A 65439-nucleotide genomic window follows, 5' to 3' on the forward strand; every position below is an offset into this window, starting at 1 on the left:
TGCCATCAAGTCGTACCATCATTGATCCTGTGTGAAGCACACGTAATATAACTAACATAGCATGGTTAAATTGATTCTAGGAACTGTCACCAACACATTCACACAAATTCCTTTAAACTTTACAACAGCTCTTGTATTCATGGTTAAACATACACATATCGTATGTAACACTTGGAATATACATGTTAGAAAGCCAATAAATAAAATTAAGCATGTCCACATGGTCCTTTAGAATACCTGGTCATATTGACAATTGTACAATAGGTAGGTGCAGGCACGAGTCTCTTTCATTCCTGATAGTCATGCAGTGTGTGTGCCATGCGTGCCTGCAGGTGAGGATGAGGAAAGGTCAGAATAGCAAACCCATGCACAGAAAGGTTGTCAGCGTTTTGACCCCACAACCAAAGATCCAGTCCTGTCACTAAATGCCATGCCGGTCAAAGATCATATACACTCAACAGAAAAAAAAGAAAAGGAGGCCTCATCCTTCAAGAGTCAAACAGGAATGTCAGAATGTCACAGATAGACTGTGGAACACACATGGCACCTATCCATTGACAAAGCCTCGTAGGTACAGTATAGGTAGTGAGGAGTGACTGGATGTGCTACACCAGACTAGAATGGCGTGTGGAGGGTCCCCGGGTCAGGAAGGAGACCTGGGTATGGGCCCCTACACTCTGACTCATGGAGCCATGTTGGCACCTGGCCTCCCCAGGTAGATGCTGCTTTAGCCTCCATCGCCTCCACCTCCTCTGAACCTCATACTGAACCTGGGGATAGGGTGTCAAAGGTCAACAGCCAGGGTCAGCCAATCCCCTCTCTCTATCCTCAATAATCTACTACTGGACATTGACTGTGTGGTTGTCAACTTACCTCTCCATTCAGAAAACAGTATAGAACTGCTACTACAAACCCCTAGAATAGGACAGAGCACAGACAAAGGGTTAAGTAAACTAAACTAAATGTGCGGAAAATAGCATAGCGGTTAAAGTGTTGAGCTAGTAACCGAAAGGTCGCTGGTTCGCACACCCTAGCTGACAAGGTGAAAATCTGTTGATGTAACCCTAATTTTCTCCAGGGGTGCCATACTACTATGACTGACCCTATAAAACAACACATTTCACTGCACCTATCTGGTGTGTGACAATAAAACATATTTTTTTACTCACTGTATACCAAAAAGTAGATACACTGAAAGTTTGTAGCAGGGATGTACTGTATGTACAGTACAGTACAATACAGGTACTACAGTACCTGAGTGGAAGCAAAAGCCAGCTCGATAAAGTTCCATATTTCACTGACTTTATGTGGGAGGAATGCAAAGAGGACGTAGTGCAAACCAAAGAGAGATACCAGGAGAACGGTGGACTTAGCAAGCCTCCTGAAAATAAATATTTACAAGTACATAAGATATCATCAACATGACAAAAGTGTTTTGTTCTGTAGGTATTAAATAGCTTTTGGTCAAAAATAATAATATGTAACTCACCTATACTGGTTCAACTCATTTCTATGCATTTCCTGGGTCCTCAACTTGGCCACCAGGATTCTTATGATACTCAGAAAAAACAGCAAGTTAACCTGCGTAAGAGACAGATTTTGAGTGAGGTGCTGACTAACAGAAAATCACAAATTAGCTTATGGGGTCAAAGGTTATGGCAGAACTCACAACGATGAAGAGGAGAACAGGAACTCTGAGAATCCACCAGATCCCCTCGTGTCCCCTCCTCTCCCAGCACCTTTAAAACCAGGGGGAGAGAGAATACACACACACTCTATATGTGTGGAGCATGTAAGCATTATTACATAGATACTTGAATACAGACATAACCTACCCTTCATTCTCCCGGGTATATTTTGCCAAACTCCAGGCTACTATAACGACCATTGGGGAACCTGTAGAGGCAAACAGTCAGACAATGGAATAGGAAAAGACAGAAAATAGATGATGTCAGAGCTCCCAGACAGTCCAATTGAGTGGGCAGATGTACATAGCCAAAATCAATGGTATAATCTTTTACTTTAGCAAACTTGTACTTCAGTCTTGTTAATTTAAGTTTGCTAAAGTAAAACAGGCTTACCCCAGCCCAGGACGATGTACCACCTGAGGTGCCTCTTCTGGGAGAAGAGGGAGACACTGACCAGGCTGTACAGGTAGTGTCCCTCGGCCAGCAGCCAGCTGTAGTTGGCCATGATGCAGTAGTTGGAGAACGTTGTTGCAATCTTACAGCTGACCTGTGGAGGGCGACAGAGGACCGAGACAGGCAGGAGGATAAGTCAACTCAACCGGAAGGAAGGGGAGGACGTGAGTGAGCCTTGTCTTCTTCTTCTAAGGGGTTTCTATATATAGATGAATGTTATATGATTAATGCATGTAGGTAATAAAATTGAGATTGCAAGCGTGATTTGAAGTTTTTGTATTGATTGACTGGCTGATTGAACATAATTATGGTCTGATTGTCTGGTTTAGTAATTGGGTGATTGACTGGGTGGCAGTCAGTGATTAGGAGTCACTGGGTAATAAATGTTATGAAGGGATTAATAGTGATTGGTAGTAGGCACCGGATAGGAGTCACAGTGGAAGTGGTCATCAGAGGCGAAGAGCACAGCATCTCTGATGAAGATGAAGGTGGCTCGGAGGATGAAGGAGAGAAACAGTTGGATGTGGACGTAGTTACGGGTGCAGTGGAGCCTCCTTGGGGGAAGACCAAGGACACAGAGAGATAGAATAAAATACATATATTCATAATTTCATCCATTGACCCTTGTACATGCAGTGGACACAGTGAAGACAGCAGATTAAGATAAACAGTTGACATAGACAAGCAATTTAGACAAATGGAGAAGTGGTCAAAGTCATTCCTAATGTTAAGGGATGAGCAGAACAATGTATGATCTACTACAAGTATAAATCACTTGGACGGCCCCCAACTATACTCACCTGAACAGACAGAGTGTGGCAGTGGCGATGGTAAGAGACGCAGTAGAGATAGCATAGCCCACCGAGTACATGACTTGCACATAGAGGAAGTACCCATTGGACCTGGGTGCCTGGGGAAGCAGAAACAACACTGTTCATCCAAAAGGGCATATTATAAGCACTTTGAGTTTATGAATGTATGAGTTGGGACTTTTTCAGTCAGAGAGAGCGATTGAAATAGAGAAAGAGAGTCAGCGAGAGAGAGGGAAAGGGAAAGGGGGATACCTAGTCAGAGTGAGAGAGAGAGAAAGAAAGAAAGAAAGAGATGTGTAAGGGTGGACAGAGTGTCCTGGCCTAACAGAAAAAGAGAGAGTGGGGGTTTGGACCATGTCGTTACTATCTGTCTCTTAAATCACTGTAGTTAAGCACTGCTGTCCACCCAGCAGGAAGACCACTCGGAACAGACTGGGAAGAGGAGTTCTGAGCAGAACCAGAACATTTCACACTATGATTTACTCTTTTATTCCACCTGCAACTAGTCCAAATACAACACTCGGTCATAATCTGTTCCTAAATTACTACAAATAATAATAATAGGTTTATTTCACCCCAGGACACTGAAATGTTATAAATCAAATCAAATCATAGGTTTTATTGTGCACCCATATCCACTGACTCTCGCCCAGGCTGATGATATTGCCAAAAAGACATGCACCACTGTAGAAGAACTGAGTGCCAGCCTATCAAAATGCTTAACCTATACAGTATTTTCAGTGAACAGATCCTAAGGGAGGAAAAACACGATATGAGGTCATTAAAGAGTATTGGGACTTAGCACACCTGTGGATTCACATCATTCCTGAGGGGCATATCCCACAGAATTCTGCTTATATCACGCTATACCACAATAAACATAAAGTTCAAATGCAGAGACTCCGAGATCATTGAGCACTTTTGAAGTGACAGGTTGGCGCGAAATCCATAGCCTATCTCCTCTGCACTGTATCAGCATAAAATAATGGCCTTCTAGCAGTCATTAGGACAAAGATTCAGCAGGAGGCAGGCAGGTAGAGGTGCAAATGAGTGTTAGATTTATTTACACAGCGCTGGTATTTCAAAGATGACGGTGAAATTTACAAATAGGCCAGGCTATACAAAGTTCTGACTTCAAAATGGCAGCATTCTAAAGCAAAAGCCTCTCATCAGGCAAAACCTATCTTAACCAATAAAGCACAGGTGGGGTCTACCAGGCTCAGATACAGCCTCCCCTTGAGTTACCCAACATTTAACTAACTAGAACATGCCCAACCTGTCACTCAATAATTTGAACTGCTATTTTTATATAGAGACATAAAACTAAAACTGAACTGAGGGGCTAAGCCGCCTTTAGCCGCCTCGTGGAACCAGGTACGAATCACATCATCCTACCTCAAAAGGGAAGGTGAGGGTCTCAAAGGCATACTCGCAGGCTATCTCATGTGGAGGAAACGGTTCAGTCCAGCCGTGCTCTGTGCAGTTCCTGTATACTCTGCCTGTGAGAGGAGAGAACACTGGTTTGCTAAAGAATAGATCTAAATAACGTTATTTTACAATCTTGACCATTACCCATCATTGCAACCGCTTTTTCCCGCTGGGATACTGTTTATCCTGTAATAATGCCTAAACTACACAGGCATTACATAATACCTGACATACAAAAGCCATTTACAATCATCAACCTTGAATATGGATGTGTCTGATGATGTTCTAATGTGTAACTGTTAAGGTGTCCTTGGAATGCTTAGTCATGTATGTGGGCATACCTGTGGTGCGGAGGAATCTGGGACATGGCTGTGACACAGTCTCTCCCACATCAGCATGAGGCCAGCAGTTCAGGTGGTCCCACAAACCTCGGCACTCTACAGGAGACATAATGGGTGTCATCCACAGGTATTCTAAAGGTTCTCTTCATTCATTCCACAAGGGAGGCTGAACAATTCCATCGCTCTCACAGTATACCACAAATCCTGACACATTTGGCTGCCAGCACAATATGCCTCTTGTTACTGTTATAGGAAGTCCCTTTCTAAAATCACCATCCATTTGCCAAATCACCTTGGCTTGTCTGGCAGCCCTTAGGCCCAGGTACCATATGGGCTGTGGAAGTGGAAGAGATAGAAAAGGACAGGTGTTCTATCTGTCTCTCTCGGGACGGCAGGTAGCCTGGCGGGTGGGAGCGTTGGACCAGTAAACCGAAAGGTTGCTGGATCGAATCTCCGAGCTGACAAGGTCGTTCTGCTCTGAGCAAGGAAGTTAACCCACTGTTCCCCGTCTGCCGAAGACGTGGCTGTCGATTAAGGCAGCCCTCTGCACCTCTCTGACTCAGAGGGGATGGATTAAACGCAGAAGACACATTTCAATTGAATGCATTCAGTTGTACAACTGACTTGGTATCGCTCTCTTAGTCTGTCTGTCCAATGTTTTATCTAATTGTTTTCTTCCTAAAGCCAATCTGAGGGCAAATCATACTCTTTCGCCAAATGGAATATCTGAAATGTCAATTGTGTGATAGTGCTAACCACTTCAATCAACCATTTGCATTGTATTTCTCACAGCCTTCTCTCCTTCTCACCAGCAGGAAACCATGGTAACATGAGGTTTTCAGCATCCTAAATCCAATAAGCCAATGTGTTATGCTACTAGCCTTAAAATAAAGGGTAAAAGAACATTGCTTCGCCTCCCATATTAATGACCCCGGGGCTCCCAGCACAGATATGTGTTTATCAGGGCACTAAGACCACCAGATTCCACATATAGCAGAGGAGAGAAGCGTTTGGCTGATCTGGTTACCAGAGTAGACTCACTGCTGCCTCCAAAACTCTCCATCACTCTCCATCACCACTCCCTCTTCATTGGACGTGATTTGTGGTGTACGGATGTGCTGTTATCTAAGCTGTTTTCCTGGCCCCTCTTTGAACTTTTCTTCCTCTGTGTAGATTACATTAATGGCTAAACATGATGCCCATAGAATGACTGACTTGCCTGGTTGTTGAGAGTCAGCCTGGCTGATGTTGATCTTGAACAGATCCTTGAAGCAGCTCAACTCATCTTGGAGTAAGATGTAGTCCGGGTCACATTCTGGAGGAATGGCCTTCACCTTCAAACATGATTTTAAACGGCATCGCATTCTGTGTTGTAGTATATTTCTTTCGATTTAGAAAGGGTATAGCCATATGCCTTTATCAAAATGTGCTGCATGCCATTCTCTCGCCCTAAACTAAACTTTTAAAAATACAATGAATAATATTTTGCATTTTCAGAGGAATTTATGTTGAGACAGCGACAATTATAGTTTAGGCTACTATCATTTTCCATTTCATGATCATGATATATACACACATCCATTCATTATCAAATAATTAGGAGGAATTGGAGCACATTTGAATATCACTCACATTGGAAGAGAAGTCGAGAAGAGCTGCTATAAACACAAACCTATGCAATTGTCTGTTTATCCTCATTGCAGCTATGGTATTGCCAAGACAAACTGAGAAATAAAATAAACAAATATACATATATATATACGGAATCCGCTAGGAGGGACAATTCAGGTGCGCAATGGTAACCTGGACAAAAATATATCAATAGAAAATTCCAGGAATATTACTTGACCGAAGCAGAGAGTTATTCGGTGCCTAAGTCCTGAAAGCAGGTGACAGTGTCTTGTCCTGGTTATCTCAACCCTGATTTACACAAAACTGTAAACTTCAGATGCAGCGTAAAATAGATAATCCCTTTTCTGTAGACCCCGCCTACTGCTCACTGCGCGCGGCTGTCACTGTCTGGTCACATCCATTTAGGATAGAGGTTTTATCTTACCTGGAAATTGCTAAATTCTAAATATTTGAATTTCCAAATTGTATAATTCGTTTTATCCTACCAGAGTTGTAGTTTATATACATTCTAAAGAACTGTTTCTGTCTCTGGCATATTAATTTCATCTCATGTGAACATTCAAATAAATCCTGAAAGTAAACTCTCAGTTGACTCTCAGCGCCTGTCCACCGCACTCGAACTCGCTCAAACACACCTTATAGTACCCATACGACACCTCTGAGTGGTGTTTACAAAACACAACAGTGAAGTGTACGGGTAGTAAAAGTGTCACCTGGTATCACATCTCTGCAGTGTTTGCTGTTGTACATGTATGATAAGCAGCACAAGGCTTGCCAGGGGGATAAACAAGCATGTCAGCGTTATCTAGACTCACTGGGTCAATTAAGATCAAATCGATTTTTTTCTGGCCGAATACTGGGGATGGACAGAAGGAACATGGTGCTGGGTGTTTGGTAAAGCTGTGGACCGGTATAAATCAGATCCTTTCAGGGTCTGCCTCCACTCTTAAAGACAGGTTTAGGATTGTTATATCTCTGGAGACAATTAACTGAAGGGCTTTGGTTTGATTTACAGATGTATGATCTTAATTTGAGCCAGTCTGCTCCAGCAAGAAAATAATCCTGCAGCAACAGGAAAAGTAAATTATTGTGTGGATTATAATTAATGGACATTTTTGTAGCAGTTGATACAGTTTTTGATAGAGCAAATCAAGTCTGACATTTCAAAGTGGAAATTACAAACTTTAGGAGCCTTTTAAAAACACAGATACACTACACGTTTATAGTTCCTGTTATGCAAGAACATTCCCAGCAACAAGAGTGATTAAACTAAGATCCTACATCTGTAACAGCTGTTTGGTATGTGTGAGGTGCTGAACCCTGGATCTAAAGATCAGAATACTGAAACTTTGTGTGGTTTAGATTTAGAGGAAGAAGAAACATGGGAATATGTGTTTTAAAAACCACAAAGTCACTTGCCCCTTTCTTCTACAGCCATATTGTGGACTTTTCCATTGTACAATATATAGATAATTTGCAGATCAGCTTTAAATCCATCTAGAGGGAGAGTACTGCTGGTATGAGGAAGTGGCTGCCTGGGTCTTCTGCACCTCCAAGTGGAGTATAGCCTGAGAGTTTGGCATTTGCTCGAAAGCACTGATATTATATAGGGTCAGGTATTTTTTCCAACATTTAATGTTTAATTAACCTGATTCTATATCTGTGGTTAGGGTCAACAACTTTTAGCGTAGTGTATGAGGAAGTGTCAAAGCCTAATGACCAGTGTAAACAGAAGACAATTGCACTGTAACCATACCTGCCCAACCAAATGATAAATTACCTGTTTATTTTTTTGTTTATTTTTAAATTATTTATTACAAAGAAAGACACGGAAGAGGTAACATTAAAGTATTAGAACATGAAGGACAAACAATACAGCATCAAGACCCTATCAAACATGTATCAGTCTTTCCGCAACAGAGCCATCCTTACGTGTGAGGGTGCGTGTGCATGATAGTGATATAAAATATATGCCATAGTTTCCTTTTTCATGATCACAATCTTGTGAATCCCGAACCCTCCAAGATCCCCCCACAGTTCCCCAATAGCTGTCCCTCAACCATTCGAGACCCATCCCACAGTCCCCCCGGAATAAAAATAAATAAAAAATACAATTAATTCCATTCCCCACCCCCAAGAACCCCTCAATGCACCAACAACCAAGAGAATGAACTAAAGAGAAAAAAGGAAAAGACAGAAGAAAACAACAAACAACAATGCAAAAAATACAAACATTTAAAACAAAGGACATCAAGGACAACTGAAATCATAACAGCAATGCCAACTGTATATGTTTGTGTGCATGTCTGGCACTATTACATGTATGTGTGTGTTCTTGTATGTGTTTATTTGAATGAGTGTGTGTATATGCATGTGTACAAACACCTGCACGGCATCAGCCTCAGGCAAACCGGCATTAGTTGTAAAAACACTGCCACTTAGTGTCATTCAAACATACTTTTTGTTATGTTTTATTTAGACTTTTTTTTCTTTTATCTTTTGACCATCATTCTCTCTCTCACACAGCAACTCCACTCCCACTTGTCTCCAATTCCACATACCAACCCTCAGCTTCCCTCAGCCCATCCCATCTATCTCTGCTGGCCACCCACTTCGTGTTTCCACGCAGCACATATCTTTCAACTATGCTGTGATGTTTAACGTACAATTTCAATGATCTAATCGAATAGAATCTACAGATTGCGTGTTGAAGATAAATACTTTTACTAAGAGTATTAGTATATTAGTAATTGACTGACCCGGTCTCTCCAGATCTCCTAACAGTACTATTTCTAGGGTCAATTTTAGATCAATGCTATGCATTTTCAGCCATTCCTGAGCCTGAGACCAGAAACAGGCTACCTGAGGGCAATACCAAAATAAATGGTCTATTGATTCTGTATCCTCACAACAAAATCTGCAGAGCTTCTATGATTTTATGCCCCAAATATTCAACATTTTGTTGGTGGCAAGAATTCTATATAATCATTTTAGCTGAAAAGCACGAAGTCTTGAATCTTGCGTTGTTTTATATATCCACTCATACACCCTGTACCATGGAATCGGTGTCACGTTCCTGACCGGTTTTCTGTTATTTTGTATGTGTTTGACGGTCAGGGCGTGAGTTTGGGTGGGTAGTCTATGTTATATGTTTCTATGTTTGTATAAGGGTGACCTGATATGGCTCTCAATTAGAGGCAGGTGGTTTTCATTTCCTCTGATTGAGAGTCATATTAAGGTAGGCGTGTTCACACTGTTTGTTTGTGGGTGATTGTCTTCCGTGTCTGTGTCTGCGCACCACACGGGACTGTAGCGTTTGTTCGTTCGTTTGTTATAGTCTGTACCTGTTCCTACGTTCTTCGTGTTATATGTAAGTTCTCATGGTTTAGGTCAGTCTACGTTCGTTTTTGTTATTTTGTAATCCTTCCAAGTGTTTGTTTTCGTATTTCGTCGTTTACTTTAATAAATCATTATGTATTCACAACCCGCTGCATTTTGGTCCTCCGATCCTTCTCTCCTCTCCTCGTCCGAGGAGGAGGAAGATCTAGACACCCGTTACAATCGGTACATAAAAAATCTCTTCCCAACTATTTTGCAATCTGTATGGTACAGTTGTCAACATCCTGGTCCTCAAATGAAACTGGTATACTTTCTTATTTATGCTATTTTTATTCCTCCACCAGTTTTGAACCTTTATATTGGGCAGACAGACCAGTTCCCTACCTCCTCCCGCTGCCACCCACCTCCTCCATTTTTGGGGCAATGCTGTAATCAATTGGTTGTACTCTTGGATTGAGCAGACCTTCCCGTACAATTCTGATAACTACATGAAGGACATAACTCTACCATTACAATTTACAATATCATTTAAGAACAAAATACAATTTTTAAACATCTTTCCCATAAATACAGGTATTTTATCAACCAGCACATTTGAGTTCAGCCATAATATTTGTTCTATCTTTTCAGGGGGATGAAATTGAAATTACCTGTTGTTACTCACAATGCTCAGAGTCCATAGCCCACTGGCCATCCGATCATAACATCATTTGATTGTGATCTGTGTGTTGGTTCAATGTCCGGATGATAATCTTGAATATTTGAGGACACGTAACAAACTTCCTGAGTGATTTCCTACAGTTGGTATAATTCACTTTATTAAACAGGTTGTTGTTTTGCTTCTGACATTTCAGTCCAGCTGAGACCAGTTATGGGTGACTTATAGGTGACCTGTAGATGACCTGCACCAGCCTGACTGGTGAGATGAATGATAGAGGGTGAGGAAGTTGTGTAAACCTGCTACTGACTGCTGGTACCATTGGTACTGGCAAATAATCTGCCATTAAAAAGGCCTATGGCTTTTAAAAAGTATGACCGTATATTCATAAAGAATAGAAATGTAAAGGGCAAATTTAGGTCTGGTAGGCTAGTCTGTTGGCCAGTATAATTAAGATGCAGGTGTTATTGTCAGTGGCTCGTGAAGGCAGTGTGGACCCATAAACACATCATGGGGTGTGGAATGCTGCGCTCACGTGCTATCTTAGTTATCGGAAGTTCAGTGGGAAATTTCACTTGAAAGACCCTCCAAGTTGGAATTACAAGTGGGAAACTCTGAGAAAATGTTGTTGCCCGAGTTGCCGAGTTGTGACGTCTCACCACTGACCTTTTACCTTTTCAACCAAAAGATGACAACAAATTTGTTTTGGACAACTACAATATTGTTTGGCTAATGTAGCTTGTTTGAACATATATTGTACATTTTAAGCAAGTTAGCTAACTTTATTAAAAATAATTTTACCTAGATTATTAAACTAGCTAAAATCTTATTGGTTGAAGAATTGGTCTGACCAAAAAGCACATGAACAAAATTAAGTTGTATTTCCGACATCACTAGGAAGCTCAGATGAGCATATGAATGCAGCATAAAAAAAGACCAAAGGAAAATCTCAATTGCATACTCCTTGCCAGAGCTCCCGCCCCTCTGACCTTCTCCTCCAATGAGTTTTGAGAAGGGAAGGGGAATAGAGGATGTGAGGAGAATACAATTGATATCTTCCCCATGTTGAAGTTGCAGGTTAGGAGAGCATTTTAGCTAACCCGAAACCTTTTTGGGACATCAAATCAAATGAAAGTTTATTTGTCACGTGCGCCCAATACAACAGGTGTAGGTAGACCTTACAGTGAAATGCTTACTTACAGGCTCTAACCAACAGTGCAAAAAAGGTATTTAGTGAACAATAGGTAAGTAAAGAAATAAAAACAACAGTAAAAAGACAGTGAAAAATAACAGTAGCGAGGCTACACACAGGCACCGGTTAGTCGGGCTGATGCATATATGATAAATAGAGAATAGCAGTAGCGTAAAAGAGGGGGTGGTGGGTGGCAGGACACAATGCATATATTGTAATATATTGCACAATGTACATATTGGGCCGGTTAGCCAATGTGCGGGGACACTGGTTGGTCGGGCCAATTGAGGTAGTATGTACATGAATGTATAGTTAAAGTGACTATGCATATATGATAAACAGAGAGTAGCAGCAGCGTAAAAGAGAGGGGGGGGGGGGGGGGGGGGCACACAATGCAAATAGTCCGGGTAGCCATTTGATTACCTGTTCAGGAGTCTTATGGCTTGGGGGTAAAAACTGTTGAGAAGCCTTTTTGTCCTAGATTTGGCACTCCGGTACCGCTTGCCATGCGGTAGTAGAGAGAACAGTCTGTGGCTGGGGTCTTTGACAATTTTTAGGGCCTTCCTCTGACACCGCCTGGTGTAGAGGTCCTGGATGGCAGGCAGCTTAGCCCCAATGATGTACTGGGCCGTAGGCACTACCCTCTGTAGTGCCTTGCGGTCGAAGGCCGAGCAATTGCTGTACCAGGCAGTGATGCAACCAGTCAGGATGCTCTCGATGTTGCAGCCGTAGAACCTTTGAGGATCTGAGGACCAATGCCAAATCTTTTTAGTTTCCTGAGGAGGAATAGGCTTTGTCGTGCCCTCTTCACGACTGTCTTGGTTTGTTTGGACCATGATAGTTTGTTGGTGATGTGGACACCAAGGAACTTAAAGCTCTCAACCTGCTCTACTACAGCCCCGTCGATGAGAATGGGGGCGTGCCCGGTCCTCCTTTTCCTGTAGTCCACAATCATCTCCTTAGTCTTGGTTACGTTGAGGGATAGGTTGTTATTCTGGCACCACTCGGCCAGGTCTCTGACCTCCTCCCTATAGGCTGTCTCGTCGTTGTCGGTAATCAGGCCTACCACTGTTGTGTTGTCTGCAAACTTAAGGATGGTGTTGGAGTCGTGCTTGGCCATGCAGTCGTGGGTGAACAGGGAGTACAGGAGGGGACTGAGCACGCACCCCTGGGGGGCTCCAGTGTTGAGGATCAGCGTGGCAGATGTGTTGCTCCCTACCCTCACCATAACCATAATTATCCTAACCTGCTACGTTAATTCTCCTAACCTGCTGTGTAAGTTCTACTAAGCTGCAAGGAAAAGTTGTCTTAACCTTCCAGTTGTAGCTATATACCACCTAGGGGTTTTCTCATTTGGGAAATATATTATTATGAGCCGTCCTCCCCTCAGCAGCCTCCACTGCACAAAACCTATTGGAGGAAGAGAAGGTCAGAGGGGAGGGACCTCTGGCTTTCTCATCCAATGGGTTTTGGGAAGGAAGCGAGGAGAGAGGAGGTGTGAAGTATGCAATTGAAATTCTCCCCCAGTTGCAGGCAATGTGCACACATCCTACAAATGTTTAGGTGCAGGGTACATGAAACAAGATTGGTTATGCCACCTAGTGGATTCAATAGTGAATAACATTACTGTAATATCAAATCAAATCCAACTTTATTTGTCACATGCGCTGAATACAACAAGTGTAGACCTTACCGTGAAATGCATACTTACAAGCCCTTAACCAACAGTGCAGTTCAAGAAGAAGAAAATATTTACCAAGTAGACTAAAATAAAAAGTATTAATAAAAAATAACACCATAAGAATGTAACACCACATGAAGAGGCTATATACAGCGGGCTCCGGTACCGAGTCAGTGTGCGGGGGTAAAGGCTAGTTGAGGTAATCTGTACATGTAGGTGGGGGTGAAGTGACTATGCAGAGGTAACAAACAAACAGGGAGTAGCAGCAGTGTACAAAAGGGGGGGGGGGGTCAATGTAAATTGTCCGGTGGAGATTTAATGAATTGTTCAGCATCCTTATGGCTTGGGGGTAGAAGATGTTGAGGGGCCTTTTGGTCCTAGACAAGGAAGCTTGGCCCCAGTGATGTACTGGGCCTGTTGCGCCTTAAGGTCAGATGCCAAGCAGTTGCTGTACCAGGCGGTGATGCAACTGGTCAGGATGCTATCGATGGTGCAGCTGTAGAACCTTTTGAGGATCTGGGGACCCATGCCAAATCTTTTCAGTCTCCTGAGGGGGAAAAGGTGTTGTCGTGCCCTCTTCATGACTGTCTTGGTGTGTTTGGACCATGATAGTTCGTTGGTGATGTGGACACCAAGGAACTTGAAACTCTCGACCCGCTCCACAGCCCTGTTGATGATAATGGGGGCTTGTTTGGCCCTCCTTTTCCCGTAGTCCACGATCAGCTCCTTTGTCTTGCTCACATTGAGGGAGAGGTTGTTGTCCTGGCACCACACTGCAAGGTCTCTGACCCTTACTGTAATATTTGACCATGAGAATACATTAGGTCTTTAAAAACTCTGTGATAGCTGACAGCAGCTATAGGCCTAGGTTATTATGGTCATATTTATTATGATCAATTGATTTGATGAGGATGTTGTATTCTAAAGTAAAAGGCTTTCTTCTGGAAGAAAAATATTTTATATGACTGGCTGATCATTATGGCCCACTGGACAACGCTTCGTCCCAAAGAATGCCCGCTAGCTAAAGCAGGCCACTGTGAGTATGCTAATGAGTTGCTAGTTAGCTAGCTAGCCAACTTTACATACTGTAAAGCTAAGTGAAATATCATCAGCTAACTAAATGCATATTAGCTTGTTATCTTGATGTAGGCCTAGTCCCTGTGCCCAAGAATGCGAAGGTAACCTGCCTAAATGACTACCGCCCTGTAGCACTACTTTGAAAGGCTGGTCATGGCTCACATCAACACCATCATCCTGGAAACCCTAGACCCACTCCAATACGCATACCACCCCAACAGATCCACAAATGACGCAATCGCAATCGCACTCCACACTGCCCTTTCCCATGTGAGAATGCTGTTCATTGACTACAGCTCAGTGTTCAACACCATAGTGCCCACAAAGCTCATCACTAAGCTAAGGATCCTGGGACTCAACACCTCCCTCTGCAACTGGATCCTGGACTTCCTGACGGGCCGCCCCCAGGTGGTAAGGGTAGGCAACAACATCTGCCACACTGATCCTCAATACCGGGGCCCCTCAGTGGTGCTTGCTTAGTCCCATCCTTTACTCCGTGTTCACCCACGACTGCGTGACCAGGCACCACTCCAACACCATCATTAAGTTTGCTGATGACACAACAGTGGTAGGCTTGATCACCGACAACGATGAGATAGCCTATAGGGAGGAGTTCAGAGACCTTGCAGTGTGGTGCCAGGACAACAACCTCTCCCTCAATGTGAGCAAGACAAAGGAGCTCATCGTGGACTACAGGAAAAGGCGGGCCGAACAGGCCCCCGTTAACATCGCCTGGGCTGCACTGTGGAGCGGGTCGAGAGTTTCAAGTTCCTTGGTGTCCACATCACCAACGAACTATCATGGTCCAAACACACCAAGACAGTTGCGAAGAGGGAACGACAACACCTTTTCCCCCTCAGGAGACTGAAAAGATGTGGCATGGTGCATCCTATATAATAGGCGGTGTCAGAGGAAAGCCTAAAAAATTGTCAGAGATTCCAGTCACACAGGTCATAGACTGTTTTCTCTGCTACCGCACGGCAAGCAGTACCGGTGCGCCAAGTCTAGGACCAAAAGGCTCCTTAACAGCTTCTACCCCCAAGCCATAAGACTGCTGAACAACTCATATTGAACTGCACTGTTGGTTAAGGGATTGTAAGTAAGCATTTCAGGGTAAGGTCTACACTTGTTGTATTCGGCGCATGTGAGAAATAAAGTTTGATTTGAAGAACACAATTCTCCAGCGTACCAGTGGCCATCGAAGGTGAGCATTTGCCCACTGAAGTTGGTTACTATACCGAACTGCAGTCAGGTCAAAACCCTGGTAAGGACGATGAGCACGCAGATTAACTTCCCCGAGGCCTCCCTGCTAGCTGTGCCACTAGAGATTCTGGGTTCGAGTTCAGGCTCCGTTGCAGCCGGCCGCGACCGGGTGACCCATGGGGCGGCGCACAATTGGCCCAGCGTCTTCCGGGTTAGGGGAGAGTTTGGCCTGCAGGGATGTCCTTGTCCCATAGCGCACTAGCGACTCCTGTTCCGGGCCGGGCGCAGTGTACGCTGACACGTCGCCAGGTGCACGGTGTTTCCTCCGAAACACATTGGCGCGGCTGGCTTCCGGGTTAAGTGGGCATTGTGTCAAGAAGCAGTGCAGCTTGTTTGGGTTGAGTTTCAGAGGACGCACGGCTCTCGATCTTCACCTCTCCCGAGTCTGTACGGGAGTTGCAGGGACGAGACAAGACTGTAACGACCAATTGGATACCATGAAATTGTGGGGGGAAAAATGGGTAAAGTAACAAAAAATGTAATTAAATAAAATAGCTTCCCTGAGACGGTTTCTGCAGAAAGTCTTTGGTTGTGTAAACCCACAGTTTCATCGGCTGTACGGGTTCTGGTCTCAGATATTCCCGCAGGTTAAGAAGCCGGATGTGGAAATCCTGGGCTGGCGTGGTTACATGTGGTCTACGGTTGTGAGGCCGGTTGGACGTACTGCCAAATTCTCTAAAACAACGTTGGCGGTGACTTATACAGAAATTAATATTAAATTCTCTGGCAACAGCTCTGGTGGACATTCCTGAAGTAAGCATTGCAAATTGCATGCTCCCTCAAAACTTGAGACATCTGTGGCATTGTGTTGAGACAAAACTGCACATTTTAGAGTGGCCTTTCATTGTCCCCAGCACAAGGTGCCCCTGTGTAATGATTATGCTGTTTAATCAGCTTCTTGAAATGCCACACCTGTGAGGTGGATGGATTATTTAGCAAAGGAGAAATGCTCACTAACAGGGATGTAAACAATTCTGTGCAGAACATTTTAGAGAAGTAAGCTTTTTGTGTGTATGGAACATTTCTGGGATCTTTTATTTCAGCTCATGAAACATGGGACCAACACTTTACATATTGCGTTTATATTTTTGTTCAGTGTAAATACCACGTTAATGAGAAAATATACCTGGCCATTACAACATATCAAAGATGTTTCACCAACTTTTTCTCCCGCTCTGCTAGCCGGGTTCTCGCCGCTCATTTCCCACAATACCCTGCACATTTCTCTGTGTGCCATCAAGAATGAATGGGGGCGGACCTCCTCCTGCTGACGCCACGTCTGGTGAAAATGCACTGTTAGTTTTCCCCGCCTACTCAGACAGCTCACCTAGTCTATCAGCTCCCACTCTGTAATGTTAACCAGCTAGCTAGTAGCAGAAACTCACTGTGGCTAGCGAAGTAAATGAAAAAATAGACATCTTGTACTGTAGCTAGTTAGCTAGCTCCGGCCTTGGCTGTAATACCGGCTAAGGCATAATAAGAAAAGTAACGAATAATTGTTTATAACTAACGATAAAATGGCGGAAAAGCCAGAGGCTGGAGACAGCGAAGACGAGGTTGAAGATGTGTACGAAGTGGAGAGGATTATTGACATGCGAACGGAGGAGGTAACGAAACTAGCTAGCTAACGTTACTGCTAGGCAGTTTTGGTTGTTCGCCATCTAGCTGAACGTTAGCTTTATCTAGCTACACAATGTGACAACAATGAGCGGGTACCGTGATTAATTAATTTAAACTGTAAATAGACAACATAGCTAGCTAGAAATGCTAAAATATCCACGCACAGTTAGCCAACTGAAAGGAAATTGAAATGGCTGCACAACTTTGCCCATACGACGCCCTCTCCTTGCGCTAGGCCAAGGTCGGACTGACTGATGTTATTCTTTCGCGTTTCTGGACTTCAGCCAGCCCCACTTGCGCAGACTTGCCAAATACAACAAACCCTCTGTACTAAGCCTTGCACAACCAAGTCGTAATTGTCTTTAATGAGCTAGCTAACTAGCTACATGTGCTAGTTAAGTTGCTATGCCAGTTGGTTAGGAAAGTGCTAACGTTAGCAAACTAGCTAATAGTCTAGACATGTTTTATGTAAGTTAGCTAGCTAAATAGCTGGACGTATTAGCGATTAAGCAAATTTTCCACGGTACGTAATAAGATGGTACAGACCAGAACTATTAAGATATTACTAGCTGTTACAGTTTGGCGGATAGCCGTTGATACTTAGGTAACGTTAACAGTTAGTGTTAAGGGCATGCAGGACATTTTCGACCAGTCTCTAATTGGCAATACTTAAACAATTCCCGACTTGGAAACCACCGCTGTCTTATTAACTTCCATGGCTAGTTGCAGGTTGGAATTTAGAAAATGCGCCATTTTTAAAAAAATTACATCTTTTTTTTGCACCATGAAGTAATCCAACAATGTGCATACCGCCATCTTGTCTATTTAAAATCTTCTCTCATTGATGGAGAGAAGATTTTAAATGGACAAGATGGCAGTGTACATACACATTAGTTTGTTGACATGGAACAACTGACTTACCTGGTATGCTAATTGGTGTAGACAGTCAACCATTTTTCTTACACCAATCCAATGCTTTTTTATGTATGAGGGTAAGTTCACACTTTGGGGTGGGGTGGGGGGCAGAGTTTGGCATAGGTCCCTGACAATCACAGTTGGCTACCACATTTCAGTCTGGTGACATCACTGTCACCAGCTAACTTACATAAAACATGTCTAGACTATTAGCTAGTTTGCTAACGTTAGCACTTTCCTAACCAACTGGCATAGCAACTTAACTAGCACATGTAGCTAGTTAGCTAGCTCATTAAAGACAATTACGACTTGGTTGTGCAAGGCTTAGTACAGAGGGTTTGTTTTATTTGGCAAGTCTGCGCAAGTGGGGCTGGCTGAAGTCCAGAAACGCGAAAGACACTATAGAGGAGAGTTGCTACACAACATGGGCCATGTGTCACTGAGTGATTAAGCAGTAGGCTCCTCTATTAAAGTGCAAGCAAGAATCTGTGTGTATAAGTAAAGGGAGAGAATGTGTTTGTGTAGGTCTGATCTGTGTGAGATTGAGAGAGTGTTAGGTGAATGGGAGAAAAATAGGATTTTCTGAGGCTTGTGATTGTGGCTCAACAGCGATTCAGAGTGAAACACCCAGCCCCGCCAAACCTCCAGAGTTCCGGAAGAAGAGGGGAGGGCAGTATTGGATGAGGAGGAGTGGTGTGTGTGAAGAAGTCACTTGCACAGCCAGTTCCTCTTATCTAAATTGCTTTTGAGCTGAGAGTATGAGGGCGGGAAAAAGGAAAACAAAGCCTCTGAGGGAGGCGGGTGGAGAGAAACCTGACTCTCGTTGTGCTTTGTTTACAATCACGACCAGCCATGCACTGTGCTGCAGTCACATGTGTACCTCATTTGAACCAGAACACATTAGTCACATGATACAAGCAAAATCTACTGTCAAAGTAACCAGGTTTTCAGCCAACTTTTTATGTGAGTAAAGGACATGTTGGATAAAGAATGTCACGACAGGAGTGATGGAAACAGCAAATTTGTCTAAACTTTCCAGATGTCGACAAAACAAAATACGCTAGACAAGGTGGGATCTTTTTGTGAGAAATTAATTGTGAGAAATGGCAGTGGAAGCACCTTTATGCGCTAATATTAATATAATATCAAAATAAATTTGGCGTCACGTGATATGTTGTGGTCCTCCCACTACGACTCAGGAAAGCATGCAGTTTATTAGGCTACAGATTAAATAAGTTACGATAAACTTCACAGGGTGGTGAAAGTGCGCGATGATGAGCTTGATTCTTCTTTCCAATAAATATCTAGGCTCTTCTGGTGACATGATGATCATGCTTGGCTGTCATTTGACAAATAGAAATGATCTCTTTTGTCCAAAATAATATCATCATGTAGGTAGCCTACCCACACTGTATCTGGGAACTATTGGCTAGAGCCACATGCCAATAGAAGTGTGCACATTTGCTATAAAACGCAACATGTTTGTGACAAAACGATCAGGAGAGTTGAAAATGTGATGGAAACCCATTTAACTTTGGAAATTAACCTCAAAAGTTGTTTATGTGCAATATATCACGCACAGCCTTTTATCTGCAACAAGTACATTTGATGGAGACATCTCTGGTGGGAAAATGCGTATTGTTTTTATGCAGATTTTAGAATATTCGCATGAAAATCTGTCGCCATTTGGATGGAAACCTAGCTAGTGTCAGAACGGTTGTCCCCTGTGACTGGTTCTCTTTGGTGTCCCAGTGCCCTGGATGGGAAGGAGGGGACTGGGAGTTCTGGCTGTGTGCCACATTGCCAGACACAGCCGCTTAACGGAATGTGTGTTTGTGTCAGGTGGAGAGGTCTGAGTAGGCATGTGTCAGACTTAATACAAACTCTAGGTCTTTTTTATACACACAGGAGGTCTATGAGTAGGTGTAGGCCCAATACAGTCACTCAGTCAGTCTTCATCTTCTGCAATGATGTGAAAGAACTGAACTGGTAAAAAAAAAAAAAGATTCTCCATATTGCTCTCACCCACTTGTATTTGCCCTTGTCTTTAGGGGGAGGTACTGTACCGCGTTCGCTGGAAGAACTACTCCTCTGACGATGACACGTGGGAGCCTGAGGCCCACCTGGAGGATTGCAGGGAGGTGCTCCTGGGCTACAAGAGGGCTCTGGCAGAGGCTAAGGTCACGAAAGACCAAGATGCTAAGAAATGCATGGTAAGTCCCATCCAGAAGGATCATAGCCATCGTAAGAAAGGCGAGTCTAATTGCTGGAATGGAAAGTGCTTTATAGGACTGACTGTTACATTAACTACCTTTCGAGTAACCAATATCACTTTCAATGGCTGATGTGAATATCCCCTCTCCTTTGTAGAAGTTGCCCATGAAGAGTGATGTGTTCGATGCTGACTCTGACAGCGACAGTGATATTGACAAGCCCACAGACCTGCATGTTAAGAAGAAGAAAAAGAAGAAGCCCAGAGAAGAGGAGGAGGAGGAGGCACCTCCCCTGAAGGAGAAGAGGAAAAAGAAGAAAGACAAGCGCAAGGAGGACTTCAGGCCTCGTCCGGCACCGGAGTCTGATGAAGAGGAGCTTTCCCCTCCCCCAACCCCTGGCCGCGGAACCAAGATGTCCGACTCCAAAAAGAGATTTGTTGACTCCGATGAAGAGGAAGAAGCCCCTGTGCCCTCCAAGAAGCACAGGAAGGACAAGGCCAAGGATGGAGGAAAGCACGGAAAAAAAGAGAATGGGGAGGAAGGGAAGAAGAAAAAGAAGAAAAAGAAGGATCGAAGGGGTGATCTGGAGTCCACTGAAGATGAGGCCACCGCCCCCCTGGAAGAGGAGCTTAGCGAGGGGCCATCTGAGTCCCAGACGGATGATACCACCACAACGGAAAAGTCTCGCGCTGATGACAAGCCCAAGAATAAGAAGAGTAAGTCAGAACTGAAGCTGCAGGGCATCAAGGACTTACTTCAGGACAAGAAAGGCAAGAAACTGGAAACTTCGTCGCCAATGCTCTCCGCAAGCGGCCTCGCAAAACTGAAGAGCCTCACTTCCTCCAAGAGCCAGGGCCGGGATGAGCCCACACCAACCTCTGACTCCAGCGACACTCCTGCCCCGGCCCAAGTCCACAAGAAGGCCAAGGGCAAGAGCCACGAGGCCACTCCTGCACCGCCTAAAATTCCCTCTTCCTCATCCTCGTCTTCCTCTTCCTCCTCTGGTGCAGGGGCAAGCACTAGCAAGACTGTGGAGGAGTCTAAAGTTGTAGTGGCTGGGGATAAGGAGCCGACCGCCTCCACTAACCTGTTTGAGAAGTTCCTGCTGAACTGCGAGGCCAAGGACCGTGTTCCCCGCAAACAGATGGTCCACCAGCCCACCCCCACGGAGAACACTAAACCACCAAAGGTATGCCAAGCAGTTCTGCACTAAATGTACGGGGTTAGTAAATAAACGCTGGTGATATAGCCAGTGGCAGGGCCCTCAAAGTCTATCTTAAGCTGCCTCAAGTAAAATCTTAAATATATTTATGTTCAAATTTCAGCTCATAGGGAAAATTGAGAAAAGGACCAAGCCGACAAAGGAGTCACCTGCTCGGAAGCCAGAGCCAGATAAGTCCAAACATACAGACGGTGAGAAGAATTAAAAGGGTCTTTTAAAAGCTTTTATTTTTTTGAATTGCGTATGAATGTAGTGGACACAGCCACTAAATATTGACTCAATCAAGACATAAACAAAAATGTAACTGACATTTTAGTAATTTAGCAGACACTCGTATTCAGAGTAACTTACAGTAGTGAGTGCATACATTTTCATACTTTATCGTACTGGTCCCCCGTGGGAATCGAACTCAACCATGGCGTTGCAAACTACAAACTTAGCCACACAGGAACCCCTTTTATGCCACCTTTTTTATTTTTTTATTTTCCCTTATCTAACAGCATTTCGGCCCAGTCAGAGCCCCAGTGCTATGGAGACTGGTGACAGGGCAGAGGCAGAGGAGGAACCCGCCCAGAAGTCAAAGTTCGGCGGAGAGGACCGGAGGGAGGAGGCACAACGTTGGGAGAGGAGGACCCAAGAGGATGACAGGAGGAGGAGGAGGAGGGAGGACAGCGAGCCACGCCTCTTCATCGCCTGTGATGACAATCAAGACCCCTTGGAGAGCGCTGACAAGTCTGGTACGCAGTTTGGTACGCCACAGAACCAACAAACACACATGCATACAGACACACAGTCACACACAGAAAAGTCAACACACACACACGTCTGTTACAAAACCTACCATTATTGCTTACACCTATCCAATCCTTTCAGATCTACACAAGTGTTTAGGGGCAAATGGTTGTTTCTGGATAGAGACTCTCATAATGGCCATGTGAAATAATACTAAATGTACTATTGGATGTGGTTTGTGACTGACAGACAAAGGTCAAGCCTCTCTTAACCTTGGAATGGACCTCAACTTGGACTGGATGACACTGGAGGACTTTCAGAAACATTTGAACGGGGAGGATGAGATTCTTTCTGCTCCACCTCTATCTCCCAGTAAGTGCATACCCTCTTTCTCTCTCATGTTTCCCAGCAGTCTCTCAACATCGGCTGTACATGGAACTCTCTTCCACACATGGATGTAGACAACTACTGATGCGAAATCTGTGTGTCCCTCAGGTGAGCTGCGGGATGCAGTGAAAAGTGGGGATTACATGTCTGTGAAACTTGCACTCAATTCCAAAGAGGACTACAATCTGGACCAGGAGGTACGTTCTGTGTTCCAAAGAGAGTACCTCTCACCTGCATTCTCCCCCCTGCTTTGCTCCTGTCTTTGGGGAGCCCCAGCTGTTCCACATATTTATTCAGTCCCAGTACAAGCACTAACTAGTCACAACTAATCAATTAAATATGTTTTTACCTTTTGTTAGAGTAGCCTGTGTGTGTGGTTATACTTGTGAGTTCATTCAAATGAGGACCATTTTGCGACATACATCACAGTTCTCTTCTCATACGCTTTAGCTTTGTTCTCGGGTTTTCCAACAAAAAACTTACGTTAACCAACTTGGGGCGGCAACAGATTCGCTTTTGATACATATGTTTAGCTATTGCATATATGTCAGCGCCAAGTACTATATAATTCATTACTCAATTAAAGCCACAATATGTAACTTTCATTCCAGAATGACTGCAAGCATAGTACAAAGGACTGGAAATTTAAGTTACAGATTGCTGCTTTAATTAAATGTATTGTGTAGAATGAATTTTCATTTAGCCAGTCTGGTTCAAACATAGATACAACTGAATCAACTTAGCCACTCTGATCGAGTTATAAAACAGTTTAAATATTGGATATAACGTGAGAGCCAGTGATGGCATGCAGAGGTTGAATACCAGGACATTGAAAGAGAGAATCCGACTACAGTACCTGCTGACTGTATCCATTGAGGACCGCTAAGCAATCGAAGGTAAGCAGATTATACCCTTTAACTACTCAGTTATTTAATTTAGCCCAATGGAGCTACAGATTGTTTTGTAAAGATGTGTTAAGCTTGAATAGGAAAATGCAGTTTGTAAAATGTAATGTTTATCGCTTTAAAAACATGTTTTGCCTATTATCATACCTAATAAACTGTTGTGCCAACTTTGTCTGGCAATGAATAAATCCAAGCTTTATATTGCATTGAATGTTTGTTGTTGTGCACAGTTGTCAGAATTTTCATACGTTACTATGGAGGCAGCTAGAGTGGTCTCAGACAGGTATTATCTTCTCATTAACAGACACAGAACATGATGAGCAAGAGGTCAAAGTTCACAAGAAGCTATAAGATACAACATTTACCTCAGGTACAGTAATGCCTTAAGAAAAGTATTCTTGCACCACCGCAGAGCATGTAAAACTGCTGCGGACATAGCAGCACTGACATTTCACTCTTCATCTTCATTATCGACAATGAATAGCCGAAAAGCTAAAATAAAAAACCTTCCTTAGTCACTCATTACAATACCAGTAACACATTTCAGCTTTTGCCATACAGTTGTCTTTGTGTACAATAATAATTAAATATGAATCGAACAAAACCTTCAGTTTAACAAACTACTGACATAAGCATGTATTCTATTAACAAAATATGTATTTACATAGGCTAATATTACTTGCCCAGTTACATTATTATTTTGTTTGGGTTGTCCAATTTAGCTTTGTTAATTATTACAATTTATAAGGACTCGATAGTGTTAGTGTGGACCAATCAGTGTTAAGGGCCTGCTGAATATATTATATGTCTCAAACGTTCTGCTGCAACTGTAACTGTTGGGCAAGTACCAGAATTAATTTGGACCAGAGTTTGTTTTGCATCTTTATAGGCAGCCAAACACTCCAGGATCTTATTCAGGTCTATTTGTGTAAACACTTAAATCACCCACCAAACGCTCATCATTGCATGTAGGTCACTAAATACTGAATATATTGAGGATTCAAAACAGTCATTGGCAAAATTAGGTTAGAAGCCTAGTTGCATGGCGTTTTCTTTTCTGTACCTTCCTCGTCTCCATGCAGCATCTCATCCAACATCACATTATTAATTCCTCATCAGACATATTTACAATGTCAAAACGTTGTAGTTCGCTGATTTAATACAATAAAGCCATAAACTATTCCTTGAATGGGTCAAATGTGGTTTTTTTATTATTGAAGAATTCAGTCTACACGCAGTTTGGTGCTGTGTAACCATTGCATTGATTCTTGCTTGACTGTGATTGAAGTTGAGAGCATTGTTGAGGTGCTCTTAGGCGATCATTTGAATGACTCACAATGTGTACTGTACATGTTTTCAATGAGCAGTACTATGAGGTTTTCACGATTTTAGATTTTTCTGTGTATGAAACAGGGCAGGGGACACCAGCTTTGTCTAGTATGATGGTATAGTTTACCTAATTTCTCTTTGCCACAAAAGTTAAACACTAACTCCCAACAGCTATGAAGCTGCTTGTTTCACGTCCCACTTTTCATACATTTGAAACGGAATGCATCATGAGATTAACCTTTCATAAGTTATGAATCTTACGTTTACTTGTTCTTTTACAGGCATACACTGTTGAACAGAAGAGTTTAAGTGGCAAAGAGAAGAGTTTAAATGAAGAGGATATTTTAAATGAGGAAAAGAAGACTTTATGTGATGAAGAGAAGAGATTAAGTGATGAAGAGAAGCCTTTATGTGCAGCAGGGAATCCTCGCAGCCTGGGGAATCTTCACCGCAGCCTGGGGAATCTTCACCGCAAAAGGAATCCTCACCGCGAAAGGAATTCTCTTTGCAAAGATGAGATTCCTCTATGCGAAGAGAATCATTTACACAAGGAAGAGAAACATTCTCTACACAATAAAAAGACTTCATGTGTTGAAGATAATACGTCATGGGATGTGGAGAAGACTTTATGTGACATAAAGAAGGGTGCTGAGGAAAGCAGTTTGAGTGGTGATGAGATTCACGAAAACAGTTCTGGTGATGAGGTAGAACGACAAAGACTTGATTCAAACGTTCCAAGTGGGTCAGATCCTCTTCCATCTAATGCAGAAAGCTCATGCGAGGATGAATATGAGCAGTACCCTCCAAAAACGGCACAAGCTAAAAAGACTTGCCGCAAAATATTTGCGCCACGGAAAGGTACACGGTCAAGCTTACGTTCCAGCACAAAAATGACAGTCAGCGCATGTAGTACGATAGAAGATGATGATAAGGGGAAATTGGACAAAAAGTACTTCTGCCTGTATTGCAATGAACCACACCACAAAATTGCAAGACATTTAGAAAGGATGCACGCAGAAGAAGCAGCTGTTGCTCATGCTATCAGCTTCCCAGAACTCTCCAAAATCAGGTCTCTCTTGCTTGACCAACTCCGTAACAAAGGCAACGATCAACACAACTTAGAAATTCTTCAATGTGGAGATGAAGTTGTGACAAAGGAAATACCCTCTTACAGTGGTGCTTCTGTGCGTGACTACCTACCCTGCCAACACTGTGTAGCTTTTTTTAACAAAATTGATTTATGGAAGCATGAGAGCTCATGTAATGCCAGAAAAGGACAAGATGAAACGAGGGGAGGAAAAAGAGTGAGGATCCAGGCTGCGTCCTCTCAACTTGTTCCATTGCCTGTCTATTCTACTGGAGGATGTGAAGAAATAATACACAATATGAATCAAGATGACATCTCATGCCACATCAAAAATGATCCCCTGATATGTAAATATGGCAATGCACTATCTGCAAAGCATGGTCATGCCAAGTCACAGTTTACTTACATTGGTTCAAAAATGAGGGAATTGGCTAGATTTGTACTTAATGTAAATGAGATGGACTGTGATGTGCAATACTTGCATGAAGTATGTGTACCATCCAAATTCAAATTGGCCGTTCATGCTGCCAGGAAAATGAGTGGTCATGACCCTGCCTCCGACAGGTACAAGACCCCATCTCTTGCTTTAAAGATAGGCTATTCCTTGAAAAGAGCTACTGAAATAGCTTTTGGGGAGAGTCGTATGACAGAGGACCGTGAGGCAGAGGAACAAGCCAAAAGGTTCATTGAACTACTTGAAAACGATTGGAATAACTGTTTTTCTGGTCTATCCCTCAGCGCTGTCCCTCAGTGTGATGAAGTTGATGTGTCTTCACTAACTGAGGATTTGATCAAACTTCAGAAGTTTCTCAAGGTTGCAGAGGACACAGCGAAGAAAGAATTGCTGGAGAACCCCACCAACACTGTCTGGAAAAAGCTCAATGAAATTCTTCTTGCAGAAATAGCTCTCTTCAACAGAAAAAGGACAGGGGAGGTTGCGAAAATGCTGTTGGAAACGTACACAAACAGAAAGAAAGCTCCAGCTAGTGCAGACATTTTCAATAACCTCTCAAGGCTGGAGCAGGAGCTTGGTGATGACAAATTAACCAGGTTGGAAATAGAAGGCAAAAATGGTAGGAAAATGCCAGTCCTACTAACGGAGAGGATGATCTCATCTCTTGAGATCCTTATTGCAAACAGAGACAAAGTTGGTGTGTCAAAGGACAACCCTTATGTCTTTGCACGTAGCCTGGATGCAGCAAGCTACATCAGAGGGTTTGACTGTCTGAGGAAGTGTGCACATGAGTGTGATGCAAAGAATCCTGAAAGTCTGATCCATGCGACAGTGAGGAAAGAGGTTGCTATCCATTGCCAAATACTAAACTTGAATGAAAGTGAATTGGATCAGGTGGCAAAGTTATTGGGACATGACACCCAGGTCCATAAAGAGTACTACAGGCTCTCTGAAAACGCAGCACATCTAGCACAAATCAGCAAATTGCTGCTTGCAATGGATCAGGTTCCAGTGGTAATTCCAGGGCCATCTGAGGAAAGGGTTGTTTCTCCTACATATGGTGAGTATTAGTTGCTTTACAGGGTATTTGGAGAAAGATGTCCATTGTGTTTTAAGGGATTAAATGATCAATTCAGTGAAAATCTGTTTTTGTGCCATTTACATGTTCACTAGACCTACATTTTTGAGAAGCTGGCAACTTATTACTCTATAGTGTTTGCTCTGTTCCTCTTCACAATATATGATAATGGCACATGTTCATGAATCCTTTTCTTCTGTTTCTATTCATTTCATAGGTACATATCCAGCGGGGACAGATAGTGGAAGGACATATCCTACCGAGACATGTCCTACTGGGTCATCATATCCTACAGAGACGTATTCAGCGAAGTCATATACTGTGGAGGCACAGCCTTCAAGGTCATATCATGCTGGGACATATCCTGAGAAGTCATATCCTTCAGGATTACAATCTGCAATGTCATATTCTGCGGGGACAGATTCTGCAAGGGCATATCCTACCGTGACACATCCTGCAGGGACCTATCCAGCAGGTTCATATGTTGCAGGGACATATACTGCAGAGACACATGATGCAAGATCATATCCTGCAAGTGCTTATGCTTCAGGGACGAATCCTGTCAGGTCATATCCTGAAGGGACATATCCTGCGGGGACACATTTTGTGGGTACACAACTTGCTAGGTCATATCCTGCCGGAACATATCCTGCACAGACACTTCCTGCACAAACACTACCAGCGCATACAGTTATTACACCAACACTTCATGCCCAGACACTTCCAACGCAGACGCTTTCTGTCGGGGCAGTTCCTGAGGGGAAGGTTAAGGTGGGCACAGTGTGGAAACGGAGACCGTGGAGTGATGCGGCTAAGGCTGCGGTGAAACGTCAGTTGGGACACTTTATCTCATTGATGGAGGTTCCAGGTAAACGGGACTGTGAAGTATGCCTCCACAATGAACCAGCTGTACAAGACAGGACATGGAGAGACATCAAAAACTATGTGCACAACACAGTAAAATCTATTAAAAGGAAAAAGGGTCTTACAAGAGTGGACCCCACCCAACAGACAAAGAAAGGAGCGGCAAAGAAAGAAAAAGAAACGGAGGCAAAGAGTGCTAAGGAAAGAGTTGGTGGAACAATGACCGTATCTGCACAGGAGAGACTAGAGGCAGGTCCTGTTGCAATACCAAGGAAACAGAAAATTTGGGGTGATGAGGCTCAGGCTGCGGTCAGGCGGCAGCTAGGAGACTTCACTAAACTGATGAAGATTCCAGGTAAAAAGGAATGTGACGCATGTATTGCAGCTGAACCAGTTCTACAAGGCAGGACATGGAAAGATGTAAAAAACTATGTGCATAACACATTAATGACAATGTGCAGGAGGCATATTTCAGGCAAACAAAACATGGATAGTGAAAAACCTATTCCTGTGACACAGAAACCAGCGTTGCAACAGAGTCCAGTTGTGCATCAGAAACCAGGGGTGCTGTTGGGACATCCAGAAGATCGTCCTGTTTATCTGTCCTTATGATTACCTTGAACTAGTTTGAAAACCTCCCACGGTTGAAGGTATGCAAGGATGGAGAAAGGAGAAGATAGCTTTTGATTTAATCTGACCACCCTTGGTCACTCTGATCTCACTTTGTGACGTAAAGCAAGAATGAAGTATCTACTTTATTCTACGAACGTATCCGTGGCAACTACATAGTGATATATTATGCATGCAAACTTGTTTCGCAGATGTTGAAATTCTCAACTACAAAATTCCATTGTCACAATGCATTATGTGGTACCTAAACTCAGTATTTTGGCATGGGCTACACATTTGCAACCTTGGGAGAAGGGAGGCAAGGAAGGATGGAATCATACCTTTTTGTTAAAAAAAATATTCCAATGGCACTTTACAAAGGCTGTCAAACTGAATCTTCTGGGTCAGCAATGGCAACAAGGCCTCATAGACATACATTTGGAATCCAAACGCACCACATGTTTCGATTGAACCATGTTGCATAAAAATGGCCACAATAACTGACTGAAATACAGTATATGCTCCACATGGATAGATAACATGTACCAAGTACAGTGCATAATGTTTAGTTTTTTTAAAACAACTTCGTAGATTGTTGTGCAAAGCTATACAGTTAAACTGTTGACTTTGGCTTTTTGATCACAATACTGGTATACTTTACTTTCACCAAATGAATCTGGATCCAGATGTACAAAATGTTTTGTGTATATGTCTAGGTTAGGTTTTGAGTAAAAACAACTGACCAGAAAACCTGGGAATTTAGCAGGTTATTCCTGGTAGAAGTGAGGTGTGAATGGGTTTCAGGGCTCCATCTGTGCTAGCTGCACATTCTACATTGTCACCCCACTCAAACCTTCCTATTTTTTGAGTGGCTAATATCACGATATGGTCAAACAGTAAAGTTCATTATCCTCATTCCTGTAATATTAGTGTCTGCCCTCCTGCCCCTGTTTCGCTGGGGCCTGCTGATGTGATAAGTGAGCCACTCTCCTCTCTGGTAGAAAAACATATGTTCTGGTTGTACAACAATAAGGAGGTCTCAGCTTTCTGTAGGTATACTTTTCTAAACTCAATATTGAGCTCAGTAGCAACTATTTTACAAACAATATTTTATATGGCTTTCAGATACGGAGTGGGGAGTGAAATACGCATTGAATATTGTGAGGGCATATAGGTCTCATTGGGTAGCCTACAACTGCAGAGTTTTTTCAGGACTTTACATTTACTGATTAATACATGGCTACTAGTAGTGGGTATCATATTTAGAGTTAGCAATCTAATGTGTTTTGAATTTCCACTTCCACAGATGTTGAATTAGCCCCAAATGTATGTTGTAGATGAAGGAAAATTCATCTTTATTGAAAAAGAAAAACATTAAAATATAACAACAATATCCATATTGTCAACCCAAAATTCATGCCAATCATGGGATTAGGTTGCACATCAAAATATCTTGAATCATGCATTCCTGATTGGACATGTTAGATTAAACAACTTATTTCTTGAATAGCATCTCGGTGTAGTCTATTACAAAAAAAGAACTATGACTGACTTTATAAGATGATTACAAACATTTTATATTGCATGACGCTACAATTTTTGTGGGTTGAGACTAAATCTGAAACTGAAAAAGTTGCGCACAGTTCAGATGCCAAATGTATGGCGAGTCGAACTGAATAGAAATGAAAAGCAGGCTGTCATGTTTGAAAGCTTTTCTTGACTTACCAACAGTGCAGACTTTCTTGTTGGTTTTGGGTTGAATTCAGGCATAACAGTGACCTTATGTGTTGAAGAAACCACAAGATTTATTGCACTAAAAGGGCAAAGTTCGACGAGGCGCACTGCGTGGTTTCACACGGCACTCTATCCCTGCTCCTCCAAAGAGAAAGTTACATATTGTTTTGTTCGGTGCGGCGATGGAGCGGTGTTTGAACTAGGGCCTAGTGCCACCAGCGGAAAATGCTAGTCTGGAGCCATGGGTTTACGTACGAAATTTGTGCCCAGCTAAGAGTATGGCTTGATGTTTGAGCCACTTGAAATCCAATCATGTCAAGAAGAATGTTTAGATGAAGACAGCTCCATTGTAAATTGTACTTATTATAAATACAAGGTATACATACACTATTCATACTCGATTGCTTTTGAAGCATGGTTGAGTTTATTATCATGGATATTGTACTTATGTTATTAACGTTAGCGAACTAGCTATCTTGTATTCCTAGCTACCGGTATGTATCAGTCGTTTTTTTATATTTGTTTTTATATATATATATATATTATTTTTCTCAACAATTTCGATCTCAGCAGTGACACGTTCAGATCCTATCAAAGGGCCCATTTATGGATGCATCCTGATTTTCCACCCTTCTCCCAAAGTGTGCAAGTAAACTCTTTGAAAGAAGTGTGGAATCCGCACTCAGCGTGAGTGATAGCTGATGGGTTTGGCAAGAACGGGTGCACTTTTATTAGCAATCCCTTTACATCGCAAGTTTATGTGTGAAGGCTAGTTTATGGTTCCTAAACCAAAGCCTTGTTTATGGTCACTAGTAACTTTACAGTAATGGTCACTAAAGTTGGTTGACTTCCCATCCAATTTGAGGCAGTTTTTGGTTCTCCTATCCACTCCTTTGGCCAAAGGTTACTATTGATAAGTAACTGAAATCTGCCTTAACAATTGGAAACAGATCCTTTGTTCTGCATGTGGAATTGGTTTCAGAGATTCACACACATACAACCTAGGCTATTTCTCTTATACATGCCTTTTCTACTAAATATGATGTGAATTATTAGGCATTAGCTGAACATGTACTTGTTTTATTGCTTCTTGTCAAACGATAAACATTTCAACTTTTTAAATTAATGTTGCTATTATTCACTACGGTCTTAACCATATTGATTCAGTAGCTGTTTAAGTTCCTCAACACTCATTTAGGCTGACTAACTTGTATAGGGTTTGACGGCTGTTGCTTCTCTGTATTATTTGATCCGCTTGCCTACTAGATAATGTTACTATTGCAAGTAAACCTTTCTGTTGCTTCTAATTGGATCAAGGAGGAATAATGTAAATAAATTAGTTCATAGTTGTCAGTTCATGTTGTAACTGCATAAGGTCTGCCACAGTGTTAGGTGTTAACTGAGAACAATTGTCAGGGGTTTAAACCACACCCCACTATTTACTGTCTAAAGACATGGACATCATTGCTTAAATCGTTTTTTTCACCAACATGTATTTGTTATCAAGCTGCCTTTTGTTACCACCTGGTGCTTATTGTGTTTATTGTAAGATACTATATTTGCGCCGTTAATAAATTGTTACTTGACGTAAACGTTCTAAGCCCCAAGACATGCTCTTTCAGTTCTGAGAATATTCATACAGCTTACTTGATGTCCATCATTAGTGTTCCAACAGGGATTTGGAATTGTAACGGTTATGGAAAAAAGCTTTGAGATTTCATGATGTTGTAATACTTGGAATCTACCCCACATGACAAAAGTATGTGGACACCTGCTTGTCGACCATCTCATTCCAAAAGCATAGGCATTCATGTGGAGTTGCCCCCCCCGCTGCTATAACAGCCTCCACCCTTCTGGGAAGGCTTTCCACTACATGTTGGAATATTGCTGCGGGGACTTGCTTCCATTCAGCCACGAGCATTAGTGAAGCCGGGCACTAATATTGGGCCATTATTACAAACCATTATTACTCCAACAAACTTTACAATTGGCACTATGCATTCGGGCAGGTAGCATTCTCCTGGCATCTGCCAAACCCAGATTCGTCCGTTGGACTGCCAGATGGTGAAGCATGATTCATCACAGAGAACACATTTCCACTGCTCCGGAGTCCAATGGCGGCGAGCTTTACACAACTCAAGCCCACGCTTGGCATTGCGCATGGTGATCTTAGGCTTGTGTGTAGCTGTTCGACCATGGAAACCCATTTCATTAAGCTCTCGACAAACAGTTATTGTGCTGATGTTGCCTCTAGAGGCAGTTTGGGACTCTGTAGTGAGTGTTGCAACAGAGGACAGAATTTTTACGCACTTCAGCACTCGGCGGCCCCGTTCTGTGAGCTTATGTGGCCTACCACTTTGCAGCTGAGTCGTTGTTGCTCCTAGACGTTTCCACTTCACACAAAAAACACAGTTGACCGGGTCAGCTCTAGCAGGGCGGAAATTCGACGAACTGACTTGTTTAAGAGGTGGCATCCTATGACTGTGCGATGTTGAAAGTCAGTGAGCTCTTCAGGAAGGCCATTCTACTGCCAATGTTTGTCTATGGAGATTGTATGGCTTTGTGCTCGATTTTATACACATGTCAGCAACGGATGTGGCAGAAATAGCTGAATCCACTTATTTGAAGTGGTGTCCACATACTTTTGTAAATATAGTGTATCACCATTGCTCAGTGCTTTATGCTTTTAAGTACTTAAAAACCTTTTGGATGAAAAGACAACACCCTAGGTAAGTCGATAATAGTTCACTTTTTTGAAAGCTAAACTTCTCTTTTTTAGTTCTATAAACAATTAGCTGTACAGATATTTTGATTCCTGCCCCTCTCCCCATAGTGTTTGCTACCAGCTTTGGAAAGCTTTGGTCCTCAGTAATGAATGAGTTTGTTGCCTCCTGCAGGACTCCAGCGGTATGTCCCTGAGTATGTTGGCAGCAGCAGGGGGACAGGATGACATCCTGAGGCTGCTGATAAAGAAGGGGGTGAAGGTGAATGGACGGCAGAAGAACGGAACCACTGCCCTAATGCACGCTGCAGAGAAGGTAACACAGGATGAACTGGTTTAAACCGCCTCAATACAAAGTCTACACACATGTATACACTACTCTTGTTTGTGTGTAAATGTCTTATGCAAGGTTTACTTACTTAACCCTCTATCCTTTTTTTTTCATTTCAGAACTTCCTGACCACAGTTGCTATCCTCCTGGAGGCAGGGTCCTATGTCAACGCTCCGACACTGGGAGGAGAGACGGCCCTGATGAAGGTACGGAGGAGGAAGGGAAAAAACGGGGGCGATGAAGACAAATGCTGTGTTTAATTAGAAATCAACATATCACCGCTGAAGCACAGAGATTAAGTTAATCAATGACCCCTATTTGTAAATATCATAATTTCAGCTAAAGTCCTGTGTGACAGACTTATCGCAATAGTTCCTTACCAGTAGCCTCTGTTCTTCAGGCTTGTAAGAGGGGGAATGCTGACGTGGTGCGCCTCCTACTGGAGTACGGGGCCGACTGTAACATCCTGTCCAAACACAAGAATACGGCCATGTACTTTGCCAAGGTTAGCAACAACCTGCTTGTGTACGACCTCATCAAGGACCACATCAACATGTGAGTGTTGCTGCCATGTCTCTCTTGCTCTGTAAACGTATGAGTTAGTATGTATAAATAAAGGTACACATGTAACAGAGTTAAGATGGTATACTGTAACCCCACATACTGTTAGCAGCAAAGTGATATCTTATTCACACACACACAGGTTATCAAGTGTGGCAGAGGACACTATCCGGGCATTCTTTGAGACTCGGCTGGCCCTGCTGGAGCCGGTGTTCCCTCTGGCCTGTCATAGACTGTGTGAGGGACCAGACTTCTCTCTGGAGTTCGGCTACAAACAATCGCCTCACACACCTGGAGAGGGTAGGATACACCTACAAACAGTGCTAATCACCTGCACACACTGTATTAGGGGGGTTAGGTAAAACATTTAATCTCTCCTTCCAGGCTCAGGTATCCTGCTCTTCATCTTCCATGCTAACTTCCTGAGTGAGATCACAGCCAGGCTGTGTGGGCCCTGCAGTGTCCACGCCGTGGTGCTCAACGACAAGTTCCAGCTGCCCATCTTCCTGGTGAGTCTCATTCTAGATCAGGAGTACTCCTGGTCTGGAGAACGGTAGATTTTTTTTTTTGTTCTACCTCATAGTTAGTTGATTGATTCATGTCACTGATCTTTTCCTCTTTCAATTACACCTCACAGGATAGTCACTTCATCTACTCATTCAGCCCAGTGCCAGGCATCAACAAACTGTTCATTCGCCTGGCAGAGTCACCTACAGCCAAGGTACACATACATATACACACACACACAGCAGAGTAACTTGTGGCCATGGTGAGAGGGAGTCTAGGCCCAGTTACTGTAAAAGACTGACAAGTTGTTGATAAATTACATTTGACCAATACATTTGATTGATGGAATCTTTCTTTCTCCCCAGGTGAAGCTTCTCATCTGTGCATACCGTGTTCAGCTACAGTGATGGGTAGCACCTGCCAAGTTCAGAGTTTCCAAGTTGCTTGGACCCCAATTACAGCATGGGAGATTCACACACATACCAAGATTCACACACGTGCAATCACACAACATGAAGAACAGTTTGAGACACACACCAGGCTACCTTCATATAAAGTTGTTGGACATTAAGCATCCACCCAGAGTTTGAGAGACTGTTTCTCTGGCAGAGGATTAAAGGATAAGAACAGCATATCAACCCTGTCCATTGACCAATCATGTATATTTCTGTGTGTACGATTAATACTCTAACTGAAGTCTGAGTTCTGCTTTTGTGTATGCGTAGGGGGACAATAGCCTGATGTTTGTTTGTGCTCTTGATGGCATCATAGGCAAGGAGTTAATGTCAGATTCTTTGGACCAAGTTAATGCTTTTCCCAATTATACCATTTTAGAAATGAAAATATGTTGCCTTTCTGGAGTTGTCTATATTTTATTGTCTGTACATACAGGTGTGGAATGTCAAGTTTGAAGGATGTTTCTTGATTTAGGCAAATTTGCCACTTGGAGTGGATTAAAGTATAGCATGATGCTTCAGATGTAGTTTTACTAAAGGGCTAATGTGTCACTCCTTACGAGTGAAGAATCCTGCTTCTTGGGATTGGAGGATAACACGAAAGATGAAGTCTAGGACTACAAGAGAGCTTTCAAGAATGCATGATTTTAACTACTTTATCAAAATAGACATCCATTGTAAAGGTCGTTTTTGCGATGATAATGCAGAGCACATCTTGGCAATGATCTGCCTTGCTGACATACAACAGATATGGGATAAACATTTATCCATGATAATCCACTGTAATAGGAACAGGAATTGCCATCCTTGTTTTATAAGATGTAGGAATTAATTTGATATGAGGATTCCTTCTGCCTTAATAGCCACATCGTTGAAATAATTTCCCCATTTGTGAACTGCTGTGAAAACTGGCAACTTAGTAAAACGGTGAAATTCACCAAAGGATACACATGTCTGTAGTTTATTCTGAAGATAGTGGGGAGAACAAGTATTTGATACACTGCCGATTTTGCAGGTTTTCCTACTTACAAAGCATGTAGAGGTCTGTAATTTTTATCATAGGTACACTTCAATTGTGAGAGACGGAATCTAAAACGAAAATCACATTGTATGATTTCTAAGTAATTAATTTGTATTTTATTGCATGACAAGTATTTGATACATCAGAAAAGCAGAACTTAATATTTGGTACAGAAACCGTTGTTTGCAATTACAGAGATCATACGTTTCCTGTAGTTCTTGACCAGGTTTGCACACACTGCAGCAGGGATTTTGGCCCACTCCTCCATACAGACCTTCTCCAGATCCTTCAGGTTTCGGGGCTGTCGCTGGGCAATACAGACTTTCAGCTCCCTCCAAAGATTTTCTATTGGGTTCAGGTCTGGAGACTGGCTAGGCCACTCCAGGACCTTGAGATGCTTCTTACGGAGCCACTCCTTAGTTGCCCTGGCTGTGTGTTTCGGGTCGTTGTCATGCTGGAAGACCCAGCCACGACCCATCTCCAATGCTCTTACTGAGGGAAGGAGGTTGTTGGCCAAGATCTCGCGATACATGGCCCCGTCCATCCTCCCCTCAATACGGTGCAGTCGTCCTGTCCCCTTTGCAGAAAAGCATCCCAAAAGAATGATGTTTCCACCTCCATGCTTCACGGTTGGGATGGTATTCTTGGGGTTGTACTCATCCTTCTTCCTCCAAACACAGCGAGTGGAGTTTAGACCAAAAAGCTCTATTTTTGTCTCATCAGACCACATGACCTTCTCCCATTCCTCCTCTGGATCATCCAGATGGTCATTGGCAAACTTCAGACGGGCCTGGACATGCGCTGGCTTGAGCAGGGGGACCTTGCGCGCGCTGCAGGATTTTAATCCATGACGGCGTAGTGTGTTACTAATGGTTTTCTTTGAGACTGTGGTCCCAGCTCTCTTCAGGTCATTGACCAGGTCCTGCCGTGTAGTTCTGGGCTGATCCCTCACCTTCCTCATGATCATTGATGCCCCACGAGGTGAGATCCTGCATGGAGCCCCAGACCGAGGGTGATTGACCGTCATCTTGAACTTCTTCCATTTTCTAATAATTGCGCCAACAGTTGTTGCCTTCTCACCAAGCTGCTTGCCTATTGTCCTGTAGCCCATCCCAGCCTTGTGCAGGTCTACAATTCTATCCCTGATGTCCTTACACAGCTCTCTGGTCTTGGCCATTGTGGAGAGGTTGGAGTCTGTTTGATTGAGTGTGTGGACAGGTGTCTTATACAGGTAACGGCTTCAAACAGGTGCAGTTAATACAGGTAATGAGTGGAGAACAGGAGGGCTTAAAGAAAAACTAACAGGTCTGGGAGAGCTGGAATTCTTACTGGTTGGTAGGTGATCAAATACTTATGTCATGCAATAAAATGCAAATTAATTACTTAATCATACAATGTGATTTTCTGGATTTTTTGGATTCTGTCTCACAGTTGAAGTGTACCTATGATAAAAATTACAGACCTCTACATGCTTTCTAAGTAGGAAAACCTGCAAAATCAGCAGTGTATCAAATACTTGTTCTCCCCACTGTATGTCAAATGTACGCACAGAAGCACAAGCGTAACCTATCAGTCCTTCCTGGAAGAGTTTTGAAATCTGCCACACCCCCTTTGAATCAGGTATGTTTTCTCGAAGGAGAAAAGGATGCAAACATTAAAAGTTGCATCTATACAATGTCTTGCACAACTAGCTAAATTTATCACTTTATACATTTATTTTGGCATTCCACATTTTGCGTTTGGAGGAGAGTTATTTCATATGGTTTGTGTTATCTGGGATCCTTTGGATGTCCCTACCCAAGTTGAAATGTAAAATGTTAAGGGTTATGTTAAGTGGCGATTTTAGCATGTAAATCTTGGTGGGGAAAACAAAAAAACATAGATGCAAAGCCACAAGACTAATCAGTACATGAATGCTACTATAACGGTGACAAACGGTGCCCACAAACTGTTAAGCCCTACATAAAGCTGTCCCAACAGCAGAGCTTTCTTTTCTGCACCATGGAGTGAATCCTTACCACTGCTACAGCTGGCTATCAGTGGAGCCTTGTCTGGCAACAAAACAGTTCACTCAGCCTCATTTACTGCCTTTAAAAAAAAACATAGCTGATATGGCTGACTTGTTTAAACAAATCTGGTTTCTTCTGACAATTGAGATGTACAAACTATAGCATAAGGGAACGACGAGGCACTAATTTTGATTAAGACATATTACATTTATGCAGCAGCATACAAGACATTTTTGGACTCACCTCGGTGTGCTGTGCTCAGATCCTTCTTGTGGGCAAATTTTGTCATCAAAGTCTCGCATTCTCTGGCTTTATGGTGCTTTCAAGACAACTGGGAACTCTGAAAAAAACAAGGTTGAATCATGACGTCAGTGATCTTCAGGTCGGAGCTCTAGAAAGAGGCCAGAGTTTCCGACTTGGAATTCTGAGTTGGATGACTGTTCAATACGTATTTTCCAAGTCTGAGCTTGTTTTCCAAGTTCCCAGCTGTCTGGAACTCACTGAAGTCTGAGATTCCCAGTTCTGTGTTTCCAGTTGTTTTGAATGTGGCAGAAATCATGCTGGATTGACAGCATGGCCAATGTATTCAACATTTTCTGACCTATGGTGTTGGATGTGAATGTTTATCGTTTTAAGTTTGGAAAAGAGACCCTTAAACCCAGACTTGGACCCCACACCCACTCCACTGAATAGCAGGCTAGTGATTGCTTTGCAACGCTTGCAGTTAGCCACTGATTCCTTCAAAAACACTCATTGTTGAATTTGCGATTTACAACTTATGTAATGTTTATGTCCAATGGCCGATGAGCACCAATACGTTTTATCTATAATTGCTCTTCATATGACAAGGATTGAAAAGGATTTGCCAGTAGATTGTTGTATTGATTCATGATGATGACTGCTTGTCTAGCTTGCTAGCTAAGATTTTGAAAGTATGATGTTGACATGATCAGCCCAATCAAAGCTACAGTAGATAATGTGATTTGTCATCATTTTATCTGTGGCCAATAACCTTGAGCCTTCCTGGATTGGCACTTCTAATGTAAATCTATGGCAGCACCCAAGGGGCTTGAATTTTCGAGCTCTCGTAGATTTTGCAGTGAGGTAATGTCCCCATGAGTGACAGAACACTGAGCCAGTCACGTCGCAACTAGAGAACATTACCAACCCCTACGCTTCTTATTTTCTGCTGGCTGCCCTATCACCACAGAACCATTTGCAAACTGATATGTGACACGTATTAATGCCAAAATAACATGCAAAACAGGGAACTAGAAACAAATAAGATATACTGTATATATATATTTATTTTAGCTAAATAGGTGGGGCTCTGCCCCACATGACGGGTCGCCACTGATTATTTTTTACCTTTATTTAACTAGACAAGTCAGTTAAGAACAAATTCTTATTTTGAATGACGGACTAGGAACAGTGGGTTAACTGCCTTGTTCAAGGGGCAGAACGACAGATTTTTACCTTGTCAGCTCGGGGATTCGATCTTGCAACCTTTCGGTTACTAGTCCAACGCTCTAACCACTAGGCTACCTGCCTAGTTTAACCCTTTCATACAAGTGCATTTTCGTCCACTTTCCCTCTCCTCGATAAACTTAGACCTTTTCGAAAAAAGGAGGTCTGAGGAAGGACGCAGGAGTTGAACAAATCTAATTAAGAAAACACAACGGTCTCTGGCCCACACTCCAGCACAGTAGGAGGCAGTAATGCACCATTGACGTTGGATGCCAACCCCTGGTAAATCCCATCTAAGACAACGTCTCTACTTTGGGGCGCATGCAGCGTTGCCACGTTCGTGGTTTTCCTGCATTTGGGCTTCTTTGACAACGATGTTGCGGGTGAAAATGTATTGGCCGCGGGTTTTTGGACTATTTATAAATTGTACCGCGGCTGCCATGGCATTTCTCTTAAAAAATATACATATCACTTACCGCTAACTGAGGCAGGCTGTTGCTGAGTGAGTGCGTGAGCGGTGGGGAAGGCGGGTGGGGGTGTGTTGAGAGAGCACTACAGTTCTTGGCTGAGTCACGTGAGCAAGAGGAGAGCTGCACGCGTTCACGTTGTGACAACTTCTTACCAGTTGTAGGTAGGCTATTTAGATTGTCATTATGGAGACACCTATTTCCAACTCTTTTTCCATAAAACATAGCAATACGCTAGAACTGAAACACATCAATAAATAATGTAAACAAAACACTGGAAAACGACTTTGGGCGCATTATATAAATTCGCTCGGAGGGGGTTTAAAGTGCATTCTCTATGACTGCTTAAAGAAAACGGTATCAAGCGAAGTGCTTTATGCATGCTCAGGTCTTGGTTCTCAGGGGTTGCCCGAGTGAATTTGAAATGGAAGTTATGGAACTCCCTCGCGTGGTTCATTTTATGAGGAAAAGTAATTTGTAAAAATATACATTTGCCTCTGTTAGACATCAAGTAAGCTATTAATGAATATGCCATTGTAGGCAACCATTTGATACAATAAATATGTTGAAATTAAGATATCACGAGTCATTGCGAATCAAATTGTGCCACTTGTGTAGCCTACCTGGAGCTGGTGAACAAATGTAATAAATAGCCTATGACTTCAGTTTGTTGTTGTAGCCATGTGTTATTATTAACAAATTAAATTGACGGTAACAGTAGTCAGATTAGGCTACGGGTAGACTACAACAAATTCCCCCCAAAATAACCACTGACTGTTGTTGACAAGCATATTCAGTTCATATACATATTATTAATATTCAGTGATTTAAATTATGACCCCTGTTGCAGCAGGCTATTTGGGAAACAAGCATTTTTTTATTGCAAAATTCATTAATAAATGTGTCTGTTAATTTGAACTAATCAAGCTGCTAAATCGTTCACTTTATATCTTGCCTACATCTTGTCTAGGCTACTGTAAACTATCTGAAATTAGATGTAGGCCTATCAGGGGCTATAGGCTACCTGTAGCCTATGCCTATTGGAATGACCAGTCAATCTCGAAAATGGGCCATTTATAACGGTTTGTAGGCTGGCACATAGCAGCACAATTGCCAGAAAATAGACTAACATTAGTTTTTATGTTCATCCAAGTGTTTCTTGCTCAGAGATTGAGATCCTCAGTCCAACTTTCATCACTCAAACTTTACATTTATAAACCTGGTTCGAGCCCTTAATGCTGATTGGCTGAAAGCCTTGGTATACATTTTACTGTTCTAATTACAGTGGTAACCAGTTTATAATAGCAATAAGGCCCCCCGGGGATATGTGGTATATGGCCAATATACCATGACTAACGGCTGAATCCAGGCACTCCACATTGCATCCTGAGTAAAAAACAGCCCTTAGCCGTGGTATATTGGCCATATACCATACCCCTTATGCCATAATAAAGGAATTTGAATATGTGGCAAGAGAAAATATAATTTCCCCCTTTATAAACTCGCCAGATCATTTTCCATTAATGGATGTCGATTTAACTCGTTTGACTGATATTATTATGTTTAAGCAATGTCATATAGCTTGCAATAATTATTATTTTGAAACCCGAATTTTGCTTCCAACGTCGTTACAAGTTACTATATTATTCCTTCTTAATTGTCTCAGTAACGTTACGGGAAAAGGGTTTATTGTATAGATATGGCAACTCCTCTCTTGCTGTTATACATTTTTGGGGGGCTAGTTTTAGGCCTTTTAGGTGGGTTTTGAGTGGTCAGTAGGCTAGAAATTGTAGCTTGATCTGGCAACCCTGGGCGCATGCTATCCTCGATTTATCTCAGGGCACAATAGTGGCGCTAGCTATATCGTTTCAAGCTCTACTCCTCCGGTAAGAACGTCATAGACGTTTATTCCAATTTTACGGTTAATTAGTCAACGTTGCAACACGTGCTTAGGTGTTAGCTATATGACCACGGGCTCCCTTGAGTCGCTGTGTTAAGAAGTCAACATTTGTTTATCTCCTTTTCTGGCCTGCCGTGGGAGGTTACTATATTACCAAATATTTGCAACTAACCCTCATTGTTCTATCTGTGACATTGCCCTGCTCTCGCATTGTTTCGCTCGCTCTCTAATGGCGGACGTGAGGCAGTTCTGCTTGCTGACGGAAGGGAGTGGTGGTGGGGGTGTTATTTTAGCCCTTTGTTGAAAAGGTTCAGTTACCCCCTCAGGTTTGTATTAGCGTTGTAAAAAAAATACTTATACTTAGAATAAATATGAGTTTTTTTGGTCTGTCAGCTATTTTATTGACTCAAACAGGTCAGGTGGTAGATATGTAACTAACAGTATAGCCGAAGTGGGAACACCAAGCGGATGCGTCACATTTATACATCCAGTGAAAGATCTGTCTCATTGTTCTATCTGTGGTATAGCACCCCCCCCCCCCCCCCCCCCTCCCACTTCTCTTCAGAAAATGGGCGTGACTTGAACGTTTTCAGATTTTAAGAAAATGGCGGAAAATATGCTGACGAAGTCCGACGAGAGCGGATACAAATTCAATGCTTAAACAAATTACGAGAGCGGATACAAATGTATTGTTTAAACTAATTATGACAAATGTTAAGAACATGTTGTGCAATGTAATGACTTTTCATATAGGTTACGTAACACGTTATGTTGGCTGACAATTTGTTAGCTCCTTACGAACTGATTAGCAGTACAGCAGTATGTAATGTAAACTCACCCCATTCCCATTCCGTACAAATGTGCGCAACCGCAACATTCAAACGAGGCTACAAAGAAAACTAATGGGACTGTAGCGACTGTGTTGACTTCAAAATCGGGGGCGTGAACTAGGTTTCTATTCAAGCGTTAATCGACATGGTAATGGCTCTATAGTATTGGAGAAAAGTTGAAAAAACGGACCCTCCGTTACATCGTGACGTCTCATGTCGTAACGTACAGCAAGCATAAAGCAACTATTTCTGTCTTACAATCTCTCTCCACCAGGTGTAGCACTTCTCTCATCGTTTAAAAACAAGAAATGGACAGTGACAGGGGTAAGGGGATACCGAGACATTTTTTGCGTCATCATTGCATGCAATCATCATTCTCAAAGCCGCTGTTTACTTCTAAGATCACTTTAGCACTGCCCTAAAAACCCGATTCAAATTCGACACAAACCTTCAAATAGGTATGTAATGACACATTATATAAACTCTTTATAGTGTTTTATTCACATTTTAGAGGCGATAAGGTGATAAGTTGGACAGATCGAGTGAAAAAAAGCAATTTTCCCACACATCTCTCCTCACTATCACACATTAGTTTCGCTTCCCCACTCGCCATTTTTAAAAAGACCCGATGGGGCTCATTGCCTGCTTGAATTATGCAGAAACGGGCAGCCTTTAGGACATGTAATTGATTCTGTTGGAAAGGGGAGAAATTGTGCTTTACAATGGTATTGACATTGCAGTTGATCTGGAAGTATTACGTTTTTGGGGCGCTAAAATAAGGGCAATTGTACGGACCAAGGCGATGTACGAGTTTACGTTACCGGTGTTAGCTCGTTACCTAACGTTAGTTGGCTACTAATACATCGAACTTGCCAGGCAGTATATTAACTATAATCTAACTGACCAACGTTTATTGACTTGATTATTCACGACATTCTTAGCTAAGTGGTATAGTCGAGCTGCGTTCTCAATGGACATTGTTAATTCTGGCTATCTACTCCGATTTCAGAGCACTCTCGTCTGAGTGTGCCAGAGCGCAGAATAACTGATGCATTTACGAGGGCGAGTAACACGGAACCCAAACCGGCCCGCGCGCGCTATCGTGCATACATTTATTTCGTCCCCCTAAACCAAACGCGAGCACGACACGCAGGTTAAAATATGAAAACAAACTCCGAACCAATGACATTAATTTGGGGACAGGTCGAAAAGCACTAAACCTGTATGGCAATTTAGCTAGCTAGTGTAACGGATGTGAAATGGCTAGCTAGTTAGCGGGTACGCGCTAGTAGCGTTTCAATCAGTTACGTCACTTACTCTGAAACCTATTAGTAGTGTTGCCCCTTGCTCTGCAAGGGCCGTGGCCTTTGTGGAGCGATGGGTAACGATGCTTCGTGGGTGTCAGTTGTTGATGTGTGCAGAGGGTCCCTGGTTCGCGCCCGTGTCGGGGCGAGGGGACGGTTTAAAGTTATACTGTTACATTGATGCTGTTGACCCGGATCACTGGTTGCTGCGGAAAAGGAGGAGGTTGAAAGGGGGGTGAGTGTAACGGATGTGAAATGGCTAGCTAGTTAGCGGGTACGCGCTAGTAGCGTTTCAATCAGTTACGTCACTTACTCTGAAACCTATTAGTAGTGTTGCCCCTTGCTCTGCAAGGGCCGCGGCTTTTGTGGAGCGATGGGTAACGACGCTTCGTGGGTGACTGTTGTTGATGTGTGCAGAGGGTCCCTGGTTCGCGCCCGTGTCGGGGCGAGGGGACGGTTTAAAGTTATACTGTTACACTAGCTTGCTGTTGCTAGCTAATTTGTCCTGGGATATAAACATTGAGTTGTGCAGTTCAGGTAAAATAACAAGGTCCTCTACTCCGACAAATTAATCCACACATAAAACGGCCAACCGAATCGTTTCTAGTCATCTCTCCTCCTTCCAGGCTTTTTCATCGTTGAACTTATATGGTGATTGCATCTAAACTTTCATAGTATTACCAGACTACCGGTAAAACAGTTCGTCTTTCAATCACCCACGTGGGTATAACCAATGAGGAGATGGCACGTGGGTACCTGCTTCTATAAACCAATGAGGAGATGGGAGAGGCAGGACTTGCAGCGCGATCTGCGTCAGAAATAGGAATGAGTTCTATTTTAGCCCTTGGTGTCGCAGACGCTCGCGAGCAGTGTGGGTGCAATAATTGAATAACGTGGATTTCTAAATTTATTTTGCGACACTCGCGCACGCGACGTGTCCGGTCTGGTCAGAATGTGAAATGGTCAGAGTGAGCTGTTCTCTCAATTGTGTCTGGAAATAGCTAGCAAGCTAGCCAACGTTAGCTTGGGTGCTTTTATTTTATTTCACCTTTATTTAACCAGGTAGGCCAGTTGAGAACAAGTTCTCATTTACAACTGCGACCTGGCCAAGTTAAAGCAAAGCAGTGCGACAAAAACAACAACACAGAGTTACACATGGGATAAACAAACGTACAGCCAATAACACAATAGAAAATCTGTATACAGTGTGTGCAAATGAGGTAAGGCAATAAATAGGCCATAGTGGCGAAATAATTACAATTTAGCAATTAACACTGGAGTGATAGATGTGTGGATGAGGATATGCAAGTAGAAATACTGGTGTGCAAAAGAGCAGAAAAAACAACAAATATGGGGATGAGGTAGGTAGTTGTTTGGACTATTTACAGCTGCAGCGATCGGTAAACTGCTCTGACAGCCGATGCTTGAAGTTTAGTGAGGGAGATATAAGTCTCCAACTTCAGTGATATTTGCAATTCGTTCCAGTCATTGGCAGCAGAGAACTGGAAGGAAAGGCAGCCAAAGTAGGTGTTGGCTTTGGGGATGACCAGTGAAATATATCTGCTGGAGTGCGTGCTACGGGTGGGGCTTGACTCCGGTTGTGAGGTCAGAACGCTCGGATCAACTCTACTCCTCGGCCAGATCGTCAAATGACACGCTCTAAGAGCGAAACGCTCTGAATTTACGAACGGACAATCTGACAAAGTTCTGGATTTACGAAGCCCAGAGCGCACTCTGGCACTCCTGATTGAATTTACAAAATGTCTAGCTAGTCATTTGTTATGTCAACAAGCTAGCAGGAGGTTGCATAGCAACAACCTCAACTTCTGGTAGACAGGCGAAGGATACCATTTGTTTACAGTATACTAAAATGAACTAATAGTATGTAGTATATACTCATTAGGAAGTAGTTCAGACTGTTAGTATGGGTATTTGAACACAGCTTTGATATTCTGGATTTCCCCCTGATTGTCTGTGATTAAAATGTGGGTCAAAATAAAATAAAAAGTATTATCTGAGTTATTCGGGAATGAAGGACACTGTCTACCCACAGAGTTTCTAAATCCAGAGGCGCAACATCGCCAGACTTCCAGGAACGCTTGCGAAACAGACCAAGCAAGCCAGGGGTTGGGGTTTGAGAAGTGAACAATTCTTCCTTTAATTGTTAATTTTTTCAATCTAAAGGCAAAACCTAGATTTGAGCCAGTGTCTTAAAGATGCACTATGCAGAAATCACTCCGCCATTTTCTGGTTGGTATAATTCTAATAGTTCACCTAATGTCAGTTTGTGACAAAACAAGCAAGTATAGTGTAGAGAATCATTGTACCATCTAAACCACTGAAATATATTTTCCATGACCAAAAACATTGTACTTTCAGCTGTTTTGAAACTGCTGTACAAAACTGAAAGTAAAAGATGCAAAAACTCAAATAAAATTTTATTGGTCACATACACAAGAAGGGAAAGCATAGAAATAACGCACATAGAACAGATCTACCACTTCTTAGTTGCTTTCCATGACCATGACAGCTCTGTAACTCACATGTATATGTACACTTGTTTGGGTTGCCCAAAAAGTTACATATTGCAGCTTTAAGTAGTTGAACATGTTATTACTCCAACCTCATGAGTGACAAACCAACACGTTTTAATTTTCGTCAAAAATAACTTTAAATCGAACGAGTGCCTTTGATTTGACGGCCTGCACATGCACAGTTCGACGCGAGACGACCTTTAGACCCGATTAACAGTTTCTGAGCATGAGCTTAGCTAGCCAACTTCGCCATGACATCGTTATCAGGGATTTCTATTGGAGAAGCAGTTTCTGCCTATCTTCATACTGTACTGTCCTTGGTCTACTGGTGTTCTTGCTAGCTAGCTACTTGTGTCGCTCCCGCCTACTGTGCTAGCATAGTTTCTTTCTCTAACGCCTGCCGAACACCTGCCTTCACTGCTGTTAATAGAACTGTTTATTACCGCCACCTACTGTACTGGAGCAACCCCGCCTCCAGCCTGTGTCCTAGCTTAAAAATTATTGCAGTAATGCCCACATCCAGTAATGCACCGAATTGAGTGTCTTCTCGGTGTAACAGAGGAAGAGGCAAAGCAAGAGGGTTAACTCCACCCAAAAATACTGCTATAAGCAGACCAAGTGGGGATTTTTTGTATGGATGTCTATGAGAGAGTGTCGAATTTGGTCAACATAAAATTGAATTGTTAATTTGCTACGTGAGGCTTATTTTTTTTACCCTTTATTTAACTAGCCAAGTCAATTTAAGAACAAATTCTTATTTTCAATGACAGCCTAGGAACAGTGGGTTAACTTCTTATGGCTGCAGCCCGGCGTCGGTACACTTATGACAACAGCCACTTCAAGTGCAGGGCGCGAAATTCAAAAGATATTTTTTTTAAATATTTAACTTTCACACATTAACAAGTCCAATACAGCAAATGAAAGGTGCACATCTTGTGAATCCAGCCAACATGTCCGATTTTTTAAATGTTTTACAGCGAAAACAGCACGTATATTTATGTTAGCTCACCACCAAATACAAAAAAGGACAGACATTTTTCACAGCACAGGTAGCATGCACAAAGCCAACCTAACTAACCAAGAACCAACCAAACTAACCAACAAACAACTTCATCAGATGACAGTCTTATAACATGTTATACAATAAATCTATGTTTTGTTCGAAAAATTTGCATATTTCAGGTATAAATCATAGTTTACATTGCAGCTACAATCAGAAATTGCACCGAAAGCAGCCATAATAATTACAGACACCAACGTCAAATACCTAATTACTCATCATAAAACATTTCTGAAAAATACATAGTGTACAGCAAATGAAAGACAGGCATCTTGTGATTCCAGCCAATATTTCCGATTTCTTAAGTGTTTTACAGCGAAAACACAATAGAGCGTTATATTAGCTTACCACAATAGCCAAAAATACAAGCCATTTCCCAGCAGTAAAAGTTAGCGATCGTGACAAACCAGTAAAAGATATATAATTTTTGACTAACCTTGATATTCTTCATCAGATGACAGTCCTATAACATCAGGTTATACATACACTTATGTTTTGTTCGAAAATGTGCATATTTAGAGCTGAAATCAGTGGTTATACAATGTGCTAACGTAGCTACTATTTCCCACAACGTCCGGATATTTTTCTGACACTTTTTCTGACACACATATTCTGACCAAATAGCTATTCATAAACATAACTAAAAAATACATGTTGTATAGGAAATGATAGATCCATTAGTTCTTAATGAAATCGCCGTGTTAGAATTCAAAAAAATAACTTCATTACGACATCCAGCTTCGGTATAGCTAGAGTACCCAAAACTTGGGCGCCGACGACTAGTTCACATCTACGACAGATATATGAAATAGCATCATAAAATGTTTCTTACTTTTGCTGATCTTCCATCAGAATGTTGGACAAGGGGTCCTTTGTCCAGAACAGTCGTTGTTTGGATTTAGAACGTCCATTTTCCCTCTTGAATTAGCAAGCACACTAGCCAAGTGGCACGATTCTCTCCATCGTCAACAAAGTCAGAGAACGGAACACGGCAAAACTCCCGAAAAAATTTCAATAATCTGATTAAACTATATTGAAAAAACATACTTTACGATGATATGGTCACATGTATCAAATAAAATCAAAGCCGGAGATAGTAGTCGCCTATAACGGCAGCTAAACAGAAGGCAAATCCAGGTACCACCTCGCGCTCTCCAGAAAACCGGAAATGGGGGACACGTCATACAAAGAGCTTGTATTCCACTTCAGACCAAGATAAACACTAAATTTCTTCTCTCACCGCCTCTTGACATCCAGGGGAAGGTCTATGAAGTGCATGTATACTCATACGTATCATGCCCATTTATAGGCAGGAAGTAGAACAGAGCATCGATTTCAGACTTTCCACTTCCTGGTCAGGAAGTTTGTGCCAAATGAGTTCTGTTTGACTCACAGATATAATTCAAACGGTTTTAGAAACTAGAGAGTGTTTTCTATCCAATAGTAATAATAATATGCATATTGTACGAGCAAGAATTGAGTACGAGGCCGTTTGAAATGGGCACCTTTTATCTGGTTACTCAATACTGCCCCTGCAGCCCAAACAGGTTAACTGCCTTTGCGCACATGTATTCCTATTGTTAAAGTGGTCAGTCGACTATCTTGTCAGTATCATCTTTGAGTGTAGTCTCTCCGGGTAACTTTCCAATTAAACGTTTGCGTTACACAGGTATCACAAAAACAACCGTTTTCAGATTGTTGTGAAAACAAGGAATGTTTACTGAATAATAATGGTGGGTTTTTGCCTCAGAGCACTGTTGTTTTTTCTTCTAGCCTGTCACATTGATATTTGAAGCAGCATGGAGGATAGAAACGTGAATAATGCTTTATTCTCTAGATTAGAACATCACATGGGTCACAAATAATTGAGAATAATTTATGATTTAATTTATGATTATTAGCAGCAGGATAATAGCAACATTACCAGGAGTAGGAATAGAACTGAACCACGTTTAGTGGTCCTCAAGTTAGCTCACTGACCTCATCTACCCCGCTCCTTTGTTCTCGAGAGCGGTTTATCGGGTAGCTATGAATTATATTTGTCATCAGTCTATTATCCACCTAAAGTTTTGGACCCTTTGCTCTTAAGTTTTTTTAATACAAATGATCGCTCAGGGCGGATTGATATCATTATCCGGTTGCCTTGAGAGTTGATGAGTTGTGGAATTGAGGTTCTACTCAGTTTGTCTACTCAAGGGCATGGCCTGATATATACTTTTCTGTACCGCAGCCTCTGAGTGACATGGAGAATAAATTGAGCAACGATACATGACCGTCATGCTTGCACCATTGCTACAGAGAAAACAGCTTGTTTCTAGCTCAAACCATTCAAATGTTATGACCCATATTAACAGCATTATGTTTGTTTTTCTGATCGCGTATTGCCAGGACCGCATTTTACATTCATAAACCATGTCGCGGGCCATTCGCAAGCCGCAAACCTTGTTCAGTCATGTTACGGTGTTAGCTAGCGAGCAAATGTTCCACACTTGAAATGACAGAGACAACTCCAGTCAATCTTTGTTTGGCCAACTTTATATAGGGCTATGTTCAATACAAAATTATATTTTGTAGTATAGTTTTTCAATTATAGCAATGGCTGAATGACTGATCTCTTGCATGTCCTCACTCTCAACTTGACGTTCTTAAAGAGATCGTGTACAATTTCAACAGTAATACATCTCAAAAGGGCTACTAAATCAAATAAAATTGTATTGGTTGTGTACACATATTTCGCAGATTTTATTGCAGGTGCAGCGAAATGCTTATGTTTCTAGCTCCACCAGTGCAGTATGCCTAACAAAACACACAAATCCCCCCCAAAATAAAAATGTATGAATATCAGAAAGAATATCAGATTCTGGAATATATACAATATGTTCAGAAAGTATTCAGAGCCCTTTACTTTTTCCACATTTTGTTACGTTACAACCTTATTCTAAAATGGATTTTTAAAAACATTTTAGCATATTTATTAAAAATAGAAAATATAAATATTAAATTTACATAAGTATTCAGACCCTTTACTCAGTACTTTGTTGAAGCACCTTTCGCAGCGATTACAGCCTCTAGTCTTCTTGTGTATGACGCTACAAGCTTGGCACACCTGTATTTGGGGAGTTACTCACATTCTTCCCTGCAGATCCTCTCAAGCTCTGTCAGGTTGGATGGGGAGCGTCGCTTCACAGATATTTTCAGGTCTCTCCAGAGATGTTCGATCGGGTTCAAGTCCGGGCTCTGGCTGGGCCACACAAGGACATTCAGAGACTTGTCCCCGAAGCCAATATTGCATTATCTTGGCTGTGTGCTTAGGGTGGTTGTCCTGTTGGAAGGTGAACCTTCGACCCAGTCTGAGGTCCTGAGTGCTCTGGAGCAGGTTTTCATCAAGGATCTCTCTGTACTTTTCTCTGTTCATCTTTCCCTCAAACCTAACTAGTTTCCAGCATTGCTTTGGCTGTATGCTTGAGGTCATTGATCAGTTGGAACGTAAATATTTGCCCCAGTCTAAGGTCGTTTGCACTCTGAAGCAGGTTATCTTCAAGGATTTGCCTGTATTTGACTCCATTCATTGTTCTCTCTATCCTTACCAGTCTCCCAGTCCCTGCCTCTGAAAAGCATCGCCATAGCATGATGCTGCCACCACCATGCTTCACCGTAGGGATGGCGTTAGATGGGTGATGAGCTTCCTCCAGACATAGCGCTTTGCATTCAGGCCAGAGGGGCGGGAGGTAGCCTAGTGGTTAGAGTGTTGGGCCAGTAACCAAAAGGTTCCTAGAATCCCTGAGCTGACAAGGTACAAATCTGTCGTTCTGCCCCTGAACAAGGCAGTTAACCCACTGTTCCTAGGCCGTCATTGTAAATAAGAATTTGTTCTTAACTTCATAATAGTCCCTATATTGTGCACAATTAGCTGTCCTCCCTCTCCTATGAGCTATCTTCTGTAACAATATACATAGCACATATATCATTCCATCCATAACACAATAGTCACTACTCCTAATGCACTTCTACAGTTATAAACATACTAAAACATTCTCAAATCAATTAGTCAATATACATCAATCCCTCCTCTGGAACAATGATCACTCTCATGTTCCACGAAACCTAAAAACGTATTGAATTAACAGGGAAGAGAGAAAAAGTACATGTTTAATCATTTCACACCACACCACCAGAACCGTCCATCCGTTACGTTCTATGCCCATGTGATGCTGGTCTCCATGCCCGTCTCCTTCATTCTCATCCTTTGGTGTTAACGCAAGACACAGACTATGAGGCTTGTATGCAACTAATTGTACCGTATCATCCAGCAATCTATATGTATTGATGCGATTTAACATACAAATTCTGATGACATGGTAAAACAAAAAAAACTTCATGTTTGAACCAAGCTATCATCCAGTGAGTTCTCTGATAACCTCCCTGTTGGAGGACACTTAACAATAAGGTTTATATAGCCTCCCTAGGCCCAATACATTTCGAGTAGTTCGAGCAACTCTCTCTCGCTGTATCCGAGTCGCAACTAAAACATTTTATAAATTATCCAACCCAAATTTAGAATGACAGTCCTTAGTGCTTTACTTTGAGTCTATCACTCGAACTCAAGCTTCCAGGCACTTTTTCTGATTCAGGAGATCCAGACAAGCATGGACTATATGACAAATTATTACATTCCCAATTTTCTTTATAACATTACTGTTACACCATGCTGTTACTGTTGAAACCATTTTCAAAATTAGTTCATACTCCCGGCCTCCCGGGTGGCGCAGTGGTCTAGGGCACTGCATCGCAGTGCTAACTGCGCCACCAGAGTCTCTGGGTTCGCGCCCAGGCTCTGTCGCAGCCGGCCGCGACCGGGAGGTCCGTGGGGCGACGCACAATTGGGCTAGCGTCGTCCGGGTTAGGGAGGGTTTGGCCGGTAGGGATATCCTTGTCTCATCGCGCTCCAGCGACTCCTGTGGCGGGCCGGGCGCAGTGCGCGCTAACCAAGGGGGCCAGGTGCACGGTGTTTCCTCCGACACATTGGTGCGGCTGGCTTCCGGGTTGGAGGCGCGCTGTGTTAAAGAAGCAGTGCGGCTTGGTTGGGTTGTGCTTCGGAGGACGCATGGCTTTCGACCTTCGTCTCTCCCGAGCCCGTACGGGAGTTGTAGCGATGAGACAAGATAGTAATTACTAGCGATTGGATACCACGAAAATTGGGGAGAAAAGGGGAGAAAAGGGGAGAAAATTTATTTAAAAAAAATAATTATAAAAAAAAAAATGTGTTCATACTCCCTTTATTTTACTGGCGACCTCTCGAAAGAGTTACCAGATCAGGGAGTTAGCACCCTAACCCATGGGGGTATCCCAACAATCCAGTAGACGCAATCTGGTGAAATTTGTATTGAAACAAAAGTGAATTCAGTAATACACATATCACAATCCATTTGGAGTAACCGTCAACCATTATTAACATATTTTCCCTTCTATATGCAGACTGAACAAAATACATTTCTGTATTTACCCAAAGACCAGGGCTCCAAGGAACTGGTAATTTCCCATTCGAACACATGATTCATATCGTGATTCAAAAACAACATGTTACATCAAAAAAAAAAAAAAAATTGAATACCAATCAACTTAGAATTACAACACTTGATAAGGGAATAATGGTATCTCATAAAGTAATAGTAAAATATAGTAGAGACTGGTGTTTCTCATTCATTTTATAATTAAATCCCACCTGTTTCGATCATTTCTAGTGAGATTGGTCAGGCCTCACCAGAAAGTCAGGATACAGGGCATTCGAAACCATTAAATATTTCCTCTCCCATTTCTTTCTCTGTCCTTCAGACACCATTTAAAAATCTTTCAAACATTTCCATCATTCTGCATACCAATTTAAAACCAAATTGAAAAGACCCCACACAAAATAAATCCCACAGTATCAACACCACTAACGCATATTCATAACCGGTAAGTTGTGTGTGCATGCTGGTGTGTGTGGTAAACCGAAGGTCAAAAACACACATATGAACAGGCCATACTTATCTGGGAACTCCGTTTATGGCCTAATCCAGATACTTTTATACTTAAAACTGCCGAATATCACTAACTGCTCTCCCCAAGACCACAGTCTCAGGGAACATTCCAACGAGAGATAATGAAACCCCCTCCTCTTCTGGAAAATAAAGTGTACATGTCGTTAGCATTCACTATGCTACATCTTAATCAGCAATCCAAAAGTATTAATTATAAACCAAACATGATAATGGTAAACCCACTGTCCTTACTCCAATCATTAAACGTTTGTTTTAATCCACCCCAATGTTTATGTATCCTTTATTTAGCATGTACTACCCTTAGACACAGCGACTTTGTCTTGCCACTGAATCCAACGATTCACTGGTCTCTTTTCCCCATAACCACCGCACCACCATTTTCATGAACAATCAAGTTAATTTTAGGTTTGGTAACCCCTATGCTAATTCCTCGTGACCCCTCCACCCTTTCGTCCATTCTAGAAATCTATTTCAGAATAAGACGACATAAAATGTAAATCTATTTCATAATAAATCGACATTAAATGTCTCATGAGATTGAAACCCCCCCAAGGTTTTCTGAGTTACCAGGAGTGTTTGGCCAGAACATTTTTATTTGTTACCTTTAGAATCCATTCCCCTGGCATTTCGCCTAGATTTTTCAACCCAAAATACTTTTTTTTCGAGGCAAATTTAGCAAATTTCTCATCATAAGGAATCTGCAATATTTGATCCGTGGCATCTATTAAAAAGTTGTGTAAAACGTGATCTCGTACGTCTTTCTTCACATAGAAACTGTAATCTCTATGAACCACTATCGATCGTACCGAGGCATACACCGCTATGTGTAAGTTTCCTGTCCTGCTACTTTCAGGAGGATTTGTTGCTGCTCTTTTGAAAAAGAGGCAAACGCTTGTATGGCAGCATTTCTTCCGATTGCACCGTTCCCACTCTACACTCATTCTTCCAATGCCCAACGGCCCCGCATCTAAAACAGGGATCTATCTCCCTACGTTTTGATGTTTTTTCGCTACGTTTCTGTCTTACCTTGGCCATTGAAACTATAGTTAGTGACGTTCCCTGTGGCCGTATTAACCCCTCACACGTCTGCGAAGTGAGTGGAGTTATTTTCCACTCTCAAAGCATCTTGCTCTATTTCATCCACTACCCTCACAATTGCCGTTTTGATCACAGGTTTCAAACCTGCCATCAAAGCCGAAGTACAAATTCTAACAATATACTCACGTACCCAGTCTTTTTGCAGCTGAGTACATCTACTAGTTTCATTTTTATCGGTTTTACTCTTCTGTTGATAAAACGCCGACATCAAAACACTTGTAACACAGCTTGCGATTTCTCATTGATGTCATTGTGCCATACCACAACAGAAGAACTCATGGGGGTATCCCAACAATCCAGTAGACGCAATCTGGTGAAATTTGTATCGAAACAAAAGTGAATTCAATAATACACATATCACAATCCATTTGGAGTAACCGTCAACCAGTTCTTTATTTGATTTGAATTTTCTGATTTCTTCACTCCCGTCTCCCTTCTATTAACTAAACTCAGCAAAAAGAAAAGTCCTCTCACTGTCAACTGCGTTTATTTTCAGCAAACTTTACATGTGTAAATATTTGTATGAACATAACAAGATTCAACAACTGAGACATAAACTGAACAAGTTCCACAGACATGTGACTAACAGAAATTTAATAATTTGTCCCTGAACAAAGGGGGGGTCAAAATCAAAAGTAACAGTCAGTATCTGGTGTGGCCACCAGCTGCATTAAGTACTGCAGTGCATCTCCTCCTCATGGACTGCACCAGATTTGCCAGTTCTTGCTGTGAGATGTTACCCCACTCTTCCGCCAAGGCACCTGCAAGTTCCCCGACATTTCTGGGGGGAATGGCCCTAGCCCTCACCCTCCGATCCAACAGGTCCCAGACGTGCTCAATGGGATTTAGATCCGGGCTCTTCGCTGGTCATGGCAGAACACGGACATTCCTGTTTTGCAGGAATTCACGCACAGAATGAGGAGTATGACTGGTGGCATTGTCATGCTGGAGGGTCATGTCAGGATGAGCCGGCATGAAGGGTACCACATGAGGGAGGAGAGTGTCTTCCCTGTAACTCACAGCGTTGAGATTGCCTGCAATGACAACAAGCTCAGTCCGATGATGCTGTGACACACCGCCCCAGACCATGACGGACCCTCCACCTCCAAATCGATCCCGCTCCAGAGTACAGGCCTCGGTGTAACGCTCATTCCTTCGACGATAAACGCGAATCTGACCATCACCCCTGGTGAGACAAAACCGTGACTCGTCAGTGAAGAGCACTTTTTGCCAGTCCTGTCTGGTCCAGTTGCTGGTGATGTCTGGTGAGGACCTGCCTTACAACAGGCCTACAAGCCCTCAGTCCAGCCTCTCTCAGCCTATTGCGAATAGTCTGAGTACTGACGGAGGGATTGTGCGTTCCTGGTGTAACTCGGGCAGTTGTTGTTGCCATCCTGTACCTGTCCTGCAGGTGTGATGCTCAGATGTACCGATCCTGCGCCGGTTGTTGTTACTCGTCGTCTGCCACTGCAAGGAAGATCAGCTGTCCGTCCTGTCTCCCTGTAGCGCTGTCTTAGGCGTCTCACAGTACGGACATTGCAATTTATTGTCCTGGCCACATCTGCAGTCCTCATGCCTCCTTGGCCTAAGGCACGTTCACGCAGATGAGCAGGGACCCTGGGCATCTTTCTTTTGGTGTTTTTCAGTCAGTAAAAAGGCCTCTTAATTATTATAAGTTTTCATAACTGTGACCTTAATTGCCTACCGTTTGTAAGCCGTTAGTGTCTTAATGACCGTTCAACAGGTGCATGTTCATGAATTGTTTATGGTTCATTGAACAAGCATGGGAAACAATGTTTAAACCCTTTACAATGAAGATCTGTGAAGTTATTTGGATTTTTATTAATTATCTTTGAAAGACAAGGTTCTGAAAAAGGGACCATTTTCCAAGGTAGCCACTTCCCCAGAGAATGGTTATGGTATTTGTGCCTATTAATTGGTCACGGCACTTAATACTTTGTATTAGAACCAATACTATAGCGTCTGCAAATTTATTACTGGAGAACACGAATGACCTAATGTCTTATTCCAGTGTTGTGCCTCAAATATCACTGTTGTTGATAACACATATTACCAAAATTATTCACACCTATTTTCACATAATCTGTCACGGTTCACCGCCCCAATAGGGCATAAACCAACCTCTCTCCTTATTGCTACTGCTCATATACTCGAATCATGTTATCTTTCTCCTTTTCTAACCATGGATGAGGCTCTCTTCCAGACACATGTCCGTACCCTGGCACTATACTGCCTCACAGCCACTGCGGCTGAGACTTTCACCCTCTCTTTACAGGTTTAGCAAGGAACCAACCCCACCCGGGTCTTACCCCCTAGGAGTTACCCTTTGCAAGTACTAACCTGCTCTGGCTTATATTCCGGGACTCACCCTATTCTTATATTACTCACAGGAACCAACCTACTCAGGATTTACCCCCGAGGACTTACCTTTTGCAGGTACCAGCCTGCTCGGGCTTACCTTCCAGGATTTACCCTATACTTTATGGTCCTAGCAGGAACCAACCCACTCGGGATTTACCCCCTAAGAGTTACCCTCTACAGGTACTAACCTGTTCGGGCTTACCTTCCGGGATTTACCATATACCACAAAGCTACGACCGGTTGTAATACAATGGTACTACTGAATAAGCTCAGGCTTTCTAGGTCTGTATCCTATAATTGGTTCAGCCTACGACTCTCATCTCCCCAAGATGTCAGAATTAGTGATAACAGGTGTAGGAACTGTGCCTACCTTGTTTCTGGTGCCGGCTCCTGTTTCACTGATTCGGAATCTCTAGTTCGACTGCAAATCGTGGTGAACCCTGTTCGCAGCGCCAACTGTTAGGTTCTAATTATAAGAGTAAGAACTCGACAGACTATGACAGCTTAAACCAAGTTTATTCTTCCCAAAGGATCGAACAGCTGAACAGACAAAAACATGTTTACAATAGTGGTGGTATTTGTACCCCACTTAGTTTCCTGCCTAGCAATAAAGATACAAAGTGATACGGGCAATAAACTTTTCCTTCTCCCTTAACGTAACCTGACCTGACCTGACCTCGACCCCCTTCATCACTAATCCATGGCTCTCTCCCCTTATCAATGCCTGCCATGTGATTGTTTTCCCTACACTCGGTACATTCCAAGCTTAATTGCATCCACCATATACCTTCTACCTACAGATAATCATTAACCTCTGGTGTAGCCCCTCGGCTGTGGCACCCCTCAGTTCTCTATTATAACTAATGATTAAAAACATTTAAAGTTCAGAAATCCAAACCCATCACAGTGGATGAGAGCCCACTCTTTGTTCCTCTTCTACAGCGACAGTGACTTGGAGCAGCCCCTGGGATTAATGGAATTGCCTCGGAGTTCAAACAAAGGATCCAATTCAGGAAATTCACATTTCTGGTCAAAATTCTGGTGAATGACCGCCGATCTAATATCCAAAAAACCTTTTCGGCTGTCGGTAATGATGCAAGAAACGTTTTGAGCAAATAAAGTCAGAAATAACACCAAAAAAAAGAAATACTGCAAAGTTGGATAGGAGCTAGAAACCGGGTGACAATGTCTGTCGGCACCTAATATTCCAAAATAAGACATTTACAGGTAATTGACTCAACATTTTAGCTTCTTAGAATAAATGAAATTACTTAAAAGGGTTACGCTAGTTTCTAGGGCACAACACTAACGACCTAAGGATAACCACAGATGAAAGTTATCATAATCTTTGTGATAACTTTATCAGTAGTATGCAACCATTTTTGTGGCACATAAATAATGGAAAGGGGAGAGCTTCTTCAGGAGATGAGCTTCAAAAGTAGCTAGTATTCATATAGGCTATATCTCAATCTTAATTATTTTTCTGTTCTGGTGCTCCTAAACCCTGTATTTTGTCATTGCTGGAAATTCTTATTAATATCTCAAATATGTTGAATTGTGCTCCTACATTTCTTTCTGTGGTCCTACATTCAGGGTTCAACATTTGTATTTATTAAGGATCCCCATTACTCTTCCTGGGGTCCAGCAACATTAAGACAGTTATATACAGTTTAAAATTTGACATTACATTTCAAATCTAATTTTATTTGTCACATACGCTGAATACAACTAGTGTAGACCTTACCGTGAAATGCTTACTTACAAGCCCTTTAATTAATTAACCAAGAATGCAGTGTCACGAATCCCGCCGAAGATGGTGCCTCTTCCTGTTCGGGCGGCGCTCGGCGGTCGTCGTCACCGGCCTACTAGCTGCCATCGATTCTTTTCTTTTTGTTTCTGTTAGTTTGGGCTGATTGGGTGCACCTCTTTTGAGTTTAGTTTGGTGGGTAGGCTATTTAAGGGCAGGTAGCCCGCTGGCTTTTGTGCGGGCTTGTTTATCTGTTATTTGGTGTTGGATTGTTATGTGGATTTTATTATTTTCTCGGGACAGTTTAGTCCTGTGTTTTTGGACTCGTCTTTTCATGCGCCCGTGTGTTTAGGGCATGATCGTTTTCCCTGTCAACTGGAAAATAAATCCACTTTCTTGAAACCCTGCTCTCTGCGCTTGACTCCTCCACCCAGTACTCCTAGCAGCTCTGACATGCAGTTCAAGAAATAGAGTTAAGAAAATATTTATTAAATAAACAAAAGTAAAAAAATAAAAATTAACACAAGAACATAACAATAACGAGGCTATATACAGGGGGTACCGGTATCGATTCAATCAATGTGTGAGGGTACAGATTAGTCGAGGTCATTTGTAAAGTGACTATGCATAGATAATAAACAGCGAGTAGCTGTTGTCCGGATGGCCGTTTGATTAATTGTTCAGCAGTCTTATGGCTTGGGGGAAAGTAGCTGTTTGAAGGAGCCTTTTGGTCCTAGACTTGGAGCACCTGTACCGCTTGCCGTGCGATGGCAGAGATAACAGTCTATGACTTGGGTGACTGGAGTTTTTTGGACCTTCCTCTGACACCGTCTAGTATATACAGTGGGGAGAACAAGTATTTGACACACTGCCGATTTTGCAGGTTTTCCTACTTACAAAGCATGTAGAGGTCTGTTATTTTTATCATAGGTACACTTCAACTGTGAGAGATGGAATCCTCCCCCTTTTCCTCTGTCTATTCTTCACGCTGATGACAGGGATTTGGGCCTTGTCTTGACAAAGCAGTATATCCTTCGCGTCAGACTCATTAAAGAAAAAATCTTCATCCAGTTTGAGATGAGTAATCGCTGTTTTGATGTCCAGAAGCTCTTTTCGGTCATAAGAGACAGTAGGAGCAACATTATGTACAAAATGAGTTACAAACAATGCGAAAATAGAAACAAAATAGCGCAGTTGGTTAGGATCTTTACCCAATACATTTAATGTGTTCCCTCAGGCCACTACTCCACTATCACATATTTACAATACAACATCCATGTGTATGTGTGTGTAGAGTGCGTGTCTTATCATGTGTTTGTTCGTGTCTCTCCACATAAGGTGTAATTTTATCAGTTTTTTAAAATCTGATTCTACTGCTTGCATCAGTTACCTGATGTGGAACAGAGTTCCATGTAGCCATGGCTCTATGTAGTCCTGTACGCCTCCCATAGTCTGTTCTTGACTTGGGGATTGTGAAGAGACCTTTGGTGGCATGTCTTGTGGGGTATGCATGGGTGTCCGAGCTGTGTGCTAGTAGTTTAAACGGACACCTGTTGACATGCTGAATGCACCACTTCTTACAAAAGCAAGTAATGATGAAGTCAATCTCTCCTCCACTTTTTGCCATGAGATATTTACATGCATATTATTAATGTTAGCTCCCCGTGTACATTTAAGGGCCAGTCGTGCAGCCCTTTTCTGAGCCAATTGTAATTTTCCTAATTCCCCCTTTGTGGCACCTGACCACACGACTGAACAGTAGTCCAGGTAAGACAAAACTAGAGTCTGTAGGACCTGCCTTGTTGTTAAAAAAGCAGAGCAGAACTTTATTATGGACAGACTTCTCCCCATCATAGCTACTGTAGTATCAAACCCCGCCCTGTGCAACTGGGTCCTGGACTTCCTGACGGGCCACCCCCAGGTGGTGAACGTCGTCAACAAAACAAAGTGGAATTCAGGAAACAGCAGAGGGAGCACGCCCCTATCCACATCGACGGGACCGCAGTGGAGAAGGTGGAAAGCTTCAAGTTCCTCTGTGTACACATCACTGACGATCTGAAATGGTCCACCCACACAGACAGTGTGGTGAAGAAGGCGCAACACCTCAGGAAGAAGGCACAACACCTCAGGAGGCTGAAGAAAATTTGGTTTGGCCCCTAAAACCCTCACAAACATTTACAGATGCACAATTGAGTGCATCCTGTCGGGCTGTATCACCACCTGGTACAGCAACTCCACCACCCGCAACCGCAGGGCTCTCCAGAGGGTGGTGCGGTCTGCACAACGCATCACTGGGGGCAAGCTATTTGCCCTCCAGGACACCTACAGCACACAATGTCACAGGAAGGCCAAAAAGATCATCAAGGACATCAACCACCCGAGCCACTGCCTGTTAATGCCGCTATCATCCAGAAGACGTGGTCAGTACAGGTGCATCAACGCTGGGACCGAGAGACTGAAAAACAGCTTCTATCTTAAGGCCATCAGACTGTTAAATAGCCATCACTAGCCGGCTTCCACCCGGTTACGCAACCCTGCACCTTAGAAGCTGCTGCCCTATATACAGTGCCTTGTAAAATTATTCATCCCCCTTGGCGTTTTTCCTATTTTGTTGCATTACAACCTGTAATTTAAAAATATTTTTATTTTTATTTCATGTAATGGACAATAGTCCAAATTGGTGAAGTGAAATTTCAAAAATAACTTGTTTCTAAAAAATTTAAAACGGAAAAGTGGTGCGTGCATATGTATTCACCCCCTTTGCTATGAAGCCCCTAAATAAGATCTGGTGCAACCAATTACCTTCAAAAGTCACATTATTAGTTAGATTGCACACAGGTGGACTGTATTTAAGTGTCACATGATCTGTCACATGATCTCAGTATATATACACCTGTTCTAAAAGGCCCCAGAGTCTGCAACACCACTAAGCAAAGGGCACCACCAAGCAAGTGGCACCATGAAGACCAAGGAGCTCTCCAAACAGGTCAGGAACAAAGTTGTGGAGAAGTACAGATCAGGGTTGGGTTATAAAAAAATATCCAAAACTTTGAACATCCCACAGTACACCATTAAATCCATTATTAAAAAAAATTAAGAATATGGCACCACAACAAACCTGCTAAGAGAGGGCCGCCCACCAAAACTCACAGACCATGCAAGGAGGGCATTAATAAGAGAGGCAACAAAGAGACCAAAGATAACCCTGAAGGAGCTGCAAAGCTCCACAGCGGAGATTGGAGTATCTGTCCATAGGACCACTTTAAGCCATATACTCCACAGAGCTGGGCTTTACGGAAGAGTGGCCAGAAAAAAAGCCATTGCTTAAAGAAAAAAATAAGCAAACACATTTGGCGTTCACCAAAAGGCATGTGGGAGACTTCTCAAACATATGGAAGAAGGTACTCTGGTCAGATGAGACTAAAATTTATATTTTTGGCCATCAAGGAAAACGCTATGTCTGGCGCAAACCCAACACCTCTCATCACCCCGAGAACACCATCCCCACAGTGAAGCATGGTGGTGGCAGCATCATGCTGTGGGGATGTTTTTCATCGGCAGGGACTGGGAAACTGTTCAGAATTGAAGGAATGATGGATGGTGCTAAATACAGGGAAATTCTTGAGGGCAACCTGTTTCAGTCTTTCAGAGATTTGAGACTGGGACGGAGGTTCACCTTCCAGCAGAACAATGGCCCTAAGCACACTGCTAAAGCAACACTTGAGTGGTTTAAGGGGAAACATTTAAATGTCTTGGAATGGCCTAGTCAAAGCCCAGACCTCAATCCAATTGAGAATCTGTGGTATGACTTAAAGATTGCTGTACACCAGCGGAACCTATCCAACTTGAAGGAGCTGGAGCAGTTTTGCCTTGAAGAATGGGCAAAAATCCCAGTGGCTAGATGTGCCAAGCTTGTAGAGAAATATCCCAAGAGACTTGCAGCTGTAATTGCTGCAAAAGGTGGCTCATCTAGGTATTGACTTTGGGGGGGTGAATAGTTTTTTTGTCTTGTTTGTTTCACAATAAAAACTATTTTGCATCTTCAAAGTGGTAGGCATGTTGTGTAAATCAAATGATACAAACCCCCCCAAAAATCAATTTTAATTCCAGGTTGTAAGGCAACAAAATAGGAAAAATGCCAAGGGGGGTGAATACTTTCGCAAGCCACATAGACTTGGATTCACTGGCCACTTTAATAATGGAACACTAGTCACTTTATTAATGTTTAAATAATGTTTACATACTGCTTTACTCATCTCATGTATATACTGTATTCTATTCTACTGTAATTTAGTCAATGCCACTCCAACATTGCTCAATCTAATATTTATATATTTCTTAATTCCATTCTTTTACTTTGATTTGTGTGTATTGTTGTGAATCATTTTTAGATACTACTGCACTGTTGGAACTAGAAACACAAGCATTTCGCTACACCCGCAATAACATCTGCTAAATATGTGTGTGTGACCAATACAATTTGATTTGATCGACATGTTTTGACCATCCAGGTTTACTCCAAGCAGTTTAGTCACCTCAACTTGCTCAATTTCCACATTATTTATTTCAATATTTAGTTGAGGTTGATGGTTTAGTGAATGATTTGTCCCAAATACAATGCTTTTAGTTTTTGAAATATTTTAGGACTAACTTATTCCTTGCCATTCATTCTGAAACTAACTGCAGCTCTTAAGTGTTGCAGTGATTTCACTCACTATAGTAACTGACTTGTATAGTGTTGAGTCATCCGCATTAGAGGTCGACCGATTATGATTTTTCAACGCCGATACCGATTATTGGAGGACAAAAAAAGCCGATGCCGATTTGAAAAAACAAAAATTGTTAAAAATATATGTATTTATATATATCATACACACATACACATTTTTGTAATAATGACAATTGCAACAATACTGAATGAACAATGAACACTTTTATTTTAACTTAATATAATACATAAATAAAATAAATGTGGTCTCAAATAACATGAGAACATATGTTAAAACGAACCACCAGCTTTCATGGGTCTTCAATATTCCCAGTTAAGAAGTTTTAGGTTGTAGTGCAGAAAGCAGAGCTTGTCTGCATGGTCCCCTGTCAGTCTGCTCCTCCGCGAAACACATACCTTATTTGAAGTAGATCAAGACATTCTCTATGGAAGACATGAACGGTAAAATAACGAAGGAACCCCTTTCAAGTTCAGCCTCAAGTTATTACAGGAATTATAACGCGCCGACTATTTCTCTCTAAACCATATACCTTTGACTAATCCGGAAACTATCACCTCGAAAACAAAACGTTTATTCCGTTCCATACTTTATCTAACGGGTGGCATCCATGAGTCTAAATATTCCTGTTACATTGCACAACCTTCAATGTTATGTCATAATTACGTAAAATTCTGGCAAATTAGTTCGCAAAGAGCCAGGCGGCCCAAACTGTTGCATATACCCTGACTCTGCGTGCAAAGAACGCAAGAGAAATGACACAATTTCATCTGGTTAATATTGCCTGCTAACCTGGATTTCTTTTAGCTAAATATGCAGGTTTAAAAATATATACTTGTGTATTGATTTTAAGAAAGGCATTGATGTTTATGGTTAAGTACACATTGGAGCAATAACAGTCATTGATTGATTGTTTTTTATAAGATAAGTTTAATGCTAGCTAGCAACTTACCTTAGCTTACTGCATTCGCGTAACAGGCAGGCTCCTCGTGGAGTGCAATGTAATCAGGTGTTAGAGCATTGGACTAGTTAACTGTAAGGTTGCAAGATTGGATCCCCTGAGCTGACAAGGTTAAAAATCTGGCAGAACATTCCTAGGCCGTCATTGAAAATAAGAATGTGTTCTTAACTGACTTGCCTAGTTAAATAAAGATTAAATAAAGGTGTAAAAAAAAAAAAAATCGGCCCCCAAAAATACCGATTTCCGATTGTTATGAAAACTTGAAATCGGCCCTAATTAATCGGCCATTCCGATTAATCAGTCGACCTCTAATCCGCATACATAGCTACACATTCGCTTTACTCAAGGCTAGTGGCATGTCATTAGTAAAAATTGAAAAAAGTAAGGGGCCTAGACAGCTGCCCTGGGGAATTCCTGATTCTACCTGGATTCTTTTGGAGACGCTTCCGTTAAACACTCTCTGTGTTCTGTTAGACTAACTCTATATCCACAATATAGCAGGGGATGTAAAGCCATAACACATACGTTTTTCTATCAGCAGATTATGATCGATAATGTCAAAAGCCGCACTGAAGTCTAACAAAACAGCTCCCACAATCTTT

The 65439-nt window shown here is 42.3% G+C and overlaps 3 protein-coding genes across 7 annotated transcripts in view; 2 read left to right on the plus strand and 1 right to left on the minus strand.

Moving 5' to 3' along the window:
* tmem37 (transmembrane protein 37) overlaps positions 1 to 256 on the plus strand; it is a 2469-nt gene extending 2213 nt beyond the window's left edge. Inside the window, exon 2 of the mRNA XM_039007045.1 lies at positions 1 to 256. This exon is cut by the window's left edge and continues 1127 nt beyond it. The gene's annotated coding sequence lies outside the window, so the exon portion shown is untranslated.
* Positions 257 to 368: 112 nt separating this feature from the next.
* On the minus strand, positions 369 to 6086 carry LOC120058077 (secretin receptor). The gene is made up of 12 exons (XM_039006554.1): positions 5942 to 6086; positions 4723 to 4818; positions 4349 to 4452; positions 2942 to 3051; positions 2563 to 2695; positions 2082 to 2235; positions 1836 to 1896; positions 1670 to 1739; positions 1490 to 1581; positions 1255 to 1381; positions 874 to 915; positions 369 to 770 (listed from the first exon to the last, which is right to left on the minus strand). Exons 1-12 carry the CDS (start codon positions 6084 to 6086, stop codon positions 606 to 608), a joined length of 1299 nt encoding a protein of 432 aa, XP_038862482.1. The 3' UTR covers positions 369 to 605.
* Positions 6087 to 16861: 10775 nt separating this feature from the next.
* LOC120058409 (M-phase phosphoprotein 8-like) lies at positions 16862 to 36224 on the plus strand. 5 transcript variants are annotated; one of them, XM_039007050.1, is made up of 14 exons: positions 16874 to 17171; positions 20151 to 20312; positions 20470 to 21501; positions 21638 to 21725; positions 22035 to 22283; positions 22516 to 22638; positions 22762 to 22850; positions 33611 to 33751; positions 33886 to 33972; positions 34167 to 34321; positions 34470 to 34627; positions 34712 to 34836; positions 34965 to 35048; positions 35200 to 36224. In XM_039007050.1, exons 1-14 carry the CDS (start codon positions 17082 to 17084, stop codon positions 35239 to 35241), a joined length of 2625 nt encoding a protein of 874 aa, XP_038862978.1. In that variant the 5' UTR covers positions 16874 to 17081; the 3' UTR covers positions 35242 to 36224. The 5 variants fall into 5 exon arrangements, with proteins under 5 accessions (XP_038862976.1, XP_038862974.1, XP_038862975.1 ...); XM_039007048.1 differs by lacking the exons at positions 33611 to 33751; positions 33886 to 33972; positions 34167 to 34321; ... (2 more) ...; positions 34965 to 35048; positions 35200 to 36224 and adding exons at positions 25169 to 27488; positions 27724 to 28725; positions 28890 to 32309 and having other exon boundaries at positions 16862 to 17171; XM_039007046.1 differs by lacking the exons at positions 33611 to 33751; positions 33886 to 33972; positions 34167 to 34321; ... (2 more) ...; positions 34965 to 35048; positions 35200 to 36224 and adding exons at positions 25169 to 27488; positions 27724 to 32309 and having other exon boundaries at positions 16862 to 17171.
* The last annotated feature ends 29215 nt before the right edge of the window (positions 36225 to 65439 follow it).

Source organism: Salvelinus namaycush, chromosome 13 (genome assembly GCF_016432855.1).
Source record: "Salvelinus namaycush isolate Seneca chromosome 13, SaNama_1.0, whole genome shotgun sequence".
Lineage (NCBI taxonomy): Eukaryota > Metazoa > Chordata > Actinopteri > Salmoniformes > Salmonidae > Salvelinus > Salvelinus namaycush.

Excerpts from the sequence above, each read along its gene's own strand:
- LOC120058077 (XM_039006554.1), bottom strand. The coding sequence starts at position 6,086 with ATGCGATGCCGTTTAAAATCATGTTTGAAGGTGAAGGCCATTCCTCCA. Across the intron at positions 1,582-1,669 it reads CTGTTCTCCTCTTCATCGTT|GTTAACTTGCTGTTTTTTCT; the intron begins GTGAGTTCTGCC and ends TCTCTTACGCAG. Across the intron at positions 771-873 it reads ACTGTTTTCTGAATGGAGAG|GTTCAGTATGAGGTTCAGAG; the intron begins GTAAGTTGACAA and ends CCCTATCCCCAG.
- LOC120058409 (XM_039007046.1), top strand. The coding sequence starts at position 17,082 with ATGGCGGAAAAGCCAGAGGCTGGAGACAGCGAAGACGAGGTTGAAGAT. Across the intron at positions 22,639-22,761 it reads TGCTCCACCTCTATCTCCCA|GTGAGCTGCGGGATGCAGTG; the intron begins GTAAGTGCATAC and ends TGTGTCCCTCAG. Across the intron at positions 27,489-27,723 it reads GGTTGTTTCTCCTACATATG|GTACATATCCAGCGGGGACA; the intron begins GTGAGTATTAGT and ends TTCATTTCATAG.